Genomic DNA, 72,089 nt, shown 5'->3' with positions numbered 1-72,089 from the left:
CAGGTTGGTTGGTTCGTGATTTCTCAGAAGACTGAGGGAAGGACCTTCGATGGTCACTGGATATTATGACTTACTCCAACGGGGAGAAGTGGGCCCATTGGAAGCTGAGAGTAACTTTGGCCTGAGTGCTGTAAAGACTAAATCTGTGGAGTGCGCGCAGTAACATATAAACATGACATGCAGTTATCAGTCATATCGATTTTAGTTCCCTTGGGCAGAATTTTCAGTTTGGCGGGAGGATGTGGTCGGCAGGCCTGGGATTGGCTGGGGAATGGACCGCAATCAGCCCCTGACCGCAATTTCATGCTGGTTGGCCAATTAACGGCCAGCCACTGTGAAATGCACACTGAAAAGTTCAGCGCTGCCGGGGTGGGGGCAGGAGGAGGGCGGGCGCTAACTTAAGCATGGATGTTGGGGAAGCGCGGAATGAAAGCTCCCTCCCTGAAGGGAGGTGAAGAATTTAAAAGCGATAAATAGAAGATTTTAAAATCCGGGAAAAAATGTCCACGCATCAGAATCAATCACCTGAACATATACATGATGAAAATTCTGCCCATGTATTTTTATTTCCTTTTTATTTAATAACGGAAACCTCATCTCGCCCTTGCGGGTGATGTTCCATAAAAACTGCAAAGTCTGCCTGGCAGATTCACCCATCCACCATCCCTCAGGTTGGATGGACCAAGAAAAATCGGGGACAATTGGAACTTTAGCGGGCTTGATAGCTTTCTTAATTGTTGGCACGTGCACCAAAATATCAGACGAGCGTGGGATGACATTGGGACACTTGTCTGACCTCATCAGGTGCTGTTTTATGCTCGAGTGGGCTGGGTGCACACCTGCATGCCGAGCTAAAAATTCTGCCCTCTGTTACAGTGAAAGTCTCAGGGTAGAATTTTCCCCTCGTCAGCAGGGTTGTGCGAGGGCGGGCGCAGACCGGATCGGCGCCCCCGATTGGGTTCGCGCCGCCAGGACAAAGCAGCCTGTCTGATTGGTACCCCATCCATCACCTTAAATCTTGACTTCATCCACCACAGGTGCACCATCGGAGCACGTGTACCATCTGGGTAACACTGTAGCAACCCCACCTCAGGAATTCAGCTCTTTTGTCCATATTTGGACTGAGGCTGTAATGTGGTCTGGAGCAAGTCCTCGTGGAACTCAAATTAAGCATCAGTGAACAGGTTATTGGTGAGTAAGTGCCACGTGATAGTACTGACAATGAGATGTGGCTAGTTCTGGAACACAAGTATCCAGCACTACAGCCACGATGTTGTCCTGGCCTATATCCTTTGTTGCATCCAGTGGAGCGAATCAAGCTGACTGAGCTCAAACTGCTCAGGCATCATTGACAGAACCTTCCAAACCAGTGACCACTACCACCTAGAAGAACAAGGGCAACAGTTGCAGCAGGTACATGGAAAGCCCACCACCTCCAAATTTCGTGGGTGGGCCAATTAAGGCCCGCCCAGTGTGATGTGCACCCAGAAGCGCTGTATGGGCAGGGGGGGGGGGGGGGGGGGGGGGGCGGCCTCCCTGAGTTGGGAGTGTGCTGTTTCACGCATGCACGCAAAAGAGCGCAGAAATCTCCCTGAGGTATCTTACTTTTAAGTTTTAACAGTTTAATAAAGTGTTGAAAAAATTTTTACAACATGTCCACTCATGTGAAACTGTCACATGAGCTGGGACATGTGCATGAATTTAAATAAAAATTTTTGAGAAAATTTAAAATCATTCATGAAACCTCACCCCGCCTGTGGATGAGGTTTCATGTAAAATGTGAAGGCCGCCTGGGCTCTTCGCCTGCCCGCCAACCTTAAGGTTGGACGGGCAGCTCCGTTAAATGTTTTAAAGGTTAATTAAATGGCCTTAATAGGTCTTTGATAGTTCGGCAGGCGCGCAGACGACTCGGCTGTGCGCCCGCCGAACTGAAAATCTAAATAACGCGCGGTGACACTGGGACACACACCCAACATCGCCCCACGTCATTTTATACCTCAGCGAGCATACCCCACCCCCATTCGCCAGGCCGAAGATTCAGCCCTTAAAGTTTGAAATCTTGTCATGCAATTCATTCAAGTTGGTCACTGGGAATTCAAATCTCTTTTTAAAAGTTATCAGTCTCAACAGGGATTGTCAGGGAGGGTGTTCCAGAATTTTGACCCCTTTGCGATGAATGAATGATGATATATTTCCAAGTCAGGATGGTGTGCAACCTGGAAGGAAACTTTTCCTCATGTTTATTCTCTCGCTACCTACATTAGGCCCTTCTGGCAACTATGTCCTTCAGGACTTGATCAACCTGGTTAATCATTGTGCTACTGAGTCACTCTTAGACAATGAAGTTCTCACCCCACAGTACATTCAGTGCCCTTACTACCTATGTACCGTCTAAACCTATGTACCGTATAATCGCCTGCAGGCCACTCATGAGTTGGCCTCTTTAAGTTACCACAGCCACACAAACAAATTTAAAGAGGAACACAGTTAAACAAATTTCCTGTGTATTCCAAAAATAAAGTGTTGAGATTACATTGCTTGCTAGCCTAAGGGCCTCTTCTAAGTGGTGTTCAACATTAAAGAGGTTTCCGTGCCTATGAAGCCATGTGTCTTCATGGGATCCAGAGTCAAGGTTTTTAAAAAATTTACTCTTTCATGGGATGTGAGCATCGCTGGCTAGGCTAACATTTATTGCTCACCCCTAATTTCCCTTGAGAAGGTAGTGTTGAGCCGTCTTTTTGAACTGCTGAAGTCCCTGTGGTGTAGGTACACCCACAGTGCTGTTAGGGAGGGAGTTTCAGGACTTTGACCCAGGGAGAGTGAAGGAAGGGCAATATATTTCCAAGTCAGGATGGTCAATGACTTGCAGAGGAACTTGCAGGTGATGCTGTTCCCATGGACCTGCAGTTCTAGTCCTTCTAGATGGTTGTGGGTTTGGAAGGTGCTGTTGAAGGAATCATAGGGGGTTGCTGCAGTGCATCTTATAGATAGTACACACTGCTGCTACTGCGCGTCGGTGGTGGGGGGAGTCAATGTTTATGGATGGGGTGCCAATCAACCGGGCTGCTTTGCCCTGGATGGTGTCAAGCTTCTTGAGTGTTGTGGGAGCTGCATTCAACCAGGCAAGTGGAGAGTATTCCATCACGCTCCTGACTTGTGCTTGTAGATGGTGGACAGGGAGTCAGGAGGTGAGCTACTCATTGCAGAATTCTCTGACCGGTTCTTCTAGCTACAGTATTTATATGGTTGTTCCAGTCCAGTTCAATTGTTAGTCAATGGTAGCCCCTAGGTTGTTGATAGTAGGGGATTCAGTGATGGTAATGCCATTGAGTGTCAAGGGGTGATGGTTAGATTCACTCCTGTTGGAAATGGCCAGTGTCTGGCAGTGGTGCGGACACTAATCAGCTCAAACCGGAATGTTGTCTAATTTTTGCTGTAGTTGGACATAGACTTCTTCAGTATCTGAGGAGTCACGAATGGTGCTGAACGTTGTGCAATCATCAGCAAACATCTCCACTTCTGACCTTATGATGGAAGGAAGATCATTCATAAAGCAGCTGAAGGTGGTTGGGTCTAGGACACTATCCTGAGGAACTCCTGCAATGATGGCCCAGGACTGAGATGATTGACCTCGAACAACCACAACCACCTTCCTTTGTTCTAGGTATGACTCCAACCAACAGAGAATATCTCCCCTGATTCCAATTGACTTCAGTTTTGCTAGGGTTCCTTGATGCCACACTCTGTCAAATGTTGCCTTCATGTCAAGGGCAGTCACTCTCGCCTCACCCCTGGAGTTCAGCTGTTTTGTCCATGTTTGGACCAAGGCTGTAATGTGGTCAGGAGCTGAATGGCCTGGGTGGAACCCAAACTGGGCGTCAGTGAGAATGTTTTTACTGAGTAAATGCCACTTGATAGCACTGTTCATGACCCCTTTCCATCACTTTGCTGATGACTGGGAGTAGGCTGATGGGGCAATAATTGGCCAGATTTTATTTGTCCAGCTTTTTCTGGCCAGGATATGCCCGGGCAATTTTCCACATAGCCGGGTAGATGCCTGTGTTGCAGCTGTACTGGAACAGCTTGGCTAGGGGCACGAAAAGTTCTGGAGCACAAGTCTTCAGTGCTATTGTTGGAATGTTGTCAGGACCCATAGCCTTTCCAGTATCCAATGCCTTCAGCTGTTTCTTGATATCATGTGGAGTAAATCGAATTGGCTGAAGACTGGCATCTGTGATGCTGGGGACCTCAGCAGGAGGCCAAAATGGATCATCCACTCAGCACTTCTGGCTGAAGATAGTTGCAATTGCTTCAGCCATACCTTTTGCACTGATGTGCTGGGCTCCCCCATCATTGAGGATGGGTATATTTGTGGAGCCTCCTCCTCCAGTGAGTTGTTTAATTGTGCACCATCATTCACGACTGGATATGGCAGGACTGCAGAGCTTAGATCTGATCCGTTGGTTGTGGGATTGCTTAGCTCTATCTATTGTATGCTGCTTATGCTGTCTGGTATGCAAGTAGTCCTGTGTTATAGCTTCACCAAGTTGACACCTCATAGTTAGATGTGCCTGCTGCTGCTCCTGGCATGCCCTCCTGCAATCTTCATTGAACTGGGTTTAATCCCCCAGCTTTCTGACAATGGTAAAAGGGGATATGCCGGGCCATGAGGTTACAGATTGTGGTTGAATATAAATTTGTTGCTGCTGATGGCTCACAGCGCCTCATGGATGCCCAGATTTGAGTTGCAAAATCAGTTTGAATGTATCCCACTTGGCACGATGGTCGTGACAAAATATGATGGAGGGATCCTGAAGGTGAAGAAGGAACTTTGGCTCCACAAGGACTGTGCAGTGGCTGCTTCTATGAATGTTGTCATGGACAGATGCATCTGTGACAGATAGATTAGTGAGGGTGAGGTCAAATAGTTTTTCGCCTTTTGTTTGGTTCCCTCACCATCTGCCACAGACCTAGACGAGCAGCTGTGAACGTTATGATTTGGCCAGCTTTGTCTGTAGTGGTGCTACTGAGCCACTATTGGTGACGGACATTGAAGTCTCCCAGAGTACATTCTGTGCACTTACCACCCTCAGTGTTTCTTCCAAGTGGTGTTCAACATGGAGGAGCACTGATTCATCAGCTGAGGAGGAGGGGAAAGTGCGGGTTGTGGAGGGCGTGGTAAGTGGTAATCAGCAGGAGGTTTCCTTGCCTATGTTTGACCTGATGCTATGAGACGTCATGGGGTCCGGAGTCAATGTTAAGAACTCCCAGGGCAACTCCCTCCCGACTATGTACCACTGTGCAGCCGTCCCTGCTGGGTTTGGTAGACAGAACATATCCAGGGATGTGATGGTGGTGTCTGGGACATTATCTATAAGGTATGATTCCATGAGGATGACTATGTCAGACTGTTGCTTGACTAGTCTGTGAGACAGCTCTCCCAATTTTGGCACAATCACCCAGATGTTAGTAAGGAGGACTTTGCAGGATCAACAGGGCTGGCTGTGCCGTTGGTGTTTCAAGTGCCTAGGTCAGTGCCAGGTGGTCGGTACAGTTCCATTCTTTATCACTTTTCTGTAGTAGTTTGATACAACTGAGTGGCTTGCTAGGCCATTTCAGAGGGCACTTAAGAGTCAACCACATAGTCGTGCATCTCAAGTCACATGTATGCCAGCTAAAGAACATCAGTGAACCAGATGGGTTTTTAGGACAATAGACAATTGGTTCATGGTTACCATTACTGAGACTAGCTTTTTAATTCCAGGTTTATGAACTTATTTCAAACTTCAGTGGCTGCCATGGTGGAATTTGAACCTGTGTCCCCAGAGCATTAGCCTGGGCCCTCTGGAGTACTAGTGAAGTGACATTGCCACAATGCCACTGCCTCCCAGCAATTCCTAGGGCAATTCCCTCCAAACTATATACCACTGTGCTGCCACCTCTAGTAGATCTATCCTGCTGGTGGGACAGGTGGTGATGGAGCTGACTGAAGCGTTGTCTGAAAGGCATCATTCTGTGAGTATTCCTACGTCAGGTTGTTACTTGATTAGTTCGAGGGACAGTTCTCCCAAACTTTTGCACAGGTCCCTAAACATTAGAGAGGAAAACTTTTGCAGGGTCAACTAGGCTGTATGCCTTTGTTGTGTCCAGTGTCGAGGTTGATGCCGGTTGATCCATCTAATTTCATTTTTATTATACTATGGCTGGAATTTTCCAGCCCCATTGTGGTGAGACCCGCCACGGGAGATTCAGGAGCCCGGCCAGAAGTCCATTGACTTTTGGTGGCACCAGATGATCCCTGTGTCAGGCGGGGCTGGAAAATCCCACCCTATGGCATAGGAGTTTGGTACAACTGAGTGGCTTGCTCAGTCGCTACAGATGGGACCACATTGCTTTGGTCTGGTGTCACATATACACCAGAAGGGGTAAGGATGACAGATTTCCCTGGAGGGCATTAGTGGCCTAGATGAATTTTTATGTCAATCCAATAGTTGCATGGTCACCATTACTTTTTAGGACATTGTTGTATTGAGAAACCTACATTTACACTGCATCCCTAACCTTGCTTATGTGGTTACATATTGCTAGATTGAGAATTGATTGTATAATCAATGCCTGGAACATGATCAGAGGAGTAGCACTGAAGTTGACCTTGAATTACAGGAAATGTATTGGGAAACAAAAAGTCTGTAAGCAACTGATCACAAATGTGGTTTTATCTCTGCTGACTAGAAAACATACTGATCTTCTGCCAGTGCTAAATAGTTGTGGCATTTGTTAGCAGAAGACTTTTTCTTTTAGTTGTTTGGTAGCACAGAACTTCAGTATTGCTGAAAAAAGAGACATGTTTAAGCTTTTCATCTTGCGCTCACCAGGGCACTTGCAAGAATACCAATATAAGGGAGAAAACATCAATTTATACTGTATGTGAAGAGTGCTGATTAGCTGGCAAGTGGCGTTGTCATGGAGAATGCATCACTGATGGTGACTGACAGTTAACTGCCAAGCATTGTTTGAAATTTAAACCAGGACAGTGGCTGGAACATGCAAACTCATGAACAGGCCTAAGGCCATCACTTTTGGCCCTGAAAAGTGCCCAGTCTACCTCAGATTACCCTGGAGGGGCAAGGTTTGTCAAAAATTTGAACAACAGGTGGTGAGGCTAGTTGTTTCACGCTGCTACTATGCAGTAGCAACATGAGTGGTATTCACCACTAACAGGATGCCGCTGTCAAGCCAAAAAGATATTCTGCCTATCACACAAATGAGTAATGTGGAATATGAATTTCACTGCCAGTATGATGCTAAGTATGTAGGCTGTACATCCTGAAGACTGGTGGATAGTATCAAACAGCATGTCCCAGCTGCTGTTCGCAATGGGCAAGGTACAGACTGCACCCAACAGGCCTGTGCTTGCAAAACTCAAAAACACAATGTCCAACATTAGATGTGATTCCACGATTGGACAACATTTGCTAATTAATCCTCAATGTGCTAAGAATTACGCTGACAAGCAATTTAAGATTGTCAGTCTGGCTCTCAATGTGGCGTATTTGTATGTACTACACATATTAATATGCAGTGCCCTGTTCTTTCCAGACAGAAGTAACATACATTGCGCCTGTTTGAACTAAACAAAATAAGTGACAGCCATTGGCTGACCCATTCTTCAGGGCAATGCCTTGACCAATCAGGGACAAGCTGCCTGGTTTAAATTTCAAACAACACTTGGCAGTTAACTGTCAGTCACTATCAGTGGTGCATTCTCCATGGCAATGCCACTTGCCAACCAATTAGTACCCTCTTCACATACAGTATAAATTGTTGTCTTCCCCTTATATTGGTATTATTGCGAGTGTCCTGACGAGTGCAAGACAAAAAGCTTAGACATGTCTCTTTATTCAGCATTACTTTTTCTTTTGTTCTTGATTTGCCCCCAAACTTAACATTCCACTCTAATGTGGACATTGCTGTCAGTTATTAATGTGGTCCCAGGAATCTATGCTTACAAATGCTATTTAGCTCTACTTTACTTGTGCCCTTGTATGTGCAGAATGCTGGCATTTGATGTGAAAAATATTGCAGGTTTGCATATTTTCATAAAGTCCACCATTAATTGCTTTCACTGATACTTTAGTCATTGTAAACCTGTGTTTAATTAAATGTAGAAAATATGTGAGTTTGCAGTAATAATGCCAAAATTAGGGTTGGCTGTATTACCTTACTGTTATTGACTTTAAACAGGATGGCATTACTAGTGAACTTTATACACATTCAAATCAAAATGGAACAGCAGCAGCCAATTACCTGTAGGCCCCAGTCTCTTTGGCTCTGGCTTCAGGTACCTTCCAGAACCTCATCTGCAGACCAAAGCACTTGCCAAATTTTCTGTTTCTTTAGTCCTAGCTCTTTAACATCACTTTGTTTCTCTCAGGCCCAGGTTGCTTCAATGTTCTGTGTGCCCAAGCTGCTGCTTCTCCTGATCCAGATCCCTTGCAAAAACAAAACTCTTTTCCACCAGTTGTTGCACAGTGCTTCTCATTTTACATGCAGTTCTTTGTAGCAATGCAAAATCCAGGATACCACAGGGCAGAATTTTGCTGTCGGCGAGCAGGGGGCGGGGCCTGCTCGCCGACACGTAAAATGACGCGGGATGACGTTGGGCGGAACCCCCAACGTCATCCCGCCCCATTTAAATTTTCAGGAAGATGGGGACACAGAAAAATCAGCTGCGGGCCCGCTGAACTGTCAATGGTCAATTGAGGCCAATGGACAGGATCAATTATGAAATTAAAGGACCTGCCCGTCCAACCTTAAGGTTGGCGGGCAGGCCAGGAGCCCCGGCGGCAAATAGAGAAAACATGAAACCTCATCCACCGGCGGGATGAGGTTTCATGTAGGGTTCTAAAAAGTTTAATAAAGTTTTACTGTAATTTATGAACATGTCCCATCTCATGTGACATGGTCATATGAGGGGGACATGTTAGGGAATTTATTTTTCTATTTTTCATATTTTTAAAAGTGTCAGCAATCTCCCTGAGGCAGCACTTAGCCTCAGGGAGATCTGGGCTCTTTCGTGCGCATGCGCGAAAGAGCGCACTCTCGCTTTTGGGGAATCCCCCCCGTGCCCGCACAGGGAGCGCATAGCGCTTCCCGCCGGACGTCACGCTGGGCGGGCCTTAATTGGCCCGCACACATAAAATGGCGGCGGGGCCCGCTTCTCCGGCAGGGGTTGGCTCCCCACCCGCCGGAGATTGGGCCAAGCCTACCCGCCCAACAGGCAGAAAATTCTGCCCACAGTTGCAGTAAGTAATCCCTGGAAATTTTTTGACTGCATATTCAAAATATTACATCATCTGCAAACAAAAAAACTGAGGAGTATGTTTAAGTAGTGGCTTGTAGAGAACTTGAGTGTTGATGAAAAGGAGACGTGCTGTTGAAGCTTCTAGCAAGCTTTGTTGTTTTCCACTAACAGGATGCTGTCGTCAAGCCAAAAAGATGTTCTGCCTACCCCATAATTTCAATGCCAGTGCGATGCTACATGTGTACCCCCCAAGAATGGCAGATTGTATCAAAGAACACATTCCTTCGGCTGTTTGCAATAGGCAGAATACTGACTATACTTAACCAACCCATGCTTGCAAAACTCCAAACATAATGTCTAGCATTAGGTCTGTTTGTGCAATTGAGTAGCACTTGCTGAACAATCCCAAGTATGGTAAGGATTTCACTGACAACCAATTGAAGATTATCAGTCAGGCTCGCAATGTAGTTCACATAGATTCACCTGTCTTCTGCAGACAAGGGGAATATGGGAATATGGCCAGACATAGCACCTGTTTTTGAATAAATAAAAGCATGGGGACAATAGCTCCCTGGTACATTCATCATGGCAATGTCTCAAACCAATCAGAGCTGACTTGCTAAGTAATCAGCACCCCTTCCCTCAATCAGTATAAATTGTGGTTCCCTTTGAAATTTGGTACTCTTGTGCCTATCCTGATGAGTGCAAGGCAAAAAGTTTTGACAGCATGTTATTTTTTCAGCAATACTGAAGTATATTTCAGAAGCAAATGAAAAGTAAAAGTATTTCGAGGTAAGCACAATTCTAAAAATAATGTATATGAATGGCAAATATATTGGTAGTGATAAATTGTACCACCCACTAAGGCTAACCATAAACCAGATGTTCCACAACAAAGCACTTTTAAAAAATAAGCCTCCCCCTACCTGCCCAAAATGTGTGCTTTAAATTGATAACAGCCTAGATTTAGGGGTCACCAGTGAAAGAACAGTGAAAGAACAATGTTCACCATTCACGACACTTACAACAACCAAGAGGCTTTTCATGGGTTTTTGAGCAGCAACTGGCATCTGATCTGGCTCAGTGCCCTCTACAAGGGATATATAGCATGTGTGATCAAGGTAAGCAACAGTGTGACTCTTAAAAAAATTAGATTGAAGAAACCTCACTGAGATACACACAGCCCAAACCTGAAATATCAATTAGAATATGTAATTTGTTGTAAAATCATGTATTTAAAATTAAATAAATTGAGGGAAGGAAAGGTAGGATTAAGAGAGAGATTTAAAAATGACAAAAGAGTACTAATTTTTTTAACTCTACCAACAATAATTACATTCCGAAGGAATGCGACTCCACACTTGTAAAATAAAATTTTCAATGCCAAGAAAGTTTTTCTCTCAGCAAGAGACATATCACGTTATTAAAAATTCACTTATACCTGAATGCACCAATCCTGACTTTTTTCTGGCATATTTTGTGGCTAACAAGTGGATAAGTACAGCAATTTCATGTCCTTCATATATTTCAATACCGAGTCAAGGAACCAGTATTGCATATCTTATAGACAAACAGAGAATCTCAGCAACTTCCTGATTTCTGTGTTTAACTACTCTAAATCCTACTCCAGAAGTTGAAGTCCCATTTGCTCCATAATAATAGTAAGCACTGACATCAATGCCTGTCGGCATCTTTTCCTCACTCCTTGATCTCCACTCTTGCTCCCCAGTTGCTGTTCCTCAAGCTTACATTGAGGTTTGAAAGAAGTACACATAATTTGCTGCTTCACCTAGAATCTCTGTCTTTCACCCCATCATAGCCCTTGACCTTCCTTTTGTCCCACCCACTCCTGGCTCAAATCCTGTTACTTTTTTTTATTCATTTATGGGATGTGGGCCTCGCTGGCTGAGCCAGCATTTATTGCCCATCCCTAATTGCCTTGGGAAAGGTGGTGGTGAGCTGCCTTCTTGAACTGCCGCAGTCCATGTGGTGTACGTACACCCACAGTGCTATTAGGGAGGAAGTTCCAGGATTTTGACCCAGCGACAATGAAGGAACAGCGATCTAGTTCCAAGTCAGGATGCTGAGTGTCTTGGAGGGGAACTTCCAGGTGGTAGTGTTCCCAGGTGTCAGCTGATCTTGATCTGATCTCCACAGATGCTGCCTGACCTGCTGAGTATTTCCAGCATTTTCTGCTTTTATTTCACATTTCCAGCATCCACAGTATTCTGCAATTTGCATAGACCTGGGGATGATTTGATTGAGGTTTATAAGAAGCTGCATGGATTAGTTTTTGTTGCTGTAGGCAATGAGCTGGATTTTGCTAGCCCTGTGGAGACAGGATGTGAGGTGGGAAGCCTCATAAACTGATGACAGAAGGCATCGGGAGGGAAGTCCAACATCTTGCCACCTCCAGTGGAGCACTATATAAAGTTAGGTACTGATTAATATTAATCAGACCAAGGTTCTTCCCCAGAACAAGTTTCAGCCACTTTAGGGGATCAGAAAGGAATCTCCCAGATTTCTTGCTCCCTATTTCGTCTTTTTTTTATCCTTTGATTCTCCCATCCCAGGAGGTTACATGCCTTCCAGGTGTTGTGGAGAGTGCATACAAAATGATGCATAAGGCGTGTGGGATATGCTGGATGGGTCTGTGGGTTTTTCCCCAGTCAGTCCGTGTTGGATGTTAGTATTTCCTTGGGGAATTCTCCTAAAACCATAACTTCAGCAGAAATCCCTGTTTCTCTCAGCAAGAGACTATCACGTTATTAAAAATTCACTTACACCTGAATGCACCAATCCTGACTTTTTTCTGGCATATTTTGTAGCTAACAAGTGGATAAGTACAGCAATTTCATGTCCTTCATATATTTCAATATAGTCGAGTCAAGGAACCAGTATTGCATAACTTCAGCAGAAATCCCTGTTCCACATGTAAACTATGGGCGGAGGCAACCAAGTCTTGCATTAAATGCAGCTGCAGGCGGGTAAAGTGATGTTTTACTCGCCGGCTGCAATGGCGGGTTTTCACGCCGTATCATCCCAAACACACCTCATTACTTATGCATTCCCGGGAAACACGCTGTTTCCATAGTGGGTGGGCTCTCAATCCCCCTCCCGCCATCATCTCGCTGCTTCATCACACCAGGCCATATTTAAAGTCTAGCCACACGCACCACATCTCAGTGCATCCAGTGCACAACTGCTGCAGGGAAGATGTCCATGAAAGGCAAGAAGACTGCAGCCCCCAGGTTTAGCGACGCGTCACTGGAAAGCCTTTTGGATGCTGTGAGTCCTGCTGAGATATCCTCTACCCCCGCTCTGGCCACAGGATGGGCAGTGGCGTGACCAACCCAGCTTGGGAGGCAGTGGCAGCGGTGGCCAGCACCAATGCACTTCAAAAGAGGACAGCCACCCAGTGCCACAGGAGGATGAATGATCTCCTCCATTCCGCCAGGGTAAGTCATTCTTCCCATCACTCTCAACTCACACACGCACAAACCCATCACACATCCACAGGGCCATCACTCACAGCCAGTTCAAGGGACATCACCATTCACTCTCTCACACTCACCGTCATTGTCCTCATCCTGTCCATTGGACCACTCACGACCCACACATGCCAGGCATACTTAATATCTGGCCTGGCAGGCATCCTGATACACTCTCCCCATCTCTATTCATGCAGGACAAGCTGACACACAGCAAAGAGTAGGTGACCAGCTGTGTAGTTGAGGGTAGTGCAGTTGATGTAGTTTATATGGATTTCAGCAAAGCCTTTGACAAGGTCCCACATGGAAGATTTATGAAGAAGGCAAATGCACATGGGATACAGGCTAATTTGATAAGGTGGATTCAAAATTGGCTTAGTTGTAGGAGACAAAGGGTGATGACAGAACGATGCTTTAGTGACTGGAAGCCAAGGTCCAGTGGCGTACCACAGGGATCTGTGCTGGGTCCCCTATTATTCGTCATTTAAAAAAACGACATAGATGACTATGTGGGGGGTAAGATTAGTAAGTTTGCGGATGACACAAAGATTGGCCAGGTGGTTAACAGTGAGGCTGAGTGTCTTGGGCTACAGAAAGATATAGACGGGATGGTCAAATGGGCAGATAAGTGGCAGATGGAATTTAACCCTGAAAAGTGTGAGGTGATACATTTTGGAAGGAGTAATTTGACAAGGAATTATTCAATGAACAGCATGACACTAGTAAGTTCTGAGGAACAAAGGGACCTTGGTGGGTGTGTCCATAGATCTCTGAAGGTGGAGGGGCATGTTAGTGGGGTGGTGAAAAAGGCATATGGAACACTTGCCTTTATCAATTGAGGCATAGATTACAAAAGTAGGGAGGTCACGTTGGAGTTGTATAGAACCTTGGTGAGGCCACAGCTGGAGTTCTGTGTGCAGTTCTGGTTGCCATGTTATAGGAAGGATGTGATTGCACTGGAGGGGGTGCAGAGGAGATTCACCAGGATGTTGCCTGGGATGAAACAGTTAAGTTCAGAAGAGAGGTTGGATAGACTTGGGTTGTTTTCGTTGGAGCAGAGAAGACTGAGGGGTGACCTGATTGAGGTGTACAAGATTATGAGGGGCATGGACAGGGTGGATAGGGAGCAGCTCTTCCCCTTAGTTGAAGGATCAGTCACAAGGGGACACAAGTTCAAGGTGAAGGGGCAGGAGGTTTAGGGGGATGTGAGGAAAAATTTTTTTACCCAGAGGGTGGTGACAGTCTGGAATGCACTGCCTGGGAGGGTGGTGGAGGCGGGTTGCCTCACATCCTTTAAAAAATACCTGGATGAGCACTTGGCACATCATAACATTCAAGGCTATGGGCTAAGTGCTGGTAAATGGGATTAGGTAGGTAGGTCAGGTGTTTCTCACGTGTCGGTGCAGATTTGATGGGCCGAAGGGCCTCTTCTGCACCGTGTGATTCTGTGATTCTATGATTCTGTGAAGAGGGAGAGGTCACAGACCGGTGGTGGAATGCCTGAAATCAATTTTCTCGAGACTTTGAAAACAGAGCCATCCAGCTGGCCGGCAATGACTGGGACTGGTCCTGTGCTGACGGTGAGGTCAGTGGTGCTCTACCAAGTGAGGGCCCAGCAGTGCAACATCCATCAGACAACCATGCCATGTGTGACGTGTCCTGTTTCACAGACCACTGCCATGCACTAACTATCTCCCCTTGCTTCTGCAGGCACATCTGGGAAAGAGCTGACGGAGTCCCTGATCCAGAGCCTCCAATCAAGCCCCGAAGAAACCTCCAGAGAGGATTCTGGAGGCACCCTCCTTGACATCCCATCACAGCGCTCACCCACACCCCCCACCAGCGCAGAAACTCACACCTCAATGGGATCTCACTTTAGAGTAGTCTCGGGATCACAATCTGGTGAGGACAGACTTGATCCACAGCAGGCGGCGGCAGGGACTTCCTTGGTGTCCAGCACTCGGAGGACTGCTGGAGGCCAGAAATCTGCTGAGTCCGATTCAGATGACGAGCTTTTGAACAGGGTCATGTCACAGTTGCTGGAGCTGCAAAGGCAAGCTCGGGAACATCAGGAAGGGATGTCCACTGCACTCCTCAGATTGTAAGGCATGATGGAGGAGTCTGTCCACGTTCAGGCTGAGGTGATAGCGCCGGCATGCGCTGGCTCAACTCCCTTCGCTGATGCCATAATTGGTTTCCAACAGTGTGTACGCGAGAGGGGTACCAGGCAGCTCAATCTCACTCCAGCTACCCCTTCTCCTCAAGGAGTCAGGCAAGGGCTACCAGGGGCCCATAGGGAGGAGGATCAGCAGCTGCATACCTGAAGGCCATCCATCCAAGTGATTCCGGAAATGATCGGCCCATCCGATTCCCTTCTTCCTGTGACCTCAACATCTCCAGCTCCACAGGCTGAGGAAGGTGCCACTGCCACAGCCACACAGCAGGGCCCCAAAAGCAGGCCAGGGCACTCCAAGTCTCGGCCCTCCAGTGTCGCCCACCAAAGTTATCACGGACAGGGCCCCACAGTCAGCAGGCTGCCTCCACCTCTGCTGCAAATGTCCGGGGAGCACCCAGACGTAGTGGCAGTGTTAGGAAAGTTAAGAAGAATTAGTTGCACAGCCTGAGCACAGGTGCTAATCACTTGTACGTAATATTCACAGTTGTCAATAAACTCTCAAGAATATCTTCCTGCCTATGGCTCCCTGTTCTGATGAGCAAAGTTCTTGTCACTCAGATGTGAAACCTTTCTGCACAAGATAAAGGCAGAAGGTGTCTCAGTCCAGGGCCTCTTCCCTGTGCTCTATACAGCCTTCAGACCACAGTAATAGTCCAGCCTACACTCGCTGTTATGTTCCTTCTGTCAGGTCGCTTTGCTCAGCAAACACGTTTGCGCTGCTATCTACTGGTGAGTGAGTTATTAAACAAGATACTGCAGATGCAGAGACTAATGTAAGATGAAGCACATGCTGTTTATTATACAGAGCACTAACACAATGTGTGCTTCTCAAGCCAGGCCCTACTCTAAATAACTGATTAACATTGTAGCCCGCGCTACACAGCAATTAGGTGATACAGTCACGTGGTCAATCTGCTCACATTCCCTTAAAGGTGTATTGCACCTCAGATTACCACACTCACTGCACACATCACTGATGCCTGCCCCTTGGCGGTGCTTGTCATTGCTACCAGAATGTCGTGGGCAGGTGTCACCGAGTTCTATCATTCTCTCTGTGTGCTCTCAGCACCTTTAAGGTGGGGCTGGCCTCCATCTCTTCAGCATCTGTGACGAGTGACGCTGTGCTCCTGAAGGGGTCAGGTGCTGACTGTGGACAAAGGATCAAGTGTATTTAAAGTTTCATGGCTGGGTCACTATGATATGACCCTGATCACAGAGCGCAAGTGAGCTGCCCTCAGCCAGACAGGAGTCAGACATTCTCAGAGGCTTTGTGAAGATCCATGGAGTGTCCTCACTGCATGTCGCCATCATCCTCCTGCAATCAAGCGACTATTAGGGCCTCCACTGCATCTCCATGACAAGAGTATTCTCACAGAGGGTATTCGCGCTGCCATAAGCCAGACTGCAGTCAAATGTCACAGATGCAATGTGAGGATCCATGGTGTCTCCTTACTGCATGTCATCATCATACTCCACAAATCTAGCAGCTATGAGAGCCTCCTAAGTGCGCCTGCCTCATCTGGCCAGTGCGAGGGCCTCATCACCATCATCATCACCTTTGAGGACCTCCTCACCCTCATCTCTATCGGCGTCCTCCTCGTTGGAGGAGACCTCGAGCTCGTCCATCTCCTCCTCAGCCAGCTCGTCTTCCTGTTGCAGTGTCAGGTTGTGAAGGGCGCAGCAGGCGATGATGATGCGTGACGCCCTCTGTGACTATATTGTAGGGCTCCACCAGATCGGTCCAGGCACTGGAACCTCATTTTCAGCATCCCGATGGTTTGCTCCACCAAGTTGTGTGTTGCAGCATGAGCCTCATTATACCTTCACTCTGCTGCAGCCTGAGGCCGCCGCATGGGTGTCATCAGCCACAGCCTCTGCGGGTAGCACTTATCCCTGAGGAGCCATCCCCGCAGCCCCTGTGGATCCTGGAAGACTCCAGGGATCTGTGAGTGACTGAGGATGTAGGTGTTGTGCACACTCCCTGGAAATCGTGCGCACACCTGCAGGATGCGTTTCTGGTGGCCACACACCAGTTGCACATTCAGCGAGTGGAACCCCTTGTGGCTGCTGTAGTTCACCGTGGGTTACAATGGAGATCTGAGTGCCACATGAGTGCCGTTGATCGCACCCTGCACCTGTGGGAAACGTAATATCTTGGCGAATCCAATTGCTCTGGTCCTGGGCGAAATGCACAAAGCTGTGTGTCCTCGCAAAGGCAACATCCGTGACCTCATGGATGCATCTGTGGGTGGAGTCCTGTGATATCCCACAGAGGTCACCTGTGGAGCCCTGAAAGGAGCCACTGGCATAGAAATTGAGCGCTGCGGTCACTTTCACGGCCCTCCATGTCCCCGTGGCACCAAATCCTGCAGCAGGTGGCAGATGTGACCAACCAGTTCCCTAGACATGCCAGTCTTTGGCAACACTGATTCTTAGTCATCTGCAGGAATGAAAGGCGGCGTCTATAGAGCCTGGGTGTCACTTGGCACTGACCAGCGATGGCTCACTGTGGCCCTTCAGCGGCGTGAGCGGGAGCCCCGGCAGCCCCTTCTTCCTGAGGGTGCTGCTCCTCCCTCTGCCCAGCCAGGGGTCTCAGTCGCTCTCTTCTCCATTGTCTTCACTCTCTGGAGGCCATCAGGCACACAGCTAGTTCACTAGGCTCCATGGTCCTGATGTACTCCCCCTGCAGGCTAACAGAGAGGGACAAGTGGTTAGCATGGGTGTACTAAAAACCTGTCCCGGTTAAGTGTGCAGGCCCCTTAATGCTTCCCGGAGAGGGCTGGGCACCATTTGGTTGGCACTAGTGCTCTGCATGGCTGCCCAAAACCCCACCCACCTCCACCCTATTCCCCCCGACCGATTGGCGGCAGCTTCACCCATTGGACTGCATGCTGTGCTCTCAGCTCAGGCACAGGCATTCTCCTAACCCACAATGCAAGGCTGCACTGTTAGCTTGAACCATAGTGAAGACTGGTCCAAACCTGAATGATGACATTGTAAGGGGCTGTGAGCACCTCCACCAGTGACTGATCCATGGCCAGCTTTAGCAAGGAGATTGTACAACATGCACAGTCATCCAACTGTTCTGCAGTCCACTAAAACACTCATGACTTTGCAGTCTGTGCTGGGTGGGGGTGAAAAGCTTTGGAGCACTTAGTGGCACTTTGATGCCTCTGCGTTGCTTGAGTGAGCAGATAAGCTAGGAGCTCGACCCCAATCATATCATTGTGGCTGCACCTGAAATGTCTCAGTTGCAGAGGAATGGTCACTTTATACAGGTTTCTCTAATGCATGGCCGCTTCCCTCACCCACCCTACACCCCACCCCAAATATTTGTGCACTATATTCAATGGCAGGGCTGCCCTTGCCCTCCCCCCGACAAGTCACCTCAACTGCAAGGCATCCCTTGAATATCCGCAACGTGCCTGAACCTTGAAGTCCAACAGGTGACCCGGGCAAACGCTGCACAGTGTTACTGTGTACTCACCTCCAAGTTCCCCTCAAAGTGCAGCCCGCCAAGTGCATGCCTTTTATATGCTGTTGTGAGACGTCAGCGTGCTTTCCCGTTGATGTGGATAGACAATCCAGCAGGAGGTGGGGGGTGGGGATTTCGGCGGGCTGGCCTAATAATGATATACTGATGTATTACAATGAGGTTCCTGATGTCCGATGGCGGGAAACACAGCCCACCGTTAGCGGGCTGAGCGGATGATTGCAAACTGGTTTCATGCTGTCGTAAAACCGATGGTGCTATATTGTCCACTCACGCCACCAAACACGCCCGACGCAGGCGGGCATGGAAAACCCCAGCCAGTGTTTCAACTGAAGCTATAGTGACAGAGTGGGAATGGTGCCGAGGAAATTCTGCTCGTCTTTTATGACTTTGCTACACCTGGAGACTGCAGCAACACCCACTGTCATTTAGGATTTAAGTAAAATTCCTATTATATAAACTCTAAATAAATAGGATGGTGATAAATGGAAATAAGAAGCTAAAATTAAATTAACATGTAAGTATTAAGTGTGATAGAAGTAATATTTTTGTTGTTCCTGTATGTCTTTAAGAATGCACAATTCTATTCATTCAAAATCCAGTGAAATCATTTTACTTTAATAATTCAATGACTAATATCTAACTTCTTAAGAGTTATTCTGCATAATTTTAAATAGCATTTTGTAGCTAAATATTACAAAGGCACAGATTTTTTAAAAAAGTATTTTTAAGGTTTGAAAATTTTTGTTAAGGACAATTGCTCAGCAATAGCTTGTACTGCTGACAACCACACATCGCTCTGCACTAGATTATGTATATTTAATTCTCAAACCAAAGGTACATTGTGCAGCCTTATGGCTAGAGAAATGGCATTTATTGCTGGAATTTAATAGAATTGGAGTTTCTTAACTATTTTTCTTGCTGTAGTTATATAAATATTGATCTGGTTATTGCATTTGTTTGGATTAGCCTGCTGGCAGTGAAATTATCTCTATTCCAGGCTTATCCAAGGACTAAATTGAATGAACGGAACAATGAATAAAACTCAAACCAGGCAATGTCACCTGTGTCAGTAGAAATGATAATGGTGCCAATTTTCATCCTGCAACTCAATCCTGTTGAATGGTTACCAAAAGCTATGGTTAGCGCTATTAGGACAAATAAATGAAACGTTACTCTTTCTCAATGTGTGGAAATTTAGATGGCATTTATGTCTGGTCCCCTGTACTCCCTTGCATGTCTACTTAAGTATGACAGATTAAACCATCTAACAAGTTGGAAGAAAATTAAGTGGTCTTAAATATATCCCAGTCAATGTAACACTGACAATTCATTATTTCTGATCTATACATCAGTACAGTCTACTGATTTCTATTTTGAACCCAATCATGAAAATGTAGAAAAAATTGTTTGAAAATTCTCTCTCAGCCTCTACTAATCTTCCAGCATTAGGGAATAATAAAGCTATATATCTGTACTGACAACCTCACTGTTGAAAATACAAAGATGTTGAATGTCAAGCACTTGCAATCTTCCTGCACCATTCAAGCCTGTTTCTCTTGTCCATTTAGGAGTCATTCTACTTCTGGTATGTTGAGGATTCCCAGTTTTAATTAAAGTAATAAATTAATTTCCATGCTGGGGCATTGCCAGTGGAATCCTGCCACAGAGAAGTTACTAATTATTATTGTTGGATATGTTTGAGGACCATTGGTTTAACAATTTTTAAACATTTCTTTCTGTTGTTTAAATTATTAGCTGAATTATTTTAAAACTCTAATTTTGGACTAATTTTGAGAAATTTATAGTATTTATTTCTAATTAATTTTGTATTATCTGGAGAAGGTATGTCATTTGAATGAGAATGCAATGTGATCAAGGGAAAATAAATACATTGGAATACCTATCCCATAAACCAGGGTTTAAATGAAATTTGAAATAAAATGTGATACATTTGAAATTTGATATTGTTTCCATTGAGGCAGAGAGAAGGCTGAGGAGATTTAATGGACCTATTTAAAATTATGCAGGGTTTTGTTGTAGCAGATAGTGAAAAGGGCCCTTTGGTTCAGATGTCAATGGTGGAGGATCATCAATGTAAAGTTATTGCTAAGAAAGTGAGGGGAGAGGTTAGACTGGGAGAACTGTCTTTATTGAGGATCATAGACCATGTAAAGCTTTGCCATGGGCAATGATTGAAGCAGAGATCATTATATCTTTTATGGGAAAATTGAATAAATATTTGAAGCAGAGGTAGCTATGAGGTTATGGATAGAGGAGAGGAGTAGTTTTAGTTTGCTGTAGCAAAGAGCCATCATCCTACGCAATCGTTTTGTTAGTTTCCTTTTATGATGAAAAATTCATTGATTCTTTTTAATGATATTTTTTAAGAATGGGGATATGAAGCCCAGTTATATTATAGGGAAAACTTACTTATCAGCTTTGCAGCAACTAGCATCTAGGAGTATGTGAAGAGCCTGTGGTCTGCAGTACAGCATTAGGGACTTGTACTTCAGCAATATTCTAAGACAGTGCTATAGGTTTAGCAGCATTGGGAGGATGCCCCAGGATCTGGGAGTTAGGGGGAAGTCTGTACACAAGGATCCTTCAGAAGGTGTTTTGGTATACTGGGGGAGAAGAGGAACCAGAAGTTCGATGATGCTGAATTGATTAGGGTTCAGAAGCCTGCTGTATTATCCATTGAGCATGACTGAAATAGGCATTCAAACTATTGCCAATGCAAATAGGGGCCCAATACATGTTTCAGGCCCTACTTTCCCAAATTGGGTTGTGATGAAGCACTGATTGAGGCAGGTGAGCTGCAATGAATTTCCTTGAATGCACAGCAACCAAACAGTGGTCTTTAAAGGTTTCCAAAAAAATTAACAAAAATGTTATATTTAACTAAATGTAGGGCCAAGACAAGCAGAAATACCCCTTCTGGCTCAACCTTAAAGTTATTGACCTACACTCCACCTTCATCCCACCCACCCCACTTCCTCCATCAAACTTACTTTCTGTCCTTGGCCTGTATCTCATGAGACCAATTTCAAATCCCCTCCCACTGCACCTGCAGCAATAGAAGAACTACATCTGTGGCCATGATCAGCAGACACATAGGGCAGAATTTTCCCTTCCAGAGTCTAAGGGTGGAACCATCCCAGATTTGCATGAAACACGGTAGCGGGTGGTAAAACATTTTACCCACTGGCTGCAATGGCGGCTTCTCACGCCATATCATCCAAACCTGCCATATTAATTATGCATTCCCGGGAAACACGCCATTTCGATAGCGGGCGGGCTCTCATTCGCTCACCACACCATCACCTCACCATTTCATCAGGCCGGGCACCATATTCAAAGTGCAGCCGCATGCACACCTCTCAGTGGTCCAAGGTGTCACTCCTGCACTGCTGCGCGGGCTGAACTCCATCACTGATGCAATAGTTGGCTTCGAACAGCTTGTACGCGAGAGGGACACGGGGCAGCTTGATCTCACTCCAGCTTCCCCATCTCTTCAAGGAGTCAGCCAGGGGACCTTGGGCACCCATAGGGAGGAAGATCAGCAGATGCACACTCCAGGGCCATCCACCCAGCTGACTCGGTGAGTGTATGGCCCATCCGAATCACCTCTTCCTGTGAAATCAGCAGCTCCAGCTCCATAGCTCAAGGAGGGTGCCACTGCCACACAGCAGGACCCGAAAGCAGGCTGGGGCCCTCCAGGTCTCGGCCCTCCAGAGTACGCCCATCAAGGTCATCACAGACAATGCGTAGCAGTCAGAAGGCTGCCTGCACCAGTGCTGTGGATATTGGGGAGGACCAGTACGGAGCAGCAGGGAAAGGAAGAAGACATAGCTGCACAGCCTGGGCCCGGGTGTTAATCACTTGTACATAATGTTCATTATTGTAAATAAACTCTCAACAATGTCTCCCTGCCTATGGCTCCTTGTTCTGATGAGCAGTGTTCTTGTCACTCAGACACTTTCTGCACAAGATAAAGGCAGGTGTCTCAGTCCAAGGCCTCTTCCCTATGCTTTGTGTAGCCATCAAACCACAGTAATGGTCTGGCCTCACACTCCCTGGACACATTACTGATGCCTGCACCTCATTGCTGCCAGAATGCCCTGGGCAGGCGTCACCAAGTTCCGCCATTCTCTCTGTGTGCTCTCAGCACCTTTAAAGTGGGGCTGGCTCCCATATCTTTAGCATCTGTGACCAGGGACACTGTGCTCTTGAAGGGGTCAGGTGCTGAAGATGAATAAAGGATCAGATGCTTTAAAGTTTCATGGCTCCATCTCTATGATATGACCCTGATCACAGAACTTGTGAGGCGTGAATGTTACTTGCCACTTGTCAGCCCAAGCCTGGATATTGTCCAGGTCTTGTTGCATTTGCTTCAGCACCTGAGGAATCGTGAATGGTGCTCGACATCGTGCAATCATCAGCAAACATCCCCACTTCTGACCTTATGATTGACGGAAGGTCATTGATGAAGTAGCTGAAGATGGTTGGGCTGAGGACACTACTCTGAGGAACTCCTATGGTGTGTCCTGGAGCTGAGATGACTGACCTCCAACAACCACAACCATCTTCCTTTGTGCTAGGTATGACTCCAACCAGCGGAGAGTATTCCCCCTGATTCCCATTAACTCCAGTTTTGCTAGGGCTCCTTGATGCCACACTCAGTCAAATGTGGCCTTGATGTCAAGGGCAGTCGCTCTCACCTCACCTCGGGAGTTCAGCTCTTTTGTCCATGTTTGAACCAAGGCTGTAATGAGGTCAAGAGCTAAGTAGCCCTGGCGGAATCCAAACTAAGCGTCAGTGAGCAGGTTTTTGCTAAGCAAGTGCCGCTTGATAGCACTGTTGATGACCCCTTCCATTACTTTAAAGGACGATGGAGGGTAGACTGATGGGGTGGTAATTGCGGGTTGGATTTATCCTGCTTTTTCTGTACAGGACATACCTGGGCAATTTTTCACATAGCCGGGTAGATGCCAGTGTTGTAGCTGTATTGCAACAGCTTGGCTAGGGGCGCGAAAAGTTCTGGAGCACAAGTGTTCAGTACTATTGCTGGAATATTGCCATAGCCTTTGCAGTATCCAGTGTCTTCAGCTGTTTCTTGATATCACGTGGAGTGATTCAAATTAGCTGAAGACTGGCATCTGTGATGCTGGGGGCCTATGGAGGAGGCCTGGCTAAAGATTACAGCAAATGATTCAGCAAATATTTTGCACTGATATGCTGGGCTCTCCAGCATTGAGGATGGGGATATTTGTGGAGTCACCTCCACCAGTGAGTTATTTAATTGTCCACCACCATTCACAATTGAATGTGGCAGGACTGCAGAGCTTAGATCTGATCCGTGCTTGTGGGAGCACATAGCTCTGTCTTTCACTTGCTGCTTATGCTGTTTGGCACACAACTTGTCCTGTGTTATAGCTTCACCAGGTTGACACCTCATTTTTAGGTATGTCTGGTGCTGCTCCTGGCATGCCCTCCTGCACTCTTCATTGAACCAGGATGGATCCCCTGGCTTGATGGCAATGGTAGAGTGGGGGACATGCCAGGTCATGAGGTTACAGATTGTGTTCGAGTACAATTCTCCTGCTGCTAATGGCCTACAGCGCCTCTTGGATGCCCAGTCTTGAGTTGCTAGATCTGTTCAAAATCTATCTCATTAAGTAAGGTGGTAGTGCCACATAACCTGATGGAGGGCATCCTCAATGTGAAGGTGGGACTTTGTCTCCACAATGACTGTGCGGTGGTCACTCCTACTGATATCGTCATGGACAGATGCATCTGTGGTAGGCAGGTTGGTTAGGATGAGGTCAAGTATGTTTTTCCCTCTTGTTGGTTCCCTCAACACCTGCCGCAGATCCAGATTAGCAGGACTCAGCCAGCTCAGTCGTGGTGCTATCAAGCCTCTCTTGGTGATGGACACTGAAGTCCCCCATCCAGAATACATTCTGAGCCCTTGCCACCCTCAGTGCTTCCCCCAAGTGATGTTCAACATGGAGAAGCACTGATTCATCAGCTGAGGGAGGGCCTCCCTAATGCATGACCGCTTCCCTCCCTCCCATCCCTCACGTCCTTTTGCATTACCTTCAACCTCAGGGCAGCCCTTGCCCCCATCCATCGTGCCTCACGTGCAACAACCTTGAAGTCCAAAAGCTGAACCTCATGAGTGTTACGCAGCGTTACTGTGCACTCACCTCAAAGTTCCCCTCAAAGTGCAGCCCACCAACTGCACACCTTATCTATGCTGTTGAGAAACACGTCGCTGTGCAATCACCCCGATGTGGGCAGACAATCCAGTGGGGTGTCGCGGGGTAGTGATTCTGGCGGGCTGGCTTATAATGATATGCCGATGTATTACAATGACTTTGCTGACGTCCGATGACGGGATCATGGCTGGCCTTCAACAGGGTGAGCTTACAGTTGCAAGCTGGTTTCACAACATCGTAAACCGATTTCTGGCCTTCTCGCCATATTGTCCGCTCACACCATCCAGCACGCCCAACACCAGCGGGCACAGAAAATCCTGGCCTAAGTGCGGTGGAGGGCGAGTTTCGTGGCACATTTCTCGCCGGGTGGCGGGTCAGGAATTCGCACCCGGTTTCACACTCAGAAGCTCATTAATTATGCATTGGCGTGTAGCTCTCCAAATCACATGGCAGGGCTGTCACTGATTCATCAGCCCGCTGTTACCTAATGGGGTCAAAGGTCTGGGTGCCATATTTAAATGCCATCCGAACACACACATCACTCCCAGCACATCAGCTGGTTGTCAGGGAATGTCTTGGTATGTCTGCACCGAGGGAAAAAGCTGCACCGAGGTTCAGCATGACTCCCTTGAGGCCCTCGTTACCGGGATGTCTTCTATCTGAGAGATGGCTGCAGCCTCACCTCGCCGGCCTGGGAGGTGGTTGGAAGGGAGGTCAGCTCTGCGAGCACCCACCCAAGAAAAGCAATTCAGTGCAGGAAGAGGATAAATGATCTCATCCGCTCCACCAGGGTAAATCAACCTTCGGCTCACTCCAATCTCACACTCTTGTAATGGTATCACGCACTCAAGTATCACTCAGCTCCGGGATCAGACCAGCACAGGTAACAGAAGTCCCAGCCCCCAGGCCACCTCAGAGGAGGAAGCTGAGGATGCATCAGAGGAAGAACCATCACTTCATTCACCTGCACCCTCCACCAGCGCAGAGACACACACCCCGGTGGGTCATGGATCTAGATTAGATTCGGGGTCACATTCTGGAAAGCGCCTCACTGGCATAACTCCACAGCAGTTGGAGGCAGTGACAGCCCAGGTCTCTAGCGCTTGGAGGACTGCTGGAGAATGGGCATCCGCTGAGTCTGAGTCAGATAATGAGCCTCTGGAAACAGTCATCTCTAAAATGCTGGAGATATAATGACAGGCAGTGGTACATCAGACAGAGTTGCAAGTGGCAGTCAACAGACTAGAGCGAAGGATGGAGGAGTCTGTCTGCATTCTGTCTGATGTTGTGGCTCCAACATGCCAGCACTTCGAGGTCTCCAAGGGAAGGGTGGTGGCCACCTGGGAGACCTTGGTCCAGTAGATCCTGTCGGATTTACGTTCGGACCTTTACTCCATCTGTTATTACCACAGTCGGTGTTAGTAGCTGCACAAACCAAATCCCAAAGGGAAACTTGGCTTACAGACCTAACGCTTTTTTTCGTATTCAGAAAATGAGAGGAAGATGTACTGATCTCAGCAGTAAGAGGTTCAGTAACACTTTTGGGATTTTGAAAATTAAAAGTAAAAGTTTTATTAGTAAAAATAAAAGTAAACTTAAGCACACAAGATTACAGTTACACAATTAAGGTTAGTTTTACAAATCATTTCCCCAAAAATTCTCTACTAGGTCAAACCCGCAAGTAAACACCTTCCAGGTAATACTTCCTTATAGGTGTCTACTATGAAATCCAGTAATATTACACAAGGCAAACTTCTGTAGCTTCAGTAAAGGTGTACCACATGACCTTTACCCCCTTCCACTCTGCGATGGAATCCACTTTAGAATAAAAATGCTTGCTGCACCCCAAGACTTTTCTGGCTTGACTGGACGGGTGATTCAAATTAGATCCTCTCCCAGCCCAAAGCTCCAGCTATAGCTCAACAGCTCAACCAGCTCAAGCTATCGCAACTTATCTCTATATCTCCAGCTCAACAGCAACTTTAAAATGCCTTTTTACCCCTTTCATCAGTTCCATTGTCCAATTGTTGTCACACCTCTTTGAAACCCAAACCTTTCCAAATATAAGATCTTACATGTTCCCATCTTACTTTATCTTTCGGGTCAATAAAATATAATACCCCCACTACTATTTGCCTATGAACTCCTGCAAGATGCAAACATTTTCCTTTATATCTCTAACTCCCCTTTGATATTCAAACAAACTCTCAGCTTACCTAAAAATGTAAATGTTAGATCTAGCCTATTTACTTATACCTCAAACTTCATACCTCATCCTTTTCATATTTCCAAACCACCAGGTAACCTGACTCATATCAATCTCTTGCCCAGCTTAATTAAATCACACACACAGACATCCAGCCTTCTTTACAGAACAACACAGTATTCCCTAAAATATTAAGAAAAATAACATCCATTCTCACACATCACTATAGGCATTGGTGGGATCCATCAGTAGCTAGGTGAGGGGAGGCGGGGCACCTCGACCTCTCTCCAGGGAGTCAGGCAGGGGCATTCGGCCCTTTCCCTTACGATGGAATATACCTTGACTGTGCCCGAACCAATTCTTTTTTGAAGGTAGCCCATTGTTCAGCTAGTTTTTCCCCCCAATCTTTCGTTCCAGTCTTTCTGGCCCAGCTCCATTCTTGCCCTATTGAAGTCAGCTCTCATCTAGTTAATTATTTCCTTAGTTCTGTTGAAGAGTCATACGGACTCGAAACGTTAACTGTGTTCCTTTCCGCAGATGCTGTCAGACCTGCTGAGTTTTTCCAGGTATTTTTATTTTTGTTTTTAATTATTTTTAATCTGGATTGCCTATTGTCCTTTTCTATCAACATCCTAAACCATACAATACAATGATCACTGTTGCCTAAACGTTCCCCCACTGACACTTGATCTACTTGGCCCGCCTCATTTCCAAGAACCAATAGTTCATTTCAATCATTTCCAATAGTGTGTCTTTTCTTGTTGGATTGGACACATACTGCTATAGAAAATTTTCCTGAACACAATCTAGGAATGCTTGCCCCTCTCTGCCCTTTACACTACCACTGTCCCAGCCTACATTCTGATAATTAATGCTCTCCTTAACCGATACCACCACCCCTCCTCCTTTCCTATCCTTTCTGAACACTTTGTACCCGGGAATATTTAACACCCAGTTTTGCCTTTCCTTGAGCCAGGTCTCTGTTATTGCCACAACATCATATTTCCACATGGCAATCTGCACCTGTAACTCTCCAATCTTATTCACTATACTCCGTGCATTCACATACATATATTATAACTCTGATTTAAATTTTGTTATTTTCTCCCTCACCCCAATTCCACCTTTTAACTTCCTATTCTCTATTCTAGTGTTATCTGTTTCTCTCAGTATTTTGTGCACCCTAGTATTTCTCTCTAATATTCTCTCTTGGTTCCCACACCCCTGCCAAGTTAGTTTAAAGCCCTCCCAACAGCACTAGCAAAACTCCCTGCAAGGAACTCAGCTCCAGCTCTGTTCAGATGCAATCCATCCAGCTTGTACCAGTGCGATCTTCCCCAGAGCCAGCACCAGTGTCCCAGGAGTTGCAAGCCCTCCCTCCTGCACTTTCTTTCCAGCTATGCCTTATCCTTCTATTTCTGTACTTGCTGGCACGTGGCACTGGGAGTAATCCGGACAGTGCTACATTTGAGCTCCTGCTTGCTAATTTTCTACCTAGCTCCCTAAATTCTGATAACAGGACCACATCCCCCTTCCTACCTCATTGATATCAATGTGGGCTACAACCTCTGGCAGTTCACCCTCCCCCAGAAGAAAGTCCTGCAGCTGCACTATGACATCCTTGACCCTGGCACCAGGGAGGCAACATACCATCCTGGAGTCACGTCTACAGCCACAGAAACATCTGCCTGTTCCCCTAACCAATGAATCCCCTATCACTATTGCTCTTCCTTTCTTCTTTCTCCCCTCCAGTACAGCCGAGCCGCTCGTGGTGCCACAAACCTGGCTCTGACTGCACTCCTCTGAAGAACCAGCACCCTCACCAGCTTCCAAAATGGAAAACCGAATGGTGAGTGGGACCTCGGGCACTCCTGCACTACCTGACTACTTCTCTTGGACTGCCTGGTGGTCATCCATTAACTTTCTGTCTCCAGGCCCTTAAGCTGTGGTGTGGCCACCTCTCTGAACGTGCTATCCACGTAGCTCTCAGCCTTGTGAATGCACCACATTGACTCCAGCCACCGCTTGTGCTCTGAAACCCAGAGCTCATGTTTCTGCAGCTGGCAGCACTTCCTGCACATGTGATCATCTAGGACACAGGGAGCATCCATGACTTCGCTCATGTTACAGGACACACATTCCACTCAACTGAGCTACTCTACCATGTGTTAACTCTACTTCCCTTACGTTAACTTTATTCTACTTTGGATTATTTCTATTACTTTATCATATTGGCCCTAAATTTCCCTTATTCCTGGCACTTCTCAGTTAAAAGCAACATACTGCTGGAAATCTGAAACAAAAACAAAAATTCTCTTTTCTAATGAATTTATATGCGTGTAATAGTGCATCTCCTTCCTCTTCCCTAACTGCTTTTAATATGCGTGGATATAATCCATCTATAAGAGAGGTTAGATCCTCTTTCACAACAAAAACAAAAATTGCTGAAAAAACTCAGCAGGTCTGACAGCATCTGTGGAGAGAAAGGCAGAGTTAACGTTTCAAGTCCCTATGAATCAGTTCAGTTAAATCCAGTGACTCAGTTCTCAGTTAAATCCAAGTATAGCTACTTGTTTAAAAATATTACACTTTTCTAATTTACGTGCCAGCTCCCACTTACCAAGGTCACTGTTCTTCTTTTTGAAGAAAGGTAGAAAAGGAAAGGAGCACCTCCTCCCTCCTCAACAAACTCCCTCAGTCACCACTGCTCTTGAACTCTCGCCGCTTCTCGTGCTGTTTTTATAGCTCCTCTACTCTCCTCTAGGTGCTGCTGGCTCCCTGGCTTGGGGTCTTCCTCTTGCACTCTCCTCTAGGTGTTGCTGACTGCCTGACCCAGGGTCATCCTCTTGCACTCTCCACTAGATGCTGCTGACTGCCTGGATTGGGGTCCTCCTCTCACACTCTCCTCATGGGAACTCCTAGGGTACCTAGCACAAATGTGTATTGTGCTTTCAATGATCGCAGGCCAGATGAAGATTGATGGAGTGGAACTATTTGGTGTTAATGAACATCAGGGGCTGCTGCCATGGAGCTTTTAAAGCAAAATGTGTGCAATTGATTGCATCCTGTACTCTGGGGGAGCCTGGCATAGCAGCAAACCCCTGAAATCTAGCAGCCTGGCTAGCTTCACCGAGTGTGAACTTCACATAATGGTGAAGCTTACCATAGGGATCTGTCACCTCTTTGACATATTTATGTGTTGTGGACTGTGAGATGCCGCATAGGTCTCCTGTGGATCCCAGGATCTGCAGGCAAAAAAATTGAGCGTGGCGATGACCTTCAGGGGCACTGGCCGGGCATGTCCTCCCAGTCCACGGGGCATTAAATCCTCCCGTAGAATGTGGCAGATATGATCCACCATATTTCTTGGCAAGCACAGACATGTGTGGCATTATCTTTCGCTCATCTCTAGATAGGACAGTCTTCTTCAGCTGACCCTTGGTCATGCAAGTCGCCTTCGTAGGATATATCTAACTTCCTCATCCTCTGGTTCTTGCTTGGACTCCCCTGGACCATGGACCTAAGATGGAGCAGTAGGCGGCTCTGAGCCCTTCTCCTCCTCAATTAGATCACTACAATCAAGAAGGCAGCACTGAGCGTAGGCTCCATTATTCAATCTTCCTTCTCCCCGTGGACTGATAGATGCAACAGATTAATGAATGCGGGGGCAAATATAGTAAAGCTCCCATTCACACACAGAAAGCCAATGTCATGCCCCTAGAGCAGTGTCTGCGCTAATAGCTCTTCGCTGATACAGCCTTGTAGCTGAGGCACAAACCCATGGATCTAGGTGACCACGATGCCAACCCTGATTCTTGACATCTCAATCCCACAGGGGTTGGAAGAGGTTTGGACACGTACATGAAATGTGCCACCTTACCAAAGGCACTCCTGCAATCTCTGATCTGGTATACTGATTAAGGTTAACTTGCCTTCAGCAATGATTGGATGTCCTTTGACCTGGTATTCATGTCAATTTCAGAAAGCACATTAGAGGCTTTCATTGATGATCTGGCAGATAGGCAGCAGCTGTGCTTCCTTAATGGTTGCCTGCATTTTCCATTCTCACACACCTTGGAAATACATATCCCAAAAACTGTTTCATTTGAGTGAAACTTAGTCACCAATCTGATGGTGCTGATAAGTTAAAATCTTCCCCATTGAAATACCTTCATATAGTAATGGACTATTCGTGAATACAGGATGTAGGACTGTTGCAAGATTTAAAAAGACACATTCAAGAGCAGGAGAGGTTTGCATCAATCATGTTATGGGTGTGATTTTTGCACTATAAGAAACATATGTTTAGGGACAGGGCAGCAGTGTGTACCATCTACAAGATACGATGCAGCAACTCATCAAGGATCTTTCAACACCTTCAAAACCCACAATCTCTACCACCCAGAAGGACAAAGGGAGCAGATGTATGGGAACACCACCATTTGCAAATTCGCATCCAAGCCACACACCATCGTGACTGGGAGCTACATCACCATTACTTCACTGTTGCTGGGTCAAATTCCTGGAACTCTCTCCTGAACAACACTGTGGATGTACCTACACCACATGGACTACAGCAGTTCAAGAAGGCAGCTCACCACCACCTTCTCAAGGGCAAATAGAGATGGGCAATAAAAATGCAGGCCTAGCCAGAGGCACCATGCCCCGTAGAAGAATTTTTTAAAAAAGTTATTTGCAAGATAACTGCAGGCAGGATTGATCATCTACACACATGGGAATGTACTCTTTAGTGATTGGCAGGGTGAGTGCATTTCAAAAATTAAGGAAACCCCTTTGTGAGTGTTGATTTAACTTGAAGAGAGCAGGGTACAGATGTTTGTTAGTTATCGGAGAGTACTGATGTTCATTAGTTATCAGTGGTACACAGTGAACTGTTAAAAGAATACCAAGGCATACTGAGTTGTGAGCCTTAACTATTTTCTCCACCTGGACAGGTTCAGGTCCAACTTGAGAGTTAAGAGTTTAGGAGGGAAGGTGCAAGTACACATACACTCTTCAATGACATCTAAGAGGGGTGACCAGGGGCTTGTGAGAAACCGTTTCCAAGTATTTCAAAATCGGGACTATTTTGAGGAATATGTTGTGAAGAAATAAGAAATATATTTCTGCGATAAGGATTTTTAAACTCTTGTGAATTCTAATTATACTGGGCAGAATTTTTCCATCGGCGAGCTGGGGGCGGAACCCGCTCACCGACGCGAAAATGACGCTGGATGACATCGGGAGGAACCCCCGATGTCACCCTGCCCCATTTAAATATTCAGGAAGGCGGGCAGACAGCGAAATCAGCTGTCCGCCCCCCGACCTGTCAATGGCCAATTGAGGCCATTGACAGGGTAGTTAAATCAATTAAAGGCCCTGCCCGTCCAACCTTGGTGGGCAGGCCAGGAGCCCCAGCGGGCTTCTGAAAATACATGAAACCTCATCCACCAGCGGGATGAGGTTTCATGTCAGTTTTTAAAAACTTTAATAAAGTTTCTGTGATATTTATTAACATGTCCCATCTCGTGTGACATTATCACATGAGGGGGACATGTTAATAATTTTTTTATTTTTCTATTTTTAATCTTTCAAAAACTTTCAGCGATCTCCCTGAGGCAGCACTTAGTCTCAGGGCGATGTGCGCTCTTTCGTGCGCATGCGTGAAAGAGTGCACTCTGGCAGTTGAGGAATCCCCCCCCCCCGCCCGCACAGGAAGCACAGCACTTCCCGTCAGGTGGCCCGCTGGATGGGCCTTAATTGGCCCACCCACTTAAAATGGCGGTGGGGCCCGTTTTGGCGGCAGCGATCGGCTGCTCGCCCGCTGCCGAGCCGGTGGGGCCCGCCCACCCATCAAGGGCAAAATTCTGCCCACTGTTTTTATGTGTTGTTTTCAAGTTGGAGTTTTGCAGTGCTTTTTCAGCTCCATATATCATTTAGCCTGTTAATAAATTTGCCCAAAAAATTTAGCCTAGTAGCATCAGTCATAAGACATATTTTCCATCTTTGGAAATATTGAGGGAACGTTGGGATACCCTGCATTAGCATGTAGTGTACAGTATAACAAGGATAATCAGAGAGAACTTGTTGATCTAAATAGATAACTGTGGAAGATGACTACTGTGGTTATTATAAATGGGTTCAAGAAACAACTGGACATTTTTCTAGAGAAAGAAGATTTTGAGGGATATGGTGAGAAGGTGATCAAATGGATTTGATAAATAAAAAGGAGACAGGTATATTGATCTAGTTTGCCATTTCATTTGATCTCTTCTGCCTTTAAAGTTCATGATGGCTAATCAATTGATTTACAAATATTAGGAAATCTTTAGCCTTCGTTGCCTGGTGAACCACAGTTGATAGCAAATCACAGCCCATTTTATACCTCAGCCGATTCTCCGGTCCACTGAATTCAGGAAATTACAATGGATATAAAACAGAATGGTGATGCAATATCACTCATTCATTACTTGGCAATAAAAAACAAAAATACCCCCATTTGCAATGCAGCAAAATAAGTAATATCCCTTGAAAATACTTTTGGATAAAAAGGCATAAGCGTAACATCTTTGCAGGTAGGTTATGTTCACTAAGATTTGGTTTCATTAAACTTTTGTCTGCTAAGCATCAGTTATAATATCCACCTGCCATCCCTTTTTGATAAACTGCCAGATACAGTACTGATGATAGCTTTAGACACTGAAGTAAATATTTCATTCTATTTTGGTAACAATTGGAAATGTGGTGAGGAATTTGTCTTTGGATACTTGGATTTACTGTCCAGAGAAACAGCTGAATGACTATTCCACTCCTTCACATTAGTGGACATTTGTAAATAGAACAATAAGCTATGACAAACAGAGATATGATTGCCTAAGTAACTCATTCTTAGGCAGAGAAATGTGTCTTCTGTACCCTGGCTGACATGAATTTGTTAGCACAACATTTCTCCAACGAAAAGATTTAAGTGTTCATTTTATCCCCTCTGTGAAATGCTACCAATAAATTGTTTTAATCCTCTCTGATATATTTTAGACACTGACTTTTTAAAAAAGAATTCCTTGTCATACTGAAAGATAGCAGAAATTTGTGTTGCATTCCAGCACCACCACTCTAAAAAATGAAGTGCAATACAGATGTTAAAATACACAAATATATAAATAAATATCTTCAGTTTCTTGCAAATGTGTAGTGACTGATTCTCTGGAAGCTCTCTCAAGTGATGATGCCTTATTAACAACTATTAAACATTCTGAACATGTTCAGTTATCCAGAAACCATATTGTATGTGGTTATTTTGATATATTTAGCATGTGTTTGTGTAGTTTGAGGTACCCTTGAAAAGTTCACAATTTCTATTATATTGACAACCAATCCAAGCCCAAGATGGAGTTTTACCCATTTCTATTTTTTCCTTGCCATTGAATTGTAAAACTGTGCTTTATGTTAAGATGTATGCTGAACAGAGCCTCCAGCACTGAAGCTGATCCATGAGAGGATGGAATAAAGACATCATGATGGGTTTTCTGCTTCACTGAGGCTTGGCTGCCTGCCACAGACATTGTCAGCTTCACATAATGGGACTGTTAAAATGTAGAACATGGGGACCCTTCAGTAAAATCTTTCCACATTGTGTTGCTTTCAGGAAGGTAAAAAAAAAATACGCGAGGGGCAAAATTGTGACCTTTATTAGAATTAACCCCCACCAGTGGACCGAACATAACAAGGATGTGATTAGGAAGTGTTATCATGTCGAGAGTTTCTTTAACCTATTTAAAATTGCTAACTGCAATATACGCATTCAGAGGTGAGCGACTTCTCATGTGTTAACTGGTGCATGTGAAATCAGCAGAATCTTCCCTTTGTCTTGGTGTGGCCCATTTTCAACAAGATAAGGAAAGTGTACCCATTCCAAGATGTAAAACCACACAAAGCTGTAGAATACAATAAGGCAAGAGCAAAATGCAGATGTCATTCCTGCTGGGTAAAGATTATTCACTGTTCGTTTGTTTGCATAATTTATTCATGTGCATGAGCTCGCACTGATTTGTTGCTCTGCTCAGTCTCCAAAGTTCCCTCACTTAATGCTCTAAAATACTGCATTTTAATAATTCCATTCAATGCTACACTTATTTTGTAAATATTTGACACATTGGTACTGATAGCATGTTTAAAACCCACATATAAGTTAAAGTACAAAGGTGTTCTATTACTGGTCATCGGCAGTAAGGCTGTTTGGCATACTGGTTATGTTTATTAATATTTATGTAACATTTAGAGTTAGAAACTAATACTAGTTGTATGATAGTTTATTCAGTATATATTTACTGGGGCTGTTCCTAAACATAAGTTTTAGTTTTCATCTCTTTTTAGCAGGTTTTTCATAATGGAGAACTAAATCTGTCGACGATGAAGTTATTTTGCCAGAACAAAAATTAATATACAATTGATATAAAAACTATATAATGTAAAATTTTGTTTTTTGTTTAACATTATACAGCATTTACGATACAAATATAGTATAAACTAAATATCAGTAATAAAATGTTGAATACAGGATTTTTCATAATCCTGAATAAGATCTACAAAACTCATGGAATTGAACTGTCAACTTATTTAATGGTGCACCTCTGTCAGCTGGTGAGGAAGGCGTGACCACAGTCACTCGAGCTCCTGTTTACTGCCTTTTCTCTTCTAAATGGGTTTAATAGTTCATACCTTGAATTAGGATCAGGAAATAGGGTTAGAAAATGGAACTGATTTTTTTTAACTCAGTATATTATTTCCTTCACTGGGATAAGAACCTAGTTGATAATGTGTACTGTTTAGACCACTTAAAGAAAGTACTGGGCGGAAGGAAGACAAAGGTAGTCAAACAGGTTCTATCATGTGATGTTTGGAAACCAGTACTTGGTGCAAACTGGTTTCTGTGCTGGTGGACTCTCTTTATTTAGAAAATCCAGACTAATTTAACCCATTCTAAAGTTTCATTTCATCAGAATGTAGGAAAAGAGACTGAATAAAACAATGCAAGAGGAGAGAGGGTTGGAAAAGATAAAACAACAGGAGAGGAGAGAACGGCGGACCAGATAAAAGAGCAGGAGAGGAGAGAGTGGTGGACAAGAAAAAACAGCACGAGAGAAGGGAGCGGCGGACAAAATGAAACAGCACGAGAGGAGAGAGCGGCAGACCTGATAAAACAGAACAAGAGGAAAGAGCGGCAGACAGGATGAAACAGCATGAGAGGAGAGAGAGGCCGACCGGATAAAACAGCAGGAGAAGAGAGAGCAGTAGGCAAGATGAAACAGCATGCGAGGAGAGAGAGGCAGACCAGATAAAACAGTGTGAGAGGAGAGAGCGACAGTACACCATCCTAGCAAATGTTACTACTGGACAAGTCAGATCCCAGGGCAGAACCTGGCTTGATAGATCCTAACTTTTATTTTTTGTTTAGAAACTTGGAGGGCAGCTACTGGACAGACTCACAGGAGTCAGCTGATGAACTTATAACAAAAGAATAAAATGTTTAATAAACAAGAAAAGATGAACTATATTACAATATTCCTTTACCACAGCTACCTTTACAGATATATACAGATTTGTAAGGATAACACAAGTTACAAGAGCTATATTTTTGTCTCACGTTCACAGTAAGTACACAGTCCATGCAAATAAGTAGGCAACCTGTGGTCAAACACACCAAACTCTGAAACCAAGTGACAGATGCCACCCCAAACAGATGCTATGGGCTCTCATCATCTCCTCTCAGATGCTTGTCATACTGTGAGCCAACCAACCTCACTGGACTCCATCTTTCACAAGAGGGTTTCCAATCTCCACTCTCGAAGAACTCGCTTTGGAATCTTCTCACAAACGACGCTTTTTCCTGGATGCCTCCTGCAAAGGTCCACCTCCAGAGTTTTGACCTCTCCTTCTGATGTTCCTTTCCCCTGGATAGTCATGTGCATTCAAGCTTCGCCTTCCATGCACTCTCTCTCAGATACTCAGCCATGCCAACAGAACACCACTGCTTCACATGCCCATAGTAAAGAGTTACAGACCTTTGAATGTCTTCTTGGATCATCTGATTTCTTGCTAGCCTACTTTATTTTAAGTCTGCTTCCTGCATCTTTCTCTCTTTAACTTGGAGCCTTCTCCTCTGCCCCTCACTTTAACTTCACTGAACAGGACCTTCTTCAGATTCCTTTTCTTATCCCTTAACTTCAGTCTCATCCTGGGACCTTTTTCCTTTTCCACTCGCTGGTTTTGGGACTTATGTTTTTATTCTTTGGAACCTGCTTCCTGCAGTTCCCTTTCCTGTATAGCTTCTCCTGGCACCTGCTTCCAACTGAACTAAAACTGCTTGTAAGAATGTTTTATTTAAGTGTACAACCCAATTGCCCTTTTCGTTAGCTGTAGGCATAATTCCATCTTTAAGCTCACTTTCCAAACTCACATGTGGTAAATTCTCCTTTCCATTTAGCAAAGTCAACACGGCATTTTTGTGCATTAACATCTCAGGCTGGATTTTACCATTGGTGACCGGGGGTGGGGCCCACCCGCCGATGCATAAAATGACGCGCGGTGATGTCGAGTGGAACCCCTGACGTCAGCGCGCCCCATTTAAATTTTCAGGTAGGCGGGGGCTCAGCAAAATCAGCTGTGTGCCCGTTGACCTGTCAATGGCCAATTGAGGCCATTGATAGAATCAATTAAAGTAATTAGTGGACCTGCCCGTCCAACCTTAAGGTTGGTGGGCAGGCCAGGAGCCCCGGCGCGATCTAGAAAAAGCATGAAACCTCATCCATGGGCGGATGAGGTTAATAAAGTTTTTTTGGAAATTATGAACATGTCCCAAAGACATTGTCACATGAGGGGTCATGTTAGGGAAATTTTATTTTTCTACTTTGAGCTTTTTCACATTTCGAGCCAATCTCCCTGAGGCTGCACTTGGCCTCAGGGAGATGAGTGCGCTCTTTCGTGCGCATGCGTGAAAGAGTGCACTCTTGATTTTAGGAATACCCCTCGCCCGCACAGGGAGTGCATAACGCTTCTGTGCGGACGTCACGCTTGGCGGGCCTTAATTGGCCCAACCACATAAAATGGCATCGCACCTCCGATCGGGGGCACCAATCCGAAGGGCGCCCGTACATGCCCGCCCATCAACTCCCTCCCCAACAGGGGGAGAATTCAGCCCCTCATGTCTTCTCTGGTCAAAATCGCTTTCATCCATTTCAAGGATATTGTCGAAATGCTTTTTATGTTCACGTAAAAGGGTCTCATACTCCTGCTTGGCTTGTTCTTTGAGCATTTTATGATCTTGCCATTTCTCCCAATCCCATTTCAAATGAGTCTTTTTCAATTCTCTTTGAGAAATGTCAATCACTTCCTCTCGCTGGAGTTTTATGGTTCATTCTAACCCTTCAACTTTTTTACATAATTCATGAACGAAATAATTCCACTCCTCTACAGGTTTCAAATGGCCTTTTGCAAACTGTTCACTTGCCTGGATTCCAGTTGTTGTATCTTGTGCATTAACAATGGCAGGCACTCATAAATCAGTGTTTCTGATCATTGCCCTTAAAGAGTCATTTTGCACTTTCAGTGCTTATTGTTGACAATTCATAATTTCCAACCCTGCAGGCTTCTTAATTGCTTTCATGCTGCCTATTACTGAGGCTGATATATCACTAACATTACTTTGATCAGTTTCTGCTCAACAGGATCACAATTTGGCAAGAAACTATTATTCATAGGAATAACTTTAGAACTGTGACACTCCATACCACACATCTTCCCCTTCATTTTCTCCAGTGTGCATTCAAGTTCAAGAACTTCATTGCTCTTTTCACGACAAAGTTCTGACAGTTTGTTAATTTTAATTCTGCATTCAACCAATTATATGATTTGCCAACAATTCCTTTTCTTGTTCAAGGCAGTTTTCACTATAATTCATAGTGACTTCTGATGCTTGAAGTTCATCAAATTTTTAACTGAAGATTGACCTATTTTGCAAGTTTATCATTTAGACATTTCAAGTCCTCAGTCAAGTGTTCTATTTTCCGTGGCTGATTCACAATTGTTCTCACCAATTCTCTCCTCTCATTAGCAAACTCCTCTTTTGTACATGAAAGTTGTTTCTCTACATTGATCATGTTTTCCTTCAATTGCTTGTTATCTGCAGTGAGCATCTCATTTTTGGCCACAGTAGTTTTCAGGAGTTGGTTAAGGTCAGCATGATCAACTGCCTGCTGCAATACACTCATTGCCACATTATTGTCTCCACTAGCCAAATCATTACCCAGAATAAAATCCACCCCTTCAGTAGGTGATTTGGGAAGCCACTTTGTAAATTGACTTTACATAAAGAAATAGGTTCATAAATTCCATTAATATCCCTTATTAACACTTCTTTCTTCATACAATTTGTGTTCCAGATAGTTTTATCATCAGCCGCCATCAATGATTGATCTGCCCCAGTATCTCTCCAATTTTTAACCTGTTTACTTATTTTGTTGGAGGAGTAAGGGAACACTTGTCCCTTCAAAACAAAAGATCCAGGACCTTTCATAGCCTGACCTCTTTCACCAGTATTCAAAGAAGAATTCTCTGGTCTATCCTGAACCATATCCCACCTTTCCTGTAGGTTCTGAGGGAACACATTTCACCTGCACCGCTGATATAATTTTATAACGATTTCCTTTTCTGATGCAACCTTTCCTGGGGATTCCTTATGCATTCCTACTACTGTGATAGTCTCCCATTTAATCTCCAGCAATTAGATTTAATATGTCCAGGTTTATTACAATGTAAGCATGCCATTTTCTTTACACCAATCGTGGGTTCTAGCCTATCTCCTTTATTATTTTGGTGTCCTTCTGGTTGTTCTCTATAACTATTAACTTTCCCATTATCAGATATTCCAGTCCTCCAATTTTCCTGTTGACTGTCATATAACCATTTCCTCCCATGTGACTGTCTATATGAGATATCATTGGTATCAGCTAAAACTGCTGATCTTTGATACTGTATGTTCATCTAAGTAAGTCTTAATTATTATTGGAATGCCATTCCAGAATTCTTCCATAATCATAATTTCCCTCACATTCTCAAAAGTTTTCTCTAATTTCAGTGATCGAAACCATTGACCCCATAGCATTTCTTCTTCTCTTGCAAATTCTACAAATGTCTCATTAGGTCTCTTTCTAATGGTCCTAAACTTTAATTGATAAGCTTCAGGGACAAGCTCATAAGCACTTAGTATTGCCTTTTTTACTAATGTGTAGTCTGCAGATTGCTCTTCTAACAAGCTTGCATCCATATTCATGGCTATATCTGACAAAACACGTTGTAACATTACAGTCCAAGCATCTCTTAACCAATTCAATTTCATAACTATCTTTTCAAATGAGGTGAAATATCTTTCAACTCCATCCTTTGTATACTTAGGCACTAACCAAAGATTTATAGTTAAATCAAATTCCTCAAAGGAATCAAAGTCACCATCTAAATCACTATCTCTCCTTTCCTCCTTTATTCTAAGTTTCACTTTGCCAAATCATACTGTTTGGCTTCTTTCTATCTCTCTGAAGCTCTCAATCTCTTTCCTTCTCCCTTTTCTTAATTGCTTACTTCTCTCTCGGGAGTTGAAGATCAAGCTTCTGCATTTTTATTTCTTGCAGTCTTTTCTTTTCTTTTTCATGCTGTGTGATCCAAGGCAACCACATCTGCATTAAGTGTCTGCAGCTAGAGGAGATTCGCCCCAGAGTTAATGAGCTGGAGGCCGAGCTACAGACACTGTGATGCATCAGGTAGAGGGCATGTTACCTGGACACTTTGTTCTAGAAGGCAGTCACACCCCTTAAGTTAGTGTCATCTGATTTGGTCCATTGTCAGGGACAGGGCAATGTGACTCCAAGTGAGATAGGTAAGGTAACCAAGAAGGTAGAAGTGGAGGAGCCTCACCCCTTGTATTGTCTAACAAGTCTGAGATTCTCCCAGCTTGCATGGATGGAAGTGGGGGCTGCAGGGTTGATGAGCAAACTGAGCATTGCACTGTAGCACAGGAAATGATTCAAGTGGGGGGAGTAAATGGGAATTTGTGATAGTAGCCAGGGGGATAGACACAGTTCTCTGCAGCCAACAGTGTCAGTCCAGAGCCTGCATTGCTTGCCTGGTGCCAGCGTTTGGGACATCCACTCTGAGCTGGAGAGGAACTTGCATTGGGAGGGAGAGGATTCAGTTGTTGTGGTCCACTACATAGATAGAACTAGAAAAGGGGTTCTGCATAGGGACTATGAGCAACTGCGGCTAAAGTAAAAAGCAGAACCTCAAATGAAATAATTCCTGGATTATTACCAGACCCACGAGCAGATTGGCATAGGGTAAATAAGATTAGAGAGATGAATGTTTGGCTCAAAGACTGGTTTGGGAGAAATGGGTTTCGATTCATGTGGCACTGGCACCAGTACTGGGGAATATGGGGTCTGTACCATTGGGAAAGTCTTCACTTGAACTGTGTTGGGACCAGTGTTCTGGCGCGTCGTATAACTAGGGCAGTAGAGAGGGCTTTAAACTAAATAGTGGGGGTGAGGGGTAATGTGAAAGAAGATGTGTTAACTCAAAGAGAATATCAAGGTCAGAGAGCAGGGTAGCAATTTGATAACCAGAGTGTGGCAGGAAGGGACAGAGAGTTCAAACCTAAGAGTGTGCCAGCAGATAAGACCAGAAGTTGCAAAAATGGTAAAAAGACAGAGTTAAAGGCTCTGTATCTGAATGCGCACAGCATTTGTAACAAAATGGGTGAATTACTAACACAGATAGAAGTGAATATGTATGTCCTGATAGCCATTATGGAGACATGTGCAGGGTGACCAAGACTAGGACCTGAATATTGAAGGGTATTCGACATTTTGAAAATGTAGTAAGCTGGGAAAAGATGGTGTCATAGCTCTGTTAAATAAAGATTTCATTAGTACAGTAGTGAGAGATGACCTTAGCTCAGAAGAACAAGATGTAGGGCCATAAATTCCTATGCCCAACCCCTACCCCCCTCTCCCCCCCGCTCCCCCCCACCCACCCCCCCCAGCGTCGGATTTGGGGATTCCCCAAAGTTATGCTGGGGAATCCCCTTCAGAAGTTCCCAGTAAAGGACTTGCATGGCAATTGGCCAAAAGTGCAAACTTCCCCTGGGCAATTGCTATGCGCTGGGAACCATCCGAAAATGTGATTTAAATCGCAAACTTTGGATGGTCCCAGCTGTGTTATACAAATAATTACCCAGAGCAGTTAAAACCTCTTCTAACTTCGGAGTGACGTCTGTAAAGATCCAGACTGACCCCCCCACCCCCCCCCCCCCCCACCCCCCCACCCCCCACCCCCCACCCCCCCCCCAATCCCCATCGGACTCCCCACCTCATCCCCAACTCTCCAGGAGACTCCCCGCAACGCCATCTACCCACGCCATGGAACTGCCCCAACCACCACGACATTTCCAACCCCCACCGACTCCCCATGGGATTCCCCAAACCCGACTGGACCCCCACCCAACCCCTGTGGGCCCGACCACCCACTCCCCACTCCACCGAACCCTCCCGCCCTCAGGCCCAACCCCTGCCCGACCCGGCTCCCGCATAGTCAGGCCCGACCCTCCCCCATTCACCTGACATCTGACCCTCACACGCCCCACCGCGAACTCCCATACTCCCCCGAGCCTTGACCCTCCCCCACTCCTGACCCATCCCTACCCACTCAACCTTGAACACCACCCCACAACCACCAGGTTACGGGGCCGACAATATTTCGGCAATAGTACTGAAGACTTGTGCCCCAGAACTTGCTGCGCCCCTAGCCAAGCTTTTCCAGTACAGCTACAACACTGGCATCTACCAGACTATGTGGAAAATTGCCCAGTTATGCCCTATACCCAAAAAGCAGGACAAATCCAACCCGGCCAATTACCGCCCCTTCATCAGTAAAGTAATGGAAGGGGTCATCAACAGTGCTATCAAGTGGCACTTGCTTAGCAAAACCTGCTTACTAACGCCCAGTTTGGGTTCCACCAGGGCCACTCAGCTCCTGCCTTCATTACAGCCTCAGTTCAAACATGGACAAAAGAGCTGAACTCCCAAGGTGAGCTGAGAGTGACTGCCCTTGCCATTAAGGCAGCATTTGACGGATTGTGGCATTAAGAAGCCCTAGCAAAACTGGAGTCAATGGGAATCAGGGGAAATCTCTCCACTGGTTAGAGTCATACCTAGCACAAAGGAAGATGGTTGTGGTTGTTGAAGATCAGTCACCTCAGCTCCAGGACATTACTGCAGGAGTTCCTCAGGGTCGTGTCCTCGGCCCAACCATCTTCAGCTTCTCCATCAATGACCTTCCTTCCATCATAAGGTCAGAAGTAGGAATCACTGATGATTGCACAATGTTCAGCACTATTCACAACTTCTTAGCCACTGAAGCAGTCCATGTCCAAATGCAGTAAGACCTGGACAATATCCAGGCTTGTGCTGACGAGTGGCAAATAACATTCGCGCCACACAAGTGTCAGGCAATGACCATCTCCAACAAGAGAGAATCTAACCATCGCCCTCTGATGTTCAATGGCATTACCATTACTGAATCCCCCACTATCAACATCCTGGGGGTTACCATTGACCAGAAACTGAACTGGACTAGCCATATAAATACTGTGGCTACAAGAGCAGGTCAAAGGCTAGGAATCCTGTGATGAGTAACTCACCTCCTGATTCCCCAGAGTCTGTCCACCATCTATAAGGCACAAGTCAGGAGTGTGATGGAACACCTCACTTGCCTGGATGAGTGCAGCTCCCACAACACTCAAGAAGTTGGACACCATCCAGGACAAAGCAGCCCACTTGATTGGCACCACATCCATAAACATTTACTCCCTCCACCACCGATGCACAGTAGCAGCAGTGTGTACCATCTACAAGATGCACTGAAGGGATTCACAAATGTTCCTTAGGCAGCAACTTCCAAATCCACTACCACTACCATCTAGAAGGACAAGAGCAGCAGGTAAATGGGAACACCACCACCTGGAAGTTTCCCTCCAAGTCACTCACCATCCTCACTTGGAAACATATCGCTGTTCCTTCACTGTCGCTGGATCAAAATGCTTGAACTTCCTTCCTAACAGCACTGTGGGTGTACCTACACCACATGGACTGCAGCGGTTCAAGAAGGCAGCTCACCACCACCTTCTCAAGGGCAACTAGGAATGGGAAATAAATGCTGGCCCAGCCAGCGAAGCCCACATCCCGTGAATGAATAAAAAAAACATTCAACACCCCCCACCTCCTCCCACCCACCCAAGCTCTGACCCACTCCTGACTTCCGAACCCCTCAACCACCCATGACCTCAAATTCCCCCTACCCCCGAGGGCCAATCTGCCCCCCGTCCCGACTTCAGGGCCCATCCACCCACCACCCCGATGTCTGACCACACCAACCCCCCACCCGCTCGAGATCTGACATTGGGCATGGATTGGCGAACCAATGCTGATTGTCATTCCGAGGAAGTTATGGCCCATAGAATCAGTTCGCATAGAGATGGGCCATAACTTCCAAGCTCCAGGGCAGTGTAACTGGAGGGTACCCCAAAGAGGCGCTGGGGAACCCTCCCCACTTACGTTCCAAGGTAAGGCTTCCTTGGCAATTGCCCAGGGAGTGCAAACTTCCAATGGGCAATTGCCCTGCGCTGGGAATCATCCAAAAAATGCAATTTAAATCGTAAACTTTGGATGGTTCCGACTGGGTTACACCAATAGTTACCCAAAGAAAGTCAGAAAGATTAAAACCACTTCTAGCTTCTGGGTACTTGTAGTACAGACCCAGACAGAGCCCGGCCCCCCCAATCCCGCACCCGCACCCCCCCCCCCCTCCCCGACCGGCCTCCACAGGACTTCCCCACACAAAACCCCAGAAAGTCCCACACTCCCTAACTACCTCCCACCATGGGATTCTCCCACCCCCCAACCACCCCCCATGGAACTCCCACCCTCAATGGACTCCCCCACACCATGGGACCCCTCCGAACTTCCAAACCCCAAGAGGACTCCCTCGAACCCTCAACCACTCCCTCTCAGACCTTACCCAATCCATCTGCCCCCACCAACTGTCCAACACCTCCTCACCACAAGAATCAACCCCCCACCCCCGAGTGCCCGTCCCCCCCTAAATGTCCAACCCCCTCTTGCTAACTGTGCAATATCCCTTCCCAAGTGCCTGACCTCCCGGAATGCTCAAGCACACCCGTCGACAGATGATCCTCCCTCCCCCGAGTGCCTGACCCCCCCACCCCAAGTGCCTGAGACCCCAGCGAGTGCCCAATGCATCCCCCACAAGTGGTCGACCCCACCCCCCTGAGTGCCTGACCCCCCCACAACAATCCAGTGCCCCCGAATGCTGGAAATCTCGACTATCTGACTGTCAGAACCCCCGTTGGACCCCAGCCCGACTGTCCACCCCCTCTCCCGCTGTCCGACATCCCTCTCACAGTCCAACCCTCCCCCCTACAATGTTCGCCCCCACCCCACTGACTGATCCCCCCCACCCCCCCCCCTCCAATAATTGACTCCCTCCCACTGTCGGACACATCCCATGCTCTGGGCGGGATTTTCCGGCCCTGCCTGCCACTAGGATCATCCAGTTCCGCTGCAAGTCAATGGACTTTTGGCTGGGCCACCAAATCTCCCACGGCAGGTCCAGCACGTTGGGGCCAGAAAATCCGGACTTCCAACTATCCCCCACTCTCCAACCAAACCTCCTTCAAGTTCTAACCACTTACCTGACAAATCTACCTTCCCCCTGATGGGATGTTTAGATCTACCCGATTTACTGGCTGGTGCCTTAAAAAAGGGGGTGTGGCCTCCTTCCCTCCGACTGTCCAGTGCTTGACAGGAAGCTCTGGAAACGCGCTGCCCTGCATAGTTCTCACCCGACCTGAGTCAGTAGGTCTGGCGAGACAGGAACAGAAACATTTTAAGGTAAAAATTTGGAGCGGAGTGGCAATCTGACTCGATTGCCTCTCCGTGGAAGTTCAGGCCCATGAGAAGTAGGAAAGGTAAGTGGTCTCATGTTGGACTAATTTATAGGCCCCTGGCAGTAGTTATCCTACAGGACCAGAGTATATAGGGAAAAAAATAAACGGGCCATGTAAGAAGGGTACTGCAATAATCATGGGCGACTTTAGTCTACATGTAGATTGGGTGAATCAGATTGACAAAAGTAATGAGGAAATGAGTTCATAGGATGTATTCGGGGCAATTTTTTAGAACAGAATGTTCTAGAACCAAGCAGGGATTAGGCTATTCTGGACCTGGTAATGAGCAATGAGACAGGATTAATAAATAATCTCATTGTAAAGGAGGCTCTAGGTGACAAAGATCATAACATGATAGAATTTCACGTCCAATTTGAAGGGGAGAAGTGTGGGTCTGAGGCTAGTGTTTTAAACTTGAATAAAGGTAATTACAAGGGTATAAAGGCTGAGCTAACTAAAGTGAACTGGGAAACTAGCTTAAAAGGTATGTTAGTAGAAATGCAGTGGCTGAATTTTCAGGAGATATTTAATAACTCTTAGCAAAGACTTATCCCAGTGAGAAAGAAAAACTCCTTGAGAAGGATGCATTATCCATGGTTAAATAAGAAAGGTAAAATTGAAAGGAACAGTATACAAATCTGTAAAGATTAGTAGTATCTCAGAAGATGGCTCAGATTTTAAGAACAGGCAAAGAATGACTTAAAAAATAAAGAGGGAGAGAGTATGAAAGAAAGCTAGCTAGTGATATGAAAACAGATAGTAAGAATTTCCACAGTATTTAAATAAGGAACGAGTTAATAAAGCTAGTGTTAGTCCTCGAGACAGTGAGTCTGGGAATTGATAATGGAAAGAAGAAAATGGTGGAGGTGTTGAACAGGTGTTTAGTGTCTGCCTTCATTGTAGAAGACTTAGAAAACTTCCCAAAGATATTTGAAAATCAAGAGGTGAACAGGAGGCTGGAACTTAAAACAATCACCATCATGGGGGAAAAGGTACTGGGAAAACTATTAGACCTAAAGACTCACGGGACCGGACAGCCTGCATCCTGGGGTCTTAAAAGAAGTGGCTACAGAGATATTAGAGGTATTGGTTATAATCTTCCAAAATTTCTTAGATTCTGGGAGAGTCCCAATGGATTGGAAAGTAACAGATGTAACACCTTTATTCAAGAAAAGAGAGAGACTGAAAGCAGAAAACTACTGGCCAGTTAGCTTAACATCTGTGATAGGGAAATTGCTGGAATCCATTATTAAGGAGGTTATAGCAGGATACTTAGAAAATCATAATGTGATCAGGCAGAGTCAACATGGCTTTGTGAAAGACAAATTGTGTTTAACTAATATATTAGAGATTTTTGAGGAAGTAGTAAGCAAGGTTGATAAAGGGGAATCTGTAGATGTGGTGTACTTCAATTTCAAAAGACACCTGATAGGGTGCCACATCAACAGTTATCACACAATATAGGAGCACATGAGGGAGGGAGTAATATATTAGCATGGATAAAAGATTGGTTTGATAACAGGAAGCAGAGAATAGGGATAAATAAGTGTTTTTCAGGTTGGCAAGCAATAACTAGTGGAGTGCCATAGGGATCAGAGCTGGGTCCTCAACTATTTACAATCAATTGACTTGGACGAAGGGATCAAAAAAATGGTAGCTAAGTTTTCTGATAAAACCAAGATAGGTAGGAAAGTAAGTTGTCAAGAGGAGGTAGAGAGTCTGCAAAGGAGTATAATCAGGTTAAGTGAGTGGGCAAAAATTCAGCAGATGGAGTATTTTACTAATGGCATCCAGGAACCACACAGCTTCAGACCTTTGCCTGGTAAAAAGGAGGCTCAGATGTCTGAGTAGCAGTGTCTCTGAAAACTACATCTCTTCTAGGAGGCCATCACTGATCTGAGTGCCATGTTGCAGGATGAGCTAAATCCTGGTCTGGAAAGACAGATGAAAGTCTGTTCTTCATTGACACTGGACATCAAATGAAACATCAACTCTATAATAAAGAAAAATTGAAGCCATTGCAAATTGACCTAAATGTCAGTGGCACTGAAGGTCACTGTGGTGCTGAATCTCTATGCTCCTGGGTCTTTCCAGGGATCCACTGGAGAAATGTGAGGGATCTCGCCAACTGTGGTGCATCGATGCTTCAAGGTGGTAACCAATGCCGTGTTCAAGAAGATGAGCGAGTAGGTGCATTTCTGCACCATTCTGAACAGTCATTCTGAGAGGCCCATTGCCTTCAAGGGTTCCCCCAGATGCAGGCTGTGATTGACTACACGCATGTGGCCATTAAGGCTCCCACAGACCAGCCAGTGGCCTTTATCAACAGGAAGAGCTGCCACTCACTCAATGTACAACTGGTCTGCCACCACCCCAGAAGGAGGCTTCAGGTGTGTGCACGTTTCTCTGGAAATAGCCACCATGCCTACATATTGTGACAGTCCCAGGTACCCCAACTTTTCTGAACCCCTGCACACCTTCAGGGATGAATATTCAGAGACAACAGCTACCCACTGCAGACACGGTTACTAATGCCTGTGAGGAACACAAGCAGAGATGCAGAAGAGAGGTAGAATGCCTACCAAAGGTCAACCCAAGTGACCATCAAGCAGCCCATTGGGTTTCTGAAGATCTGATTCATGTGCCTCAATCGGTCCAGTGGAGCCTTTCTGAATGCCTGAGTGAGGATCTCTTGTATCATGGTGATCTGCTGTGCACTGCACAACCAGGCACTGTAGAGTGGGAAGGCATTAAACAATGATGTTGAGAGAGCAGTTAATAAAGCATATAGCATCACATCATTCCCTCAAAGCCTCCACCAGCATGGAGGCAGTCACCTCGGTGGGTGTGGGTTCATGATTAGGCTTGGGGTCACAATCTGGTGAGTACATTACAGACTCGTCCCCGCAGCTTATGGAGGATGTGACAGCCGAGGTCCTTGACAGTTGAAGTGCTGTTGGAGACCAGGCCCGTGATGAGCTCCATGATCCAAGACCTGAGTACTTCATCCATGGAGTGGTTGGCGACTGCCATGGAGAGCCAGGACCATCAGGACACTCAATGGCTGCCGGATATGCACTTGGACCTGCATTCCATCACTGTGGACATGGGCTCTATAAAGCAATGTCTAGGCAAGAGGGAGACAAAGCACCTGATCTCCCTCCAGGTGCCTTCTCCTCCTGGAGTCAGGGAAGAGTCATCACACACTGACAGAGAGGAGGATCTCCAGCCATTCTAGGGCACTGCAAGGGTCTGCTGCCACTCTTCCTCCCCTCTCCCAGTGACCCCAATGCCCCCAGCACCTGTGTAGGAGACACTCAACAGGTAGGAACCCTCTAGGCCTCAGACCACCAGAGGACAGCTGCCAAGGTCATCTCAGGCAATGGGGCCTAGCACTCAGCAAGCTGCCTTTCTCAGATGTGGATGTCAGGGTAGCACCAAGGTACGGTGGTAGAAAATGTAATCTGAAAAAATTCTAATGGCACAAGGTGGCATGAGTGTCCACCCATTCTGTGGATCTGTTAAGTTATGTTATATAGTTTGAATCACTTTATTCGGGTGTGTTGAATAGTCATGAGGTGGGGAGTTTTGCAAACTTTTAAGGAAGTGGCACTTCATGGACTATCATTGACTGGGGCTATGGAAACACTATTTATTGTGGGGCCTTGGAAGTAGTGGCATCTCTGAGTCTACTGACACGTGCAGGTTTCTATGTTTGTCATCTGTTGTTGGTTTGGGAGTTTGGAACCTGGCTGGCAAACCAACATGGGTGCTCACTCCTTATCATTCATCACAGGCTGTTGTCTAAACAGCATTTGCAGCTGAGGCATTTTCCAAGTGCTTGGATAGGTCTTGCCAGGATCTGGAGCATGTGTCAGTCAGGTGTGACTTCCTTCCAAATAAGAAGTGTGTGTGGCTTTGACAGAACTATGCATATGGACTTGCCCATGCCAATGTCCTGCAGCAATTTTCCTTCCTTTTGGCAGATGTCATGGACCTGTAGGAGAGTATGGAAGGAGTGTGCCGGATCTGGGGGCATTTCCACCGTGACATTTCTTGAGGAGGAGATCAAGAGACCTTACAGGGCCCTCACTCTGGCTGGAATCGGGATTCAATGAGTTTGTTACAGGCCTGCCTGGTGCGTCACTCTATGATCCTGGCATCTGCAGCTGTAGTAACAATATGCACTCCCTCAGTACAATCAGGCTCATCTCCCTGCCTGGCATCTCCTCACCCATTTGCTGTGCAAGTTTGAGTAGGGCAAAGCAGAAAACAGTGATCCTGAACACTCTCTGTGGCGGGTACTGCAGCGCTACACATGAGCAGTCCAGGCAGCAGGACCCCATCTTCAGCAGCCCAATGGTCTGGTCTAGTGTTGCCCTTGTTGAGGCATGGGCGGTATTATACTTCTCCTCTGCTGGGATTTGTGGGTGCCACACAGGTGTCATGAACAGGTCTTCTGTGGATATCCCCTGTCAGCTAGGAGCCACCCCTGCAGTTACCAAGGGGGAGCAAACAGTTGTGGCACCTGAGAGTGAGTGAGGATTTAGCAATCATGAGATTTCCCTGGGAAGCGAGCACACATCTGAAGGATTTGATTGCCACAATCACACACCAGCTGCATAATGAGACAGTGAAAGTATTTTCAATTTATGAAGGCCGCTGGCAGTTCCCAGGGAACTCTCAACGCCACATGTGTTTAATGTACCTGTGGAAATCCAGCGATGGCTCTGAATCCCACAGCTCTGACTGCCTGGCTCTCAGGGTCTGTGGTGAATCTCACAAATGCATTGGCTCTTCTAAACAGGGTACTGGTAACTTGCCTGATGCATTTGTGAGTGACTGACTGCAAGATGCCAAACATGTTCCCAGTGGAAGCCTGGAATGAGACAGTGGCGTAGAACTTCAATGCATGCTAACTCTTAAAGTTATTGGCATTGGATTACCTCCCAATCCACAAGGATGCAGGACTTCCTGGAGGAGCTGACATAGATGAGTAACAGAATCCCATGACATCCTCAGCTGCCTCTGACATTGTTTCTCTGACATTTGCAGGTCGTTACTCCACTTGCGGTATATTCTATTATGCACCAATGCTCAATATCGGACTGGCCCCTAGTTACCCTCAACCTGAGTTGCCTGACCCTCTGCTGGTGCTTGTTGTTTCTGTTCTGGCCATTGTTGCACTTGGCTATGGGTATACCCTCTGCCAGTTCCTCTCCAGCTGCCCCAGACTAGCATCATCACTGGGTGCACTTGACCCACCTTGACTGCCTGAAGTGAACTGCAGACAAAAGACAAGCAAAGACCTGGGCAGCACAGTCTTTAAGGCCCTCCCTCCTGTCCTGAGCACTTTTGGCCAATGGGATATGCTTTGCATTGGCCATACTCTTGTCTTCACCCACCCACCTGGATCCTCCATCCTCTACCTGTAGTCCAGGATCCCTTCTTTGTTGTCACAGCTAACCCTGGATACTTCCTGAGTTGGAAACCATCACACTGTACACAACCTCAGTCACCTTCGACCCACCCACAATCACCCTTGACCAACTGTTATTCACCCTAGATCTGCCCCCCCATTCACCCCATCACCATCGAACAGCAACACGCCCCCTTCCCCCTTGCACAATGGCACAACCCCTGTTATCCTCAACCGGCCCATCCATCGTCCTCAGCCCTCTCTCGAGCACCCTTGGCCTGCTCTCTAATACTGGCAACTCTCAGGACCTCACCATTAACCTGCCCTCCATAACAGTGGATCCCCCTGCTATCATGCTTGACCACCCGTCTGTAGTGATTGACCTTCCTTTTGCAGTCCAGCTTCCTCTGTCTGTCACCGTCACAGGGCCACCACCCTCCTTCTCTCCATCCTGTTTTAGTGTGGCCGAGTTGTACTATTAGAAATAGAGTTGAACTGCAGACACTGCTTAAGTGGAAGTTTATTTAAATACACTCAGCAGCAACTACATGTACACTTTCAACTCCAACTCTATCTCTACATTGACTGCTGAGGTAGCTCGGGCTACTGTCCTAGAGTGATCTTGTGATCTATCACAACAAGTATTATTCTTAAGGTACATTACACACTAAATAAAACCATAATTACTATACATCCCTTAGTTAGCCATGCTCCGATCCCATTGTATAGCCAGCACCCTTCGCCCTCCCTCGGTCAGCCATGCCCTTGGTCAGCCATGCTCCCGACCCCCCTGCACAACCACCATCCGATCTTAATCTACCCACACCCCCTGTCCTCTGGTCCAAAAAAGCTCCCCATACAAGAAAACAGCTCCTACCCTGTCCAAATTCACCAGGAAGACTACCTCTCCTGCTGCATGCCACCATTAACCAGTCATGAAGCTGAAGGTAGATCTTTTTCGATTGTTGCAAAAATTAGTTGCAGAGGTACAATTTAATTTGATGAACTTGTGATATAATGAGCATGCCTGACATGCTAATGCATTAAAAATGGGTTCCTGCTGCTTGCTGTCAGGAAGCACGGATCAGCCTTCAATCCACCTTAATTCACTTCTTTCATCCCGCCGCCAGGAAGCTGACATTTCGCCTCCAGCACAATTAAGCACGCCCGCCTGCCTCGTTTCCCACTCTCAATAATAGCACAAGATTCTGGCCATTGTTCCTTGCTGAAGTTCAGGTAGGAGCATTTCACCCTGAATACCCTGGGCGCCTGAGAGACCTTCTTCCCCTCTGGCCCCCACTTCCACAGATTGACCTGTTCTCCGTCGCCTCCACTCATTCTCCTTGTGATGCTGTAGGCAACAAGGGGTAGCAACAAGGGGTAGCACCTGTGTCTGGGGGCAAGTGGTTTGTGCAGAATCCTTGAAGTCAGTACAAAGTCTAACAGATAAAGGCAAAATACTGCGGATGCTGGAAATCTGAAACAAAAACAAAAAATGCTGGAAAAACTCAGCAGGTCTGACAGCGTCTGTGGAGAGAAATACCGAGTTAACATTTTGAGTCCAGCTGAAAAAGAGTCACACAGACTCAAAACGTTAACTCTGTCTTTCTCTCCACAGACGTTGTCAGACCTGCTGAGCTTTTCCAGCATTTTTTGTTTTTTTGTTAAAGTCCAACAGCATGTGGCGCACCACTTCCTATTTACTTCAGCAACTTCAAACAATCTGGAAACAACCAAACACTTCCACAGTCACAACAAGAATCAATAGAAATCAGTCAACAATTAGTCTGAAAGTAGTTGATGTTCTGTTTAAATAGCACTGATGGGCTCAGCTATACAGATTTAAGAGACGACATTAGCTCAAGGATTGAGCTGTAAAATAGCTGTGCTGCTGTCAAATCAGCATTGCTCATTGACGTCACAATCTCCCCATTCTGCGCACTTCAGGTGGCCTATCCCATGCGCTAATCGTCTCACCAAAATGGCAGCCTGCATGGCCAGCACCAAGAGTGTGCTGGGGTGCCAGGGGCACCATTTTGGAGTCAAAATAGTTCTCATAGTGCTGAAAAGCCAGGTGCAATGGAGCTGAATTTTACAGCCTCGGTCTCCTAAGATACATACTTAAAATATGTGCAAATATATTTTGGAACAAACTGTTCACAGAATCACAAAATCTCGGAATTGTTATGGTGCAGAAGGAGGCCATTCAGACCATCGTATCTGTACCAGCTCTCCAAATGAGCAAAGTGACTTTGTGCCATTCTCCTGCCTTTTCCCCACAGCCCTGCACATTGTTTCTATTCAAATAATCATCAAATGCCCACTTGAATACCTCGATTGAACCTGCCTCCACCGCACTTCTAGGCAGTGCATTCCAGACTCGAGCTACTCATTATGTGAAAAAGTTTTTTCTCATATCGCAATTGTTTCTTTTGCAAATCACTTTAAATCTGTGCCCTCTCATTTTTGATCCTTTTACAAACGGGTACAGTTTCTCCCTATCTACTCTGTCCAACCCCATCGTGATTTTGAACATCTCTATGAAATCTTCTCTTAGCCTTCTCCTCTCTAATGAGAACAGTGCCAACTTCTCCAGTCTATCTTCATAACTGAAGTTTCTCATCCATGGAACCATTTTTAAACTTTTTGTGCACTTTCTCCAATGCATTCACATCCAGTGTGGCACCCAGAGCTGTACACAATACTCCAGCTGAGGTCTAACTAGTCTCCTATACAAGTTCAGAATAACCTCCTTGCTCTTGTACTCTATGCTGCTATTAATAAAGCCCAGGATACTGTATGCTTTATTAACTGCTCTCGCCACCTGTCCTGCCACCTTTAATGACTTATGCACATAGGCATAAGTTCCCAGTTTAAACACTGCTCTCACTTTGCAACATTTAAAAACATCTGGAGAAAAATACATGCATTAAAAAGTGCAAATGCTTCGTCTGTCAAAAGCAATTCAAGAACTTATTGATGCATCTCTATCCAAATATTTGAAAGATCCTCAAGATATTCTAGATACCGGGTATGTTTACTCTTTCATTTCAATGACCAACACATTATAATGAAATATAATTTGAAATATGTGTGGCTATTGCTATTCAAATGCTTGTTTATGTGAGCAATAATCTGAGTAAAACTAATTGAAATGGCATTGACATATCTCCATTGGCTGCAGCAACTGCTCTGGACGACCAAAAGCACTTCATGGCCGATGAAGTACATTTGAAGTGTAGTCACTGCTGTAATGTAGGGAATTACAGCAGCCAGTGTTCACATAGCATGCCCCCACTAAAAGCAATGTTATCATGACCAGATATTCTGTTTTTGTGATGTTGTTTGATGGATAAATATTGGCCAGGACACTGGGAAGGGCTCACCTGCTTTTCATCTACTATTCGCATGGGAACTTTTACCTCCATCTAAGAGACAAGATGAGGCCTCAGTTTAACATCATGTGCGAAAGACGGCTCCTCCGACAGTGCAGCATTCCTTCAGTACTGCATTGGCTTAGATATTGAAGATAAGGCTCAAACACACAACTTTCTTACTCTGATGTGAGGGAGCTACCAACTGAAGCATAACTGACAGGAAGATTTTTTTAAATTTTATTTTCGTTGTATCAGTTAGGACGTATCCAAGTTTTATACCTTGGCTTCAGCTAAATGTGTCTCTGTGAGAAACCCATTCTTCGGTGGTTCAGTGATTAATACGTATTACATGCAACACAATCCTTGACAGCATCTCCAGTGGGGAATATCTGAACTAAATACGTTTCCTTTGCTTGTTTCATTATGTTTGGTCAGGAACTAATTAAGTAAAAAAATGTTGGATGGTGGTTAGGTCAGCCTATTTGAAGTGTTAGCATGCACTGTTTGACATGTGGAATAAATTAATTGAATTTCTCTTATTGCTGAACCCTGAAGGGAAAGGTAGAAGGACATGATAAAACCTTCAGGTATTAACACCTCATCTCAAAAGGTATGTGCTCAATCAAACTCCCTGCTTGTTTACATGAGGAAAATAGTGATAAGGTGAAAGTCACCCCACACATAAATCGTGGTTTGAGTTGTCCAGCTTTAATTCTGGCAAATTCATTGGCTGAAGTGGATTGATTGCATAAAACAAGCCTGGAATTTCCTGAAACATTATGTTGAAACACAAGGGTAAGTATAGCATAAGGCAATTTTTTTGGCATGAATGTTTGAGGAAATCCAGGCCTAAGTGATTTACACCAAATTTAATTAATCTTTTCTGCCGATTCCACAAAACCTCTATTGAAATGCTCCCTTAGCCATTAACACAGCTCTGCCCCAATAAAAAAGTGTAATTCGTATGAATTTTCTAAATTTATGCTAGTTCTGAACAGGCTATATATTTATATCTAAAATTCTTAGCTTAGCAACGTATTTTTTTCTGGTGTTTTATGGCAAGTTTTGTTGTAGCGATTTATTTTATATTTCTCCTCACTGAGACCTACAACACACTTTCTGTACCACTGAATGCAACACAATTTTAAAATAAATCCGCCATAGCAATTTTTAAACATCCTAGGGTAGAGTTCCTGCTCTGGGGGCATTAAGCAATCTGGGTAAAAATGGCACTCAAAATTGTGCTACTTTTCCAAAGTGAAGTTATGATACAAACTCATTTGCATAGTCACAAATATAAAATCTCCCATGAGCCAATGTGATTTTGCAGCATTTAAAAAAGTAATCATGGGCAGAATTTTCCCCGTGTCGGGCGGGCTCGGCAGGGGTGGGCCGGGGCAATCGGGAAGCTGACCGCGATTTCACACTGGCGTGCCCAGCATGAAATGCGAGCGGCAGCGCTGAGCGCTGCCTGTGTGGGGAGTGGGGAGGGCAAGCAGGAAAAGCGGGGATCTTTATACAAGCACACGAGTGAGTACTTGAAAATATCCCTGAGACACAGAGCTGCCTCAGGGAGATGAAGAGTTTTAAAAATTAGGAATAAAGATTTTAAAAATGTTATAAAACATGTCCCCTCATGTAACTCTGTCACATGATTATAAATGAAATTTAAAACATTTTATTTTATTTTTATTTGATGTTGGAAACCTCATCCCGCCCGTGGATGAGGTTTCCAAAAAAATGCAAAGGCCGCTTGGCCTTTTCGCTTGCCTGCCAACCGTAAGGTTGGACGGGCAGCGAAAAATTTAAGTTAATTAATTCTTTAATGGCCTTAATAGGCCTTATAATTGTCGGCAGGCGTGCTGCCCATTCCCGCATGTGCCCGCCGACCAAACTATTACACGAGTGCACGTTGACGTCAGGACAGTCGCCTAACGTCATCGCTCGTTATTTAACACTCAAGCGGGTCAGGCGTGCGCTCGTTGAGGTGAAAATTCTGCCCTGTGTTTCTTTTCCCCCGCATTAAAAAATATACCTTGATGTATTTAAGTATGGAACGCTGGTGCATTTTCATTAATGCAGCTGAAATTGGGGCTATCACAAAAAAAAGGCATTTTTTTATAAGACTGTCTAGTTTGTGAGTAACCTGCTTTTAAATGACTGAAAATTACTTTTTAAAAACAGTATACAGAGCCATTTTCTAATTTTATTGGTGTACATAAGTCAGTTTCTTTGTATATTAAATAATTCTTAATATCATAAAAAAACCTTTTAAAAATCATTGGGTGGGATTCCCCGGCCCCGCTCTCCTCCAGGATCGCCCAATCCCGTCAAAAGTCAACGGGCTTTTGGCTGGGCTGTTGAATCTCCCACGGCAGGTCCTGTCAAGTCAGGGCCAGAAAATCCCAGCATTAGTTTTAGAAAAACTAACTTAATCAGAAGACGCCCCTCAGAGAACCTGAAATGAGTGCAATCTTCTCGCCATGCTCATTAATTTGACCTGGGGTCCTGGCCAATTTTGTGAGCAGGTCGGCCTCCAACACAATGGCCTAGATCTGCCAGTCAGCAGCAATGCTGTACACATTGCTGCTGCCCACAAAGATTTTACCAACCCAATGCCACTGCACATTTCTTCTGGGATCTTCCAATCCTAGCTGACAGAGAAATGGGCAGTGCAGCTTCTCCCATTTAAGTCCAGCTAGCGGAATAGAGTTGGGGAAAGGAGAGGACATGCCCTCTTTTTAGTGCACTAGCTGCCACATTTAGGTAAGTCTTTAAAGGTCTCAAAACTTTTAATGAATGAGTCTGGGTGAGAGAATAGGTGAGTGACTGAATGGTTGAGTGAGTGAATGGGTAGGTGGGTGAAGGTGAGTGAGTGAATGGGTAGGTGGGTGTGGGTAGGTGGATGAGGTAGGTGAGTTGTATAGGTGGGTGAGTGGGTAATTGAGACGGATGTTAGTCGGGTGGTTGGGGTGGTAGTCGGGCCAGGTCAGGGTCAGCCAGGTGGTCGGGGGGTAATCGGGTAGGCAGCTGGGTAGTTGGGTGGTCAGGGGGTAGTCAGGTTGGGATGGGGGGTTAGATGGGACAGATTTGTGGGTAGCCAGGTGGTCGGGGGTTGTTGGGAGGTCAGAAGGGGTAGTCGGGTCAATAGTGGGGGTGGTCAAATCTGATCGGTGGGGTAGTCAGATGGTCGGGCGGGCAGTCAGGGAGGAGTTTGGGGGAGTTGGTTGTGGAGTTACCCAGCTGTTATACCATGTTTTAAATTGTCCAATGTTTCCAGGGAAAGTACACAAATAAGCCCTGTGTATCTGGCCCAAGTCCCTGCCCTGAGCTTAGGGTCAGAGGCACATGCAGAGGGTCCTGGGCAACAGGGAATCAGCACATCAGAAGTTTAAACTTCTTAGGCATTTCCCATGTATCTCTGCATGACAGGACTTCTGAAGGGTCCTGAGATGCATCTCTCAACATACGTCCCATCTCCAACGATCTGAAGACAAGAAGATTTGAGACAGTGTTTTCAAACCAGAGCAAAAGCTCACGAAAACTCTGCACTAGATGTAACTTGCACTTGAAATTCCTCAATCTTTTACATTGCTTTGCCTGATTTGGGGCACCAATGCAACCTAGTGAGAACTGCTATCCTTCTCCAAGGGCAGAATTTTCTGCCTGTCGGGCAGGTGGGCCCGACCCAATCTCTGGCGGGTGGGGAGCTGACCCCCGCCGGAGAAGCGGGCCTCGCCGCCATTTTATGTGTGCGGGCCAATTAAGGCCCACCCAGCGTGACGTCCGGCGGGAAGCGCTATGGGCTCCCTGTGCGGGCTGGTGGGGGGGGGGGATTCCCCAAAAGCGAGAATGCGCTCTTTTGTACATGCGCACGAAAGAGTGCACATCTCCCTGAGGCAAAGTGCTGCTTTAGGGAGATCGCTGACACTTTTAAAAATATTAAAAATAGAAAAAAATAATTCCTTAACATGTTCCCCTCATGTGACATGAGATGGGACATGTTCATAATTTACATAATAATTTTATTAAACTTTTTTAAACCCTACATGAAACCTCATCCCGCCGATGGATGAGGTTTCATGTTTTTCCTATTCCCCAGCGGGGCTCCTGGCCTGCCCACCAACCTTAAGGTTGGACGGGCAGGTCCTTTAATTGTATAAATGATCCTGTCAATGGTCTCAAATGGCCATTGACAGGTCGGTGGGCGCACAGCTGATTTTGCTGCACCCCCGCCTTCCTGAAAATTTAAATGGGGCGGGATGACGTTGGGGGCTCCCCCTGATGTCATCCCACGTCATTTTACACGTCGGCGAGTGGGCCCCGGTTGGGAATTCTGCCCCAAATGTACACACATGATGGTTTGATGGCCTCTGACTTTAAATTCTATGCATACAGAGTGATTTAACAAAGGTTATATGGTATAAGTTTGGTACTTTCCTCAGGGTGATTAATTTCCACTTGTTCAAACTCTACTTTTTATGTTCCAGTGGATTTTAATGAGATTTCCAGGAAATCTCAGCATAAATTTCCAATGGGTAGATCAGCATTAGTTTTGGTTTAACTTGCCAGTTTCAGGAAATTACATGCCATTTTGCTGAATCCCCACCAAGAGACAAACCTGACTGTTTCATCCATAAGATTTAACTCTTGCAGTAATTCCAAATTTATCCTGGTTTAGCGTTTTGCTGTATTATTTAATTTCCTTCATATGAATTAACCTGTAAAAAAAAAACTAACCAAGTAGCTTCAGCCTATGTGCATTGGTCTGTCAGATTAATATATTCCATCTTTAGGAAACTAGAGGAGAGCCTCGTAAACATCCGACATGTCCTCCGGAGAGATTTATTGTAACTAGGCGTTCTTTGTTAAACTTGAGCAAGATGCTCCATATATAAACAGTTCAGGTTCTATTTTACGGCAGACTCTGTGTGCATGTGAAAACTGCTTTTAGCCATAAACACCAGGCATAAAAGCATTGTGACAAAGTCTAAACCCTGACACTCATTGCACTAAACAATGATATGCATTATTTCAGAACTGCTGCATAACATAATCCCCAGGTCTGAAAATCGACATTGAAAATCTGTTTTCTTCAAGAGGCCTAGGAACTTCTGGAGATGTTGTAATCTCAGGATATTAAGATAATGTGCAGTAACTATATCTGTAATTTAGATACTTCACTACATGATGTTGACACAAAAGTAAACAAATATCATTGACTGGAATCATTAAAGTATCACGATGTAATACTATGTGGAAGGACCATTCTTTTCATCATATATAGAATTTGTTTTAATCCTTATGTTCAGGGTTGTAGCTGGTTAGAACACTGAATTGCTGCTTTATCCCTGTGCCACACACTAAGGAGGCTGGAACAGTTAAAAACCTTTAACTGAAGAATTTAAGGCTACAGTCTGCCCTGGATTACCGAAACACATAGTATGGGTTAAATTTTACGGGCCACCCACAGATGGGAAGACAGGTGGGTGGACCCCGTGAATTAGGGCACTGTGCCATCGGCAGCATGCCCGCTGCCTGCCTGCTTGCCCCACCACGATTTTACAAGAAGTGAGGGAGATGTCGGGTGGGCTGCCTGCCCGTGGCCCAATTGAGGCACTTAAGTAGGCAATTGTTGCCCAATTAAGAACCTCATCCTGCCACTGCTCTGATTTAACAGGTGGCAGGAAAGGCCTGTGACAACATATAGCACGACAGTAACACTACCCTGCGGGTAGCTGGCTAGTGAAAGAGGAGTGGTGACTCTTTCTCAGGCCCTCTGTGCCAATTTGAGGCCCTCTCCCGCAGTTTTTCCTCCCTGTGTTCACCCCGATCACCTCCCAGCCCTGTCCAAAATGCCTCCCCACCCCCTGCCTACCCAACTCTGACGAGATCCCAAATTTACTTGTGTTTCGGGCATCCATGGTCCGTCTTCCTCCCAGGCCTTCTGCACGTGGTGCAGGTCTGATGGTCTCCAGCTCTATGAGGCAGAACTTCCTCCTGGAGGCAGATAAAGTCCCGCCTCATACTAATTAAAGGGCTATCACATGAAAAATTAAAGCGAGGCAAGCGGCCAAGGGGAGGCAGGCTCACACCTGGCATTTATACTGGGAGCTTGCCTTCAGCATATAATCCAGCCCTATGTTACCACTGTACAAACTAGAATAGCACATAAATTGTGCTCACTTGTCACACAATTTGTCACCACACTGCATTGGGTAAAATGGCAGGGAACCTCATCCCAAGGTGTGGCCATAGGTTTGATGACAGTATTCAACCAGCTAAGGACTTGGAATGTCATGAAATGTGAAAAATGATTATTTTTAGTAAGGCAGCACATTCTTGAAAATGGTCAGAAGGCTTTGAAGAATTTGACAGTTTTCAGATTGAGCCAATCACAAAGGGCAGAAGTGATTTTTGGCTGTTAGACATGATTTGTTGCCATTCTGAGATCCCGTTGTGCAACCTTTTTTGGTGGAACACATAGCAACACATGACATAATGGCATTAAAGTCACAGAGACAATTCTAAATAATATATACATTATTAAATCACCTTACAGGCCCACTTTTGTAAGCCAAAGTTGTTTGTCAGTTTTTAAAACTTGCCTGTAAAGCATTTAAGGAAATTATGCAAAATAAGAATTTTCCAGTTTTCTGCACATTTTGGAAATGACTTCCAACATAAATGATATTACAAGTGTACACTTGGCAAAATGCAACTAAAATGTGACACTTGTGCATCTTTGTACAATATGGGTAATTTTAGATAATCTTCACTATGCTTTTCATATAAATACTGCATCGTTATTTAAATTGAAGTACTGATTAAGTATTCAAATTACGCAAACAAAAGAATTAAAGAAAACTATTGAAGAAGAAAAAAATAATTAAAATAAGGGCTGATTTAAATATAGAAGATGAGAGGTGCTTCCCTGAGAAATACTGTCATTGTTTGTCTCATCTGATGCTGAATTATGCACCAAGTTTTTTTGTTGCTATGGTGATGTTTTCTCGAACCACTGAAGCTGCAATTAACAGTGTGATTGGGAATAATTTTAAGATATGTCTATAGCATATTTTAAAGCCTCACTAGGTGCCTCTTTTCCTCTTGAAATAATATTGGTATAATCAGAAAGAGGCAGAGGCGCACTTGGACAACATCATAACAGCTAGAATTAACTAATTAGAATAAAAGATCAACCACATTCTAGGTTAATTATATAACTACTCAAACCAGTTCTACAGATGCAATTTTTTATGTTGGGTGTTTTATGATACTTTCCTCAAAGGTAGAAAGGACTGGAAGTAAAGAAGCTATAATATGTGCTCTAATAAGGAGTGACATAACGTTTATTAGCTTTGTATTATATCAGAAAGAAAAGAAAGACTTACAATTATATAATGTCTTTCATGACCTCAAGACATATCAAAGTGTTTTACAGCCAATAAAGAACTTTTGAAGTGTAATACATCTCAGCAATGTCAGAAGTCATCAGCACATCAGCCTCAAAATGACATTGTTGGACTATAACTGTATGAACACACTTGTATGACTTTCCTTTCTTTGCTATTTTAATGGAGGTTCCATAGCCATTTTTAAGGAATTTCACAAGCATGTGTAAAATATTTGTTCCCATGTGCTCGGTATGATTTCCACCAGCAGAGAGCCCCGATTCCAATTGACTTCAATTTTACTAGTCACTTTGTCAAATACTGCCTTGGTGTCAAGAGCAGTCATTCTCACATCAACTCTGGAATTTAGCTCTTTTGTGCATGTTTGGACAAAGGTTGTAATGGCATCTGGAGGCAACTGGTCCTGGTGGAAACCAAACTAAACATCAGTGAGCCAGTTGTTGTTGATTAAGCGATGCTTGATAGCACTGTTGACAACACCTTTCATCATTTTGCAGATGATTGAGCGTAGATTGCTGAGGCAGTGACTGGTCAGGTTAGATTTGCCCTGCTTTCTGTGGAGAGGACAATTTTCCTCATTGTCGAGTAGATGCCCCGTACTGGAACAGCTTGGCTATGGGTGCAGCTAGTTCTGGTTCACAAGTCTTCAGAACTACAGCCGGATGTCGTTGGGGCCCAAAGTCTTTGCTGTATCCAGTGCCTTCAGCCATTTCTTGATATCACGTGGAGTGAATTGAATTGGCTAAAGACAGGCATCTGTGTTGCTGGGGGCCTCAGAGGGAGGCCAAGGTGGATCATTATACATGTAATAAGAAATATCATCCTATCATTTTATTTCAATAATTACTCAGTGGATAGAAAAAACATCAATAAGAATAAGATTTGGCTTGTTCTGATAATTGGACATATGATTTTTTTGTCTGTTGTGTCTAGTACTGCATAGATTTATAAATAGTAAACCCCAATTCTGAATTTTAATCATGGAACTGTGAACTTGACCATTTGGAAAATTTGAAAGTGACATGTTTCTCCCTTCAATAATTTTAAAAATATCTCATTCCATTTTGCTTCATTATACAAAGTGATTAGAAAAATATCCAAGAGCGAATAAGCTAGAATCTTAATTTCCTCATTTAATTTACATTAATTACACCATTTAATTACTTTAGGAATGTTGAGATTTGAAGTCTTTCCTTCCAAATCATACTTATATGATTCTGAGGAAAATTTCAAATCCTAACTATGTCGCAGACAGATCATTAATGATGAGGCTTCATGAGCTTTATTTGAGTTGTATGTAAATATGTGCTGCTTATTTTACTGATTGGCAACTTGAATGGCTTTAGAAGATGCCAGCATCATAATGCACCCTGCACAATCATAAAATGTGTTAATTAATAACACAATGATGCTTGTCACAGAGGTTGCAATCTATTGAACAGGGCTAATGTGATACGACTCTAGCAGAACAACTTGTATGTGATGAGATTTTAATTATATTATGCATATCTGACACGTTGATGCCCATCACTGTGCTTAAGACTCTCCAAACTGAAAGAGTTTCTGTTTGGGCTCATGAATTTTTATCAGGAAATGTAGGGACCCACATTAATTAACTAAGTCACAGAGCTTAGGTGCAGGTTGGCAAGAATTTGGAGATCTTCAATCAGGATGGTGTATGACTTGTAGGGGAAATTGAAGTTTATGATTCCCATGACTTTACAGCTCCCCCTTTTCAGTGGTAAAGGTACTGGGGCTGTACAGCGGTGTTGAAGTAAATTTTGAGATGTTGCAGTGTTGTAACTAATACAAGTTGCAGCAGCAAAACACCTGCAGTGTAAACCCTTGCGTCTCAATAAATGGTGAATTGGACTGGCCACAAAGCTCAGCCCATAGCACCGTTGTTTCAGCACTACAAGAGCCAGGAGAAAAAAAAATGGTGGGGTGTCCACTCCTAATGTCTTCCAGTGCGTTACACACTGATTGCCATTTTCTGAAGGGCGATAGTACAGGCATCCCATGTGTGTAGTGGAAGCATGTAGAGTGGGCATACTATAATGTTAGTCAGGGTCTGATGCCTATTTGGTGCATCAACTGCCATTTTAGACCTCATAAGTCCAATTAATACTCAAGGGACAACCCCCCAATCCCTCTCCAATTAGCACTATTTAAAGACATTACCAGGCAATTTTTACGTCAGGCATTTTTGACGTTTTCTTGCTGTTGCAGGATTAGTGGAAATGTTGTGGACTGTGCTTTTGAAGAATCTGACAGAATTTCTCTCAATCAGAAGAAAATGGTGCTGGAACTTTGAAAGGAATAGTATGAACTTGAAAGGCCTCTGAGAAAAAGATTGCTCCAGTCATGGGGGATAAAGTTGTAGTTCCTCCTGGGCTGTAGCATCACAGGGAGATGAAGCTGATGCAGCAGAGAAAATAAGCTATTCACATAGTGGGGAGAAGGAGGGCTCACAACAGGAGGCCTTAACCATCTAGGATCTTCAGAGAGAACTTCTCCTGAGTTCCTGAGGTGGCTACACTTCTGCAAGGAGGTGGTTACAGAACCATGCCACTTCCTCAAACCAGACCTGCAGCCACAAAGCAGGGTGAGGACAGCACTAACAGTGGCAGTCAATTGCACCTTAATTTCCATGCTAGCTGATCCTTCTAAGCTAAGCTGGAGCCGTCGACATCACCGAGATTTTTCAATTTGGTGTCCATCACTGCATCAGTAAGGAGTGGGAATTTTATTGTCGTCCCTCTAAGCAGAGAGAAACAGGAGGAGTGGACATGTGACTTTGCCAGGGTAGTGGGTGTTGAAATATGCCTTCGTGGATATCAGCATGACATCACTAGAAGGGAAGTGTGTCATGTGATCCAGTCTTAGTTTCACTTTTACTTTAAGCAGTAGAACAGACACAGCTCCTAATGTCTCCAAGCTATGCAACAATGTGAGACTGTTCTCATGTGCCCTGGTTTCAATAACTTAATCCACAATGTGTTTACCAAACCCCTTATGAGCGATTGATGCCTTGTTTCTTGCACATTAAATAAGCCCAAAGATTATATCATTATAAGAACATGACATGGTGATCAGCAGCAGTGAGGCAGATGGCAGGAAAATTAAGTACACGTACTACATGGTGAATAGCCTTAGATCATGCTACCTGGCATGAGCAGACCCTCGATGTTTTGGTTAGACCACAACGAAGTCGCAGCATCAGAGCGTATTGAAAAAGCAGCGTGGTGATTGTGAAGAAAAGCTTTAGAGTGACGCCAGTCCACAACATTCTGGCAGCAATGACCAGCACCGTCGAGGTGCAGGAATTTCTAATATGCCCAGGGAGTGTGAAGCTGGACTATCACTTCCTTTTGAAGTCGGCACAAAATACAAGGAAGAGGCCTTGGACTGAGACACCTGCCTTTAACTTGTGCAGAAAGGTTTCATATCTCAGTGACACAAAGACTGCTCATCAGAACAAAGAGCCATAGTTAGGGAGACATTCTTGGGAATTTATTTACAGCAGTGAATATTACGTACAAGTAATTAACATGCATGCCCAGGCTGTACAACGACATCTTCTTAACTTTCCTAACCCTGCCGCTACGTCTTGGTGCTCCCTGGACATCGACAGCGGAAGTGGAGGCAGCCAGCTGACTGCTATGCCCTGTCTGTGATGACTTTGGCAGGTATCCTCTGGAGGGCTGAGACCTGACGGGCTCCGGACTGCTTTCGGGGTCCTCTGTGTGGCAGTGGCACCCTCCTTACCTATGGAGCTGGAGCTGCTGATGTCTCAGGGGGAGGTGATTCAGATGGGCCAGACACTCCCACGGTTACCTGGATGGACAGCCCTGGTTGGTACACCTGCTGATTCTCCTCCCTATGGGTGCCCGACAGCCCCTGGATCACTCCTTGAGGAGAAGGGGTAGCTGCAGTCAGATCAGGCTGCCCCAAACTCCTCTCACGTACACACTGTTGGAGGCCAACTATGGCGTCAAAGATGGAGTTCAGCCCGGGCAGCAGTGCAGGAGCAATATCCTGGACCAAAGTCTCCATTGCAGCCGCCATCCTACCAATGTTGACCTCGGTGTATTGGCATGATGGCGCTATCACGTCAGCCTGAAGGCGGACGGACTCCTCCGTTGTACCTTACAATTTGAGGAGTGCAGGAGACATCCCTTCCTGATGTTCCCGAGCTTGCCTGTGCAGTTCCAGCAACTGAGACATGACCGAGTCCAGAGGCTCCTCATCTGACTTAGACTCAGCAGATTTCTGGCCTCCAGCAGTCTTCCGAGTGCCAGGGACCTGGGAAGTCCCTGTCGCCGCCTGCTGTGGATCAGAAAGTGCGATGTGCTCACCAGATTGTGAACCTTAAGCTACTTTAAAGCTAGGTGCCACCGAGGTGTGTGTCTCTGCGCTGGTGGGGAGTGTGGGTGAGCGCTGTGATGGGTCTTCAGGGAGGGTTTCAGTGGATTCCTCTGCTGAGCTACCCTCGGGGCTCGATTGGAGGCCTTGGGTCATGGACTCTCTTGGCTGTTCCCCAGATGTGCCTGCAAAAGCAAGGAGAGATAAATAGTGCATGGTTGTGACCCGTGAAACATCACTCACAGCCAGGATATTGCACTGCTGGATCCTCACTTGGTAGATCACCGCCGACCTCACCGTCAGCACAGGAATGTTCCAGATCCTCGCCGACCAGCTTGATGGCTCTGTTTTCAAAGTCCGTGAGGACCTTGATTTCAGGCATTGATCCATCGGTCTGCGACTTCTCCCTCTTGTTGTGTGTCAACTTGTCCTGCACGAATAGAGATGAAGGGACTGTAAGCAGGATGCCTGCCAGGTCAGATGATAAGTATGCCTGGCATAAGTAGGTAATGAGTGGTCCCATGGATGGGATGAGGATGGTGAAGGTGTGTGTGAGAGAGTGAATGGTGATGTCCCTTGAACTAGCAGTGAGCGAGACCCCTGTGGATGTGTTTGTGGGCGTGTGAGTCAAGAATGATGAGAAGAGCAACTTTACCCTGGCGGAACAGAAATCTGGTGGAAGCACAGAGAGGTGTGTGCATGGCTGCACTTTAAATATGGTGCCCAGCGTGATGAAGCAGTGAGCTGATGGCCTGGTGGGCAAATGAGAGCCTGCCCGCAATGGAAACGGAGTGTTTCCCCAGAATTAACACGGTGCGTTTGAGACGTTGCAGTATGAGAAGCTGCCATTGCGGCCGGCAGGTACCCGTCCACTCCCACACTTAGTGCAAATCTGGGATGATTCCATCCAAGGATTACATTGGAAGACTGGTTCAGAATCCAGTTAATCTTCTGTATTCATCAAATAGAGCCTATGTCATTTTGAGAACAGTCTACAGAAACCAGAGACCACTTCAGCATCAGATGCAAAGAAAAGGGTATGTACTGTGAATTTTCAAATGCAGAAGCAGCAGAGAGAATTGTTGAGTTGGTGATTGAATCCACTCCCATGGAAACATTCCAGAGAGATCTGATAAACAACTCCAAAACATATAGCATTGAAGAGTTATTTAAGGATGGACATAAGTACAAAGTGATTCTATAGGTCAACAAAGATCCTAAGTACAACCCCAATTGTTGACACACTCACTAGAACACACAAACAAAGAAGGTGTAGACTTCTGCATGCGGCAAGGAAATCCATAGCTTTTTATCAGTTCTGCAAGGCATGGAAGAAAGGGCCATTGGCAGTGGCAGTGCACTGGAACTAAGGCTGATGCAGCTACAAAGAGCCATGCACAGATCCAAACAGACTGTACATAACGGGCACCTTCAAATAATTCAGTATCCTGTGATAAACATATACATGAGATGATTGACAAACCAGAAAATGACAGTAATGCGCACAATGAGACGAAGAGTGGTGAGCACAAGTTTCACACCATCAACCTCATGGAAAACATTAATGCCATCACACCATCCAAAGTGTTTGCCAACATTCAAATTATCTGTCTTAAAAAAGGTTGGTAACTAATCATTATCGGCGAAGATTGGCACAGAGGCAAGGCAACATATTACCCCTGTGAATTCTAAAAGACATATCCACAGACATGAAAGGCCATGGTGAAACCTGCTGTTATGAAACTTTCAGCGTACAATGGTTCACCAATTCCAAATGCAGGATCCATAGTCCTAGAGTGCAAGTACAACAAATCCCCCTGGGTGTCACGGATGTTATGTGTTGTGAAAACTAAGGACCCAGTGACTTTAGCTCTACCAGCATGCCATGACCTCACACTAGTAACAAGCCATGGAATCAGTCATATATCACAGGGCAGATCAATCTCATAAACCACTCCTACTGCCTCAGTTCATGACCTAATAGCAAAATATCCAGAATGTTTCAACAAAATTGACAATTTCAAGGGAGCTACAATGTCACACTTGCAGGAGAATGCAAGTTCATCAGTTGATCCACCACATAAGTGCAGCATCCACATATAAGACAAATTGTAGGTCAAACTAGACAAAATGAAGAAAGACAGAATCATTAGAAAAATGCAAGAGCACACAGATTGGTGCAGCTCAAATCACATGTGTCATAAAGAAGGATGCCTCATTGAGAGAATGCCTCAAGCCATGACATTTAAACACAGCTTTGAAAAATTGTCATTACAAAATACCCACATTAGAAAAGTTAAATCCGAGATTTGCAGTTGTAAAATTCTTCTCAAAGCTTGATGCCAAACATGCTTATTGGTCAAAGCAAAAAACTGCGGATGCTGGAAATCCAAAACAAAAATAAAAATACCTGGAAAAACTCAGCAGGTCTGACATCATCTGCGGAGAGGAACACAGTTAACATTTCGAGTCCCAACAGAACTAAGGAAAAATAGAAAAGAGGTGAAATATAAGCTGGTTTAAGGGGGTGGGTGGGACAAGTAGAGCTGGATAGAGGGCCAGTGATAGGTGGAGATAACCAAAAGATGTCATAGACAAAAGGACAAAGAGGTGTTGAAGGTGGTGATATTATCTAAGGAATGTGCTAATAGGTGACATTAAGGGTAGAAAGCAGGATGAGCAAGGTACAGATAGCCCTAGTGGGGGTGAGGTGTGGGGAAGTGATCGAAATAGGCTAAAAGGTAGAGATAAAACAATGGATGGAAATACATTTAAAAATAATGGAAATAGGTGGGAAAAGAAAAATCTCCATAAATTGTTGGAAAAAAGGGGGGTCGGAAAGGGGGTGGGGATGGAGGAGAGAGTTCATGATTTAAAATTGTTGAACTCAATATTCAGTCCGGAAGGCTGTAAAGTGCCTGGTCGGAAGATGATGTGCTGTTCCTCCAGTTTGCGTTGAGCTTCACTGGAACATTGCAGCAGGCCAAGGATGGGCATGTGGGCATGAGAGCAGGGTGGAGTGTTGAAATGGCAAGTGACAGGGAGGTCTGGGTCATGCTTGCGGACAGACCGAAGGTGTTCTGCAAAGCAGTCACCCAGTTTTCGTTTGATCTCTCCAATGTAGAGGAAACTGCATTGGGAGCAGCGAATGCAGTAGACTAAATTGAGGGAAGTGCAAGTGAAATGCTGCTTCACTTGACAGGAGTGTTTGGGCTCTTGGACGGTGAGGAGAGAAGAAGTGAAGGGGCAGGTGTTGCACCTTCTGCGGTTGCATGGGAAGGTGCTGTGGGAGGGGGTTGAGGTGTAGGGGGTGATGGAGGAGTGGACTATGGTGTCCCAGAGGGAATGATCCCTGCGGAATGCCGCCGGGGGGTGAAGGGAAGATGTGTCTACCCTTAATGTCACCTATTAGCACATTCCTTAGATAATATCACCACCTTCAACACCTCTTTGACCTTTGGTCTATAACATGCTTACTGGTCAGTACATCTCATAGAGAAGTCCTAAGAGCTTACTGCATTTTGAACCCAATTCGGATTATACTGTTTGCAATGACTTCCTTTCGGGCTGTTAGCCAGGATCTTTTTAAAGCTTACATGGACGGCATTACATGCATTGTATCAGGATGCATCTGTATCACTGATGACATTGTTGTTGTGGGGAGAACAAAAAGCAAGAACATGACCATAATCTGCACTTATTGATGCCAGTGGCATGTAATAAAGGATTGACGTTCAACAATCTGGAAGGCAACATCAATGTGAAGCAGATCAATTTCTTCAGTTCTATTTATTCCAGTGCTGGCATTTGTCCTGATCCAAGTAAAATAGAGAATTTCAAGGCCACACCAATTCTACAGAATAAGGATGGTCTTCGAAGGTGTCCAGGTCTCTTTAATTTCTTGTCTCCATACATTCCCAATTTCATTCAAAAATCTACATTGCTAAGGGAATTGTTGAGAAAGGATGTGCCTTTCCTGTGGCACGAAAACCACCAATACTTCAAAGCACTGAAACAGTATTTATCTGAAGCATCGACACTGCAATTTTATGATCCTAGGGAGACAGCTATCCTGGGGTTGGATGCCTTACAGAAGAGGTCTGGGAGCATGTATGCTACAAAAAAGCAAACCGATTGTATTTGCTTCAAAATTTCTGTCCACAATACAATCCAACTACTCCAATATCAAGCAGGAAACATTAGCTTTAGCATTTGGAATCATGTATTTTCATACCTATTTATTTGGCAAAAGATTTGTGGTAGAGACCGACCACAGCCATTGGAGATGATTTGACGAAAACCATTGACCAGTGTACCACCAGGATTGCAACATCTCTTGATAAAGATTCAAGCATACAACTGTGAGATTTGGTACAGGCCAGGTAACTTGGTCACATTGGATACACTTAGCAGATTGCCTCACCCAACGAAAACAGAAGATATATCCTTAGATCTACAAATTGACTTCATTGACATCAAACTTGAAGGTGCTCTCAAAATTGATCTAGTACATTTTGCACTTTGCAAATGTCAGCAGCTACAAGAAGAAACAGCTCAAGATTCTACACTACAGAAACTGTGGAAAACCATCCTTGAAGAATAGCCTGATTCAATTCAGCATGTCCACAAACACACGAGACCATTTAGGCCCTATTGGGACAAGCTAGGCATCTCCCAGGGAGTCATTTTTAAAAGCAGGTAGGTCATCATACCGGAATCTTTGCAACCTGATATTCTTCAACAACTTCATCACTCACACATGGACATAGATCGGATGAGAAGTCTCACAAGAGAGACGGTCCATTGGCTGAGTAGGAAGAATGACGTTGAAGTCATCATCAAGAAGTGCAAGGCATGTCAAGAGCACATGCCAAGTTAGCACCAAGCATCACTGATTCCACTTAAGGTTCCTAACCATCCTTGGTCCAAAATCACATCTGAACTTTTTTATGCCTATTGCACTGACTTCATCAACATCGTCAACAACTTTAACAAGTACTGTATTATTCAACAGTTGCACATTATGTCAAGCACAACTGTTGCACAAACTATAAGTGCTATTTTAGGTTTATTTGATATACTTAAAGAAATCATTATAGATAACAGTCCATAATTTCTTATTAAGTCATTTCAGGATGCGAGAAGTGGAATACCGATCACACCACTTCTTCTTGTCATTACCCTAGATCTAATGGTCTAGCTGAACAGATGATTCACACAGTGAAATCCCTAATTCTCAAATGTATACAGACCAAGCAAGATCTACACATTGCAATATTACATCTGAGAGCGACACCTTTAAGTGCAACCATTCCGTCGCCAACAGAGCTCATGTTTGGCAGACCAATGCATACCAATTTATCTACTCTTAACCATTCTACTCTCTCAGAAATGAGAAAGCAATTTTTAAAACTGCAAGGGTAAATGACCAAGATGCAGTAAACAAATGCGGGTACAGAGTTGCCAAATTTACAGTTGGGACAAGTTCACATTCAGGATCCCACAGAAGGTATATGGCAATCAGATGAGGTGACAAGGATTTTTTTAGAA

The sequence above is a fragment of the Cetorhinus maximus genome, chromosome 6, assembly GCF_964194155.1.
Source record: "Cetorhinus maximus chromosome 6, sCetMax3.hap1.1, whole genome shotgun sequence".
Lineage (NCBI taxonomy): Eukaryota > Metazoa > Chordata > Chondrichthyes > Lamniformes > Cetorhinidae > Cetorhinus > Cetorhinus maximus.
This window is presented reverse-complemented; position numbering follows the sequence as displayed.